This window comes from Bos indicus x Bos taurus, chromosome 27 (assembly GCF_003369695.1).
Source record: "Bos indicus x Bos taurus breed Angus x Brahman F1 hybrid chromosome 27, Bos_hybrid_MaternalHap_v2.0, whole genome shotgun sequence".
Lineage (NCBI taxonomy): Eukaryota > Metazoa > Chordata > Mammalia > Artiodactyla > Bovidae > Bos > Bos indicus x Bos taurus.
The window spans coordinates 31,251,110-31,323,198 of NC_040102.1; the positions used below are offsets into that span (position 1 = coordinate 31,251,110).

Here is a 72,089-nt window from a genome sequence, read left to right on the forward strand (position 1 = left end):
AAACATTCAGTTGATTCTAGGGGAAATTCAGCTGCTTCTTAGTTCAGATAAATATGACCTAAATGTTTTCACATTTAGGAAGAAAGAAGGAAAGAGCACTGGCTTGACATCCATTATGTCCTTGGTAAAACCAAATAAAGGACTTTTCAAAACTCCATCACCCTTCTATGCTCTTTTGGTTTAACTCAGATCAGTAAGTGTTAAGAGGTATGTTAGCTGCTAAGAGGAACAAAACAAGGAACATGGAGCATAGGGTGTAATTGCTGTTTCTATTAAGATCCAAGGTGACCCGAAGAGTGACTGGACAGAAAATACTGACATCTGAAGATGAATTCTAGATGGACTTCATGTGAATTGGGAAGAGGAGTGATTTCAAAAGCTTTAAGTATTAGATCCTGGAACAGAAAAAAAAAAAAAAAAAAAAAGGACATTAATGGAAAAACAGGCAAAATTAAAGTAAAACCTGAAAGTGAAAATGAAAGTTGCTCATTGTGTCTGACTCTTTGCTACCCCACGGACTATACAGTCCATGGAATTCTCAGGCCAGAATACTGGAGGGGGTAGCCTTTCCCTTCTCCAGGGGATCTTCCCATCCCAGGGATCGAACCCAGGTCTTGCACATTGCAGGCAGATTCTTCACCAGCTGAGCCACAAGGGAAAACCTGTTAGTCACTCAATCGTGTTGGACTCTTTGTGACCCTGTGGACTGTAGCCCACCAGGCTTCTCTGTCCATGGGATTCTCCAGGCAAGAACACTGGAGTGGGTTGCCATTTCCTTCTCTGGGAAGGGATCCTTAAATGAGTTGACTAGGCAGAAAGCCTTGACCTTTTATTTTGTTTGAAAATGAGAGAAGGAAATCCATGTCAGTCTAATGATGTGCATCAGAAGCCTGCCTCTTGCAGTCGGGATGGCTAGAGACTAGGTTGTTTGTCAGTGGACACTTTGTCCTTGGGACTGGATCCTAAGACCATAATCTTCCAGTTAGTGAGGCAGAGATACTGGAAAGATGGGATTCTGGGAACCAACCTGCTGGAGTCCTAGTGGCAGGGGATCCTTTGGGTTTGAACACTAACGAGACCAGGGTAGGTTGCCCAAAGATGTTTTCAGAATAAAGTGAAAGTGAAAGTCGCTCAGTCATGTGTGACTCTTTGTGACCCCATGAACTGTACAGTCCATGGAATTCTCCAGACCAGAATACTGAAGTGGCTAGCCTTTCGAGAGATGCCTAGAGTAACAGGCAAATTTGGCCTTGGAGTACAAAACGAAGCAGAGCAAACAGAGTTTTGCCAAAATGCACTGGTCATAGCAAACACTCTCTTCCAAAAACACAAGACTCTACACCTGGACATCACCAGATGGTCAATACCGAAATCAGATTGATTATATTCTTTGCAGCCAAAGATGGAGAAGCTCTATACAGTCAGCAAAAATAAGACCAGGAACTAACTGTGGCTCAGATCATGAGCTCATTGCCAAATTCAGACTTAAATATCAAGAACGTAGGGAAAACCACTCAACCATTCAAGTATGACCTAAATCAAATCCATTATGATTATACAGTGGAAGTGGCAAATAGATTCAAGGGACTAGATCTGATAGACAGAGTGCCTGAAAAACTATGGACAGTGGTTCATGACATTGTACAGGAGGCAGTGATCAAGACCATCCTCAAGAAAAAGTAATGCAAAAAGGCAAAATGGTTGTCTGAGGAGGCCTTACAAATAGCTGAGACAAGAAGAGAAGCTAAAGGCAAAGGAGAAAAGGAAAGATATACCCATTTGAATGCAGAGTAGCAAATAGCAAGGATAAGATAAGAAAGACTTCCTCAGTGATCAGTGCCAAGAAATAGAGGAAAACAATAGAATGGGGAAGACTAGAGACCTCTTCAAGAAAATTAGAGATACCAAGGGAATATATTTCATGCAAAAACAGGCAAAATAAAGGCCAGAAATTGTATGGACTAAACAGAAGCAGAAGATATTAAGAAGAGGTGACAAGAATACACAGAAGAACTATACAAAAAAGTTCTTCATGACCCAGATAACCACGATGGTGTGATCACTCACCTAGAGCCAGACATCCTGGAATGCAAAATCAAGAGAGCCTTATGAAACATCACTATGAACAAAGATAGTGGAGGTGATGGAATTCCAGTTGAGCTATTTCTAATCCGAAAAGATGATGCTGTGAAAATGCTGTATTCAATATTCCAGCAAGTTTGGAAAACTCAGCAGTGGCCACAGGACTGGAAAAGGTCAGTTTTCATTCCAATTCCAAAGAAAGGCAATGCCAAAGAATGTTCAAACTACTGCACAATTGCACTTATCTCACATTCTAGCAAAGTGAAACTCAAAATTCTCCAAGCCAGGCTTCAACAGTACATGAACTGTGAACTTCCATATGTTCAAGCTGGATTTAGAAAAGGCAGAGGAACCAGAGATCAAATTGCCAACATCCATTGGATCATCGAAAAAGCAAGAGAGTTCCAGAAAAACATCTACTTCTGCTTTATTGGCTACGCCAAAGACTTTGACTGTGTCGATCACAACAATCTGTGGAAAACTCTTCAAGAGATGGGAGTACCAGACCACAAGACCTCCCTCCTGAGAAATCTGTATGTAGGACAAGAAGCAACAATTAGAACTAGACATAGAACAGCAGAGTGGTTCCAAATCAGGAAAGGCGTACGTCAAGGCTGTATATTATCACCCTGCTTACTTAACTTATATGCAGAGTACATCATGAGAAATGCCAGCCTGGATGAAGCACAAGCTAGAATCAAGATTGCTGGGAGAAATATCAATAACCTCAGATATGCAGATAACACCACCCTTATGGCAGAAAAAGAAGAACTAAAAAGCCTGTTGATGAAAGTGAAGGAGGAGAGTGAAAAAGTTGGCTAGAAACTCAACATTCAGAAAACGAAGATCATGGCATCTGGTCCCATCACTTCATGGGAAATAGATGGGGAAACAATGGAAACAGTGTGGACCTTATTTTGGGGGGCTCCAAAATCACTGCAGATGGTGATTGCCGCCATGAAATTAAAAGACACTTGCTCCTTGGAAGGAACACTATGATCAACCTAGACAGCATATTAAAAAGCAGAGACATTACTTTGCCAAGAAAGGTCCATCTAGTCAAAACTATGGTTTTTCCAGTAGTCATGTATAGATGTGAGAGTTGGACTATAAAGAAAGCTGAGCACTGAAGAATTGATGCTTTTGACCTGTGGTGTTGGAGAAGACTCTTGAGAGTCCCTTGGACTGCAAGGAGATCCAACCAGTCCATCCTAAAGGAAATCAGTCCTGAATACTGCCTGAAAGGACTGATGCTGAAGCTGAAACTCTAATACTTTGCCTACCTGATGCAAAGAACTGACTCACTAGAAAAGATTGAAGGTGAGAGGAGAAGGGGATATGATGACAGAGGATGAGATGGTTGGATAGCATCACTGACTCAATGGATATGAGTTTGAGTAAGCTCTGTGAGTTGATGATGGACAGGGAAGCCTGGCATGCTGCAGTCCATGGGGTTTCAAAGGGTCGGACACGACTGAGTGACTGAACTTAACGGAGCTGAACTACCCCTTCCCGTCTCCAGGGGATCTTCCCAACCGAGGGATCGAACCCAGGTCTCCAGTATTGCAGGCAGATTCTTTACCAGCTGAGCCAGTTTTCAGAATAAGAACTAATTAAACAAGCTGTGCTCCCTGTGGTGGACGTGACCTCCTCAATGTCACCCGCCTGCCATCCAGATGCTGAAATAGGCCAGCCTCCAGAGCAAGGCTTGCATTGTCTGGAGATAGAAAGGACGATTACCCACACAAGGTGATCTGGGGAAAGGCACAAGGCCAGGCAGTTCAGAAGCACTGTTCTCTTAAAGCTGAAAAGGACTTGTAACTCTCATTACTCACTCCATTTAGTTAAGACAGATTCTAGAAAGCATCTTTTAAAATGCTACCTCAATGAAACAGTATGTCAGCAAAACACCATCTATGTCCCATTAATAGGGCAAGATTAAGAAAGACAAAGAATCTCAAACCACTTTGCCTTCAGGGGGACTAGGAAAGGGAAAAACCTGAAGCTAAAAGCATTCAATGGCTCATTCCTCGTCTACCTTTCCCGAGTCCTGCTTCACTCCCTCTGACCTTAGGACATACCCAGCTCTCATCCACTGCCGGTTTGGGATTAAGAACAGAGACTATTTGTGGTAAGGTCTAGTAGCAGAAAATTCCTGTGTGAAGTCTGAAGGTGGAACATTAGAACTGATAAGTATGTGATGCCAAATGAGACAGTGAGGATGGGCTCAGACCTCTGCATCCCTCTTTCCAAAAATGGATCTCGTTTTTCTTGCGAGGGACTTTTCTCTCCAACTACCACACAGACAAGAAACAGTAACAGAGGACAATGAGACATGGAGTCTAATTCAGGGAGGATGTCGTTGTTCTCTTCCTGAGTCGTCCTCACCGTCTGTCAGGGAAGGAAAGACCTTCAACTTCAAGACAGGGTCTGAAAGTGGTTAATTAGAATACATGTATGTCTAATTAAAAATGAGAATGGCTCCTAATTATCGATTTCATTAGCGTTAATTTTATTTCAAGTGGATAACCATAGATTATTGAATAGATTAAAGTGCATCCTAAGGTCAATTCATAAAGATATTTTTTTCTTGCACAAAAGCACAGAGAAGAATTACTATTAGGGGCCCAAGTTATTCAGGGCTCCCACTTAAAATTAAAATATCCTACCTGCAGTAGAATAATTGTAAAATTCCAATACCTTTCCCAAGGGCAGAATATTGATATTTTCCTCTCTTAGAAAGACATGCTTCCCCCTGGGAGTGCTTTACAAATGTTACCTAAATTAGCTAGCTTCATAATGAAGCTGACAGTCAGAATTGATCACCCTGAACAGTTACTATAAGTAGCAATGACAATTTTGATCTTCTATAGTTTTCCCATGGAGTGACAGCATTGCCCTCTACCACAAATTTGAAAATACCAATAAATAATCAACCAGCTATCAAGGGCCTTCCAAAAAGAAAAGGGATAAAACTGTTCTCAATTTTGATCTAGCTGGTAGTTATGACAATATATATTATATGTAAAAATTGACTGTGTGGTAAATTAAGTTTTATGTGGCTTAATATAACTGTGTTATATTTTACAAATGTGAAGGCCCAGTAAAGAATGTAAGAGTACAAGGCGTGCACAGAAACTAGAGCATTCTTTTAAGAGTTTAAATTTACATATGTCCATCTTGTTTACTGAATTTCAAAATACTGGTATATCGATTTCTTTTACTTTATATAGTAACTATTGGTGGAACATGTGAATTTCATAGGTTTCTGAAATATTAAGATGTTCTCTGCTTTATCTTTAGCCCTTCATTTGATAATTTTTCCTGAATCTTTAATATTCTGTTCTTTTATTACCTTGTATATTCACCAGTTACATCATATATCATACTATGTTGCAATAACTAAAATTGTTCTATATCTCTTCATCTAGACTACAAAAGAAGGGATGATGGATTTTTTACTCTGATATCTAGCACAAGACCTGGAATGTAAGGAATGCTTGGTTTTCATAACTTTTTAAAAAATTAGTTTTATGAAGGTAGAATTTACATATCATAAAAATCACCAATTTTAAGAGTTTAGTTCAGTTCAGTCACTCAGTTGTGTCCGACTCTTTGCGATCCCATGGACTGCCACACGCCAGGCTTCCCTGTCCTTCACCCAGAGGTTTACTCAAAATTTCCCAGAGTAAACTCCCAGAGTTTACTCAAACTCATGTCCATATAGTCGGTGATGTCATCCAACCATCTCATCCTCTTTCATCCCCTTCTTCTCCTGCCTTAAATCTTTCTCAGCATCAGGGTCTTTTCCAATGAGTTGGCTCTTCACATCAGGTTGCCAAAGTATTGGAGCTTTAGCTTCTGCATCAGCCTTCCAATGAATATTCAGAACTGATCTCCTTTAGGATGGACGAGTTTGATCTCCTTGCCGTCCAAGGGACTCTCAAAAGTCCTCTCCAACACCGCAGTTCAAAAGCATCAATTGTTTGGCATTCAGCTTTCTTTATAGTCCAACTCTCACATCCATACATGACTACTGGAAAAAATCATAGCTTTGACTAGATGAACCTTTGTTGGCAAGGTAAAGTCTCTGCTTTTTAGTATGCTGTCTAGGTTGGTCATAGCTTTTCTTCCAAGGAGCAAGCGTCTTTTAATTTCATGGCTGCAGTCACCATCTGCAGTGATTTTAAGAGTGCTGTATGTTAAGTTTGATAACTGTTTTTGACTTGTAAGCTTAAACTCCCATCAAGATAAAGAAGAGTTACATTACTTTAAGAAAGGGTGTCCTGTGTAGTCAACTGCTTCTACTACAACTCTCATCACCCTAGGAACCAGGAATCTGTTTTCTATAACAAAATTTTAGCTTTTCTAGCATGTCATGTAAATAGAATCATGAAGTATATAAATTCTCTCTCATGTCTTCTTTCATTTAGAATGATGCTTTTTGAGCTTCATTCATGTTTCTGAATGTGTTAGTAGTTCATTATTTTTTGTTACTTATTATGTATTTCATTGTATGGATATACCACAAAAATTACTTTGTCCACCCAACAGTGATAGACACTTGGAGATTTTTTTAAAGTTACTAATGAACAAACAAGCCTATGAGGATATACATGTGCTTTCATTTCTTCAATTAACTTCATTAGAATGTGATTGTTGTGTTGAATGGTATGAGTATGCTTAAATTTCTTAAATTCATAAGAAACTGTCAACTGTTGTCCAAAATGGCTCTGCCATTTTGCATCCCCTTCAGCAACATGTGAGAATTCAAGTTATGGTACTCCTTAAACCTCACTGGTAGTTAGCCATTCTAAATAGTGTGGCGAGTACATAACCTGGGTTTTACTTTCATTGCTTTACATTTTGAGTAAACTTTCATTTCCCTAATGAGGAGTGAGGATGAACTTTTTGGTGCTTTCTGTCACTTGTATACCTTCATTGGTAACAGGTCTATTGAAATCATTAGCCTACTTTAAAATTTGGGGTGTTCATCTCATTACTGAGTTGTAAATGTTTCTTTGTGCATTCGGAATACAAGTCCTTGGTCAGATAAATGTTCTGTAAATATTTTCTTCTAGTCTGTGGTTTGCTTCTTAATTCTTTTATCAATGTCTTCCAAAATGAATTTTTAAAAAATTTTGATGAAGTTTAACTTATAATATATTATGATTCATGCTTTTTCATAGCTATCATATTGCTATTTGTATCTATTTCTCCTATTGTTCTTTGCTTCCTTTTCATTCTATTCTACCTTCTGTTGGAAACTTGAGTATTTTGTGTGGTTTCATTACTATTGGCTTATTAGCTATACTATTTTGTTCTGTTTTTCCATTGTTGCTTCATGATTTACAAGTTGCATTTTCAACTTAATCATGGCTAAAGGGACTACAGAGACATTACTTTGCCAACAAAGGTCCGTCTAGTCAAGGCTATGGTTTTTCCAGTAGTCATGTATGGATGTGAGAGTTGGACTGTGAAGAAAGCTGAGCGCCAAAGAATTGATGTTTTTGAACTGTGGTGTTGGAGAAGAGTTGGAGAAGAGTCTTGAGAGTCCCTTGGACTGCAAGGAGATCCAACCAGTCCATTCTAAAGGAGATCAGCCCTGGGTGTTCTTTGGAAGGAATGATGCTAAAGCTGAAACTCCAGTACTTTGGCCACCTCATACGAAGAGTTGACTCATTGGAAAAGACTCTGATGCTGGGAGGGATTGGGGGCAGGACGAGAAGGGGACAACAGAGGATGAGATGGCTGGATGGCATCACCGACTCAATGATGTGAGTTTGAGTGAACTCTGGGAGTTGGTGATGGACAGGGAGGCCTGGCGTGCTGCGATTCATGGGATCGCAAAGAGTTGGACACAACTGAGCGACTGAACTGAACTGAACTGAAAGGGACTACATTTGAAATATAGTGCATGCAAAAAAGAAGTCTTTTTTGGAGATTCCCTTCTTTGACTAAAAGCAGAGACTTTTCATTTCAGCAAATGAAGTTGCCATAAATCCTCTCTCCAAGGATTCTTCATAGCCAGGTAGGAGATCGACCACTTGCACTGGGATGAGACATTGCATAAACAAACATTATCACAAACTGTCATATCTTCCCTTTGTCTTTCCTAAGCTACTTTCCAATGGAATCCTTTCTCCATCTTCCCTTTTCCCTATAAGGTTGGCGTAGAACCCCTACCTCTACCTGGTTATCAGCACATTTCATTCCAATGATCCCACATGTATGAGTAGATAGGTCTTATCTTTCTTCTCTGTCGTCAGTTGATTTGTAGGTTCCCAACCACTGGGCCTAAGTAGAGGAGCTTTTTCCTCTCAATACAGCCCATCCTCTAACAATGCTGTAGCACTTTACAAATAGTGGGAGAATCTTTAAATAGGATGTCCTTTCCCTCTTCTGTACTTTGTGCTGTTGTCCTGCATTTTACATTTTGTAAACTTACAACAGTACATTTCAATTACACCTGCCCAAAGCAGACAGTTTTCTTTTAAAAATATTTTCAAATGAGAAAAATGTATGTTTGTGCAGCTCATTTCTGTTACTGGCATTCTGCATTGCTTTGTGTATATGATTCCATCTGAAAAACTTCCTTAACATTTCATGTAGAGGAACTCTGTTAATAATGACATTTCTAAGCTATTATGTGACTGAAAGTATTTAATTTTCATTTTTTTTAGTATCTTCTGATGGGGTGATACTATATGTGATTTTTTAATTAATTTTTTTTCTTTTCTATTTATTTAAGTATAGTTGGTTAACAAAGGGAAGGATAAATTAGGCACTCGGGGTTAACATATACACACTATTATATATAAAATGGATACACCAAGGATATTGTACAGGAGACTATATTCAATATCTTATAATAACATAACAAGAAAGAATGTTAAAAAAATATATATATATATGTGTAAACTTTCATGTATATATTTATCACTTTACTGTATGCCTGAAACTAATACAACATTGTAAATCAACTCAAAATATTTCATTTTCATTTTCAAAAAAACATATTCACTAGATATAAAGCTCTAGGTTGACAGGTTTATTTTTCCTTAAAAAATATTTTAAAATTTCCTCCATTTCCCTTGGCCTAAATAATTTCTTATGGGCAGTATGTCATTATTCTTACTTCTTAAACATTATGTGCATCTGTGCTAAGTCTCTTGAGTCATGTCCAACTCTTTGTGGCCCTATGGACTGTAGCCCACCAGGCTCCTCTGTCCATGGATTCTCCAGGCAAAAATACCGGAGTGGGTTGCCATGCCCTCCTCCAGGGGATCTTCCCGACCCGGGGATCAAACCTGTAGCTCCTGTGGCACCTGCAATGCTGGCGGATTCTTTACTGCTGAGCCACTGGGGGAGCCCATCTTAAACTTTATACATCATATATATTCTCTCCTCTATTTTTAACATTTGTCTTTTTATTACTGGTTTTGACCATTTCATTATGATATGCTCTGATGTTGTTTTCTGTATGTTTATTCCTCAAGGAATTTATGGAGTTTTTTGGATCTGTGAATTTATGGTTTTTTTTTAAATCAAATGTGGAATATTTTTAACATTTGTTTCTGTACATGTCTTTACCCACCCCCCAGAAATCATATTACACGTATGTTTAAGGTTTTGGCACTGTCCCAGTCACTGATGCCTTTTCATTATTTAGCACTATTTTCTTTTCCCTCTGTGTTCCATTTTGTACAGTTTCTATTGCTATGTCTTCAGGTTTACCCATCTTTTCTTCTGTATTATTGAATCTGTCATAAAATACATCAAGTATATGATCTGCTATTAATCCTGCTCAGTGTATTTTTCACTTCGAATATTGTGTTTCCCATCTCCAGAAGTTTAATTTGGGCCTTTCTGTTTTGTGTCATTTCTGTCTCTCCCAATCATATTCACATGTTCTATTCTTGAACATGTTCAGCATATTTATGATAGCTTTTAATATCTGCATCTACTAAATTTATTACCTGTCATTTCTAAATCAGTTTATATTGATTGATTTTCCTACTGAATCATATTTTCCTACTTATTGGAACACCTAATAATTTTATGTCGGTTGTCAGTGTGATATTGTGATTCATAAGAATATATATTTGTATATATTTCTCACATATTTGGTCTTTGTCCACAGTTTCTGACTCATAGCTCCCAGAACACTTGGAATTTCCTGAGTGACAAGAGCAATTGGAGCAGCTTTTTTAAAAATAATATTTGGTCCTTTGTCCTCATTTCCTTAAAATACTTCAGAGTCGTAAATGTGAAAAGTGTTACTTGTCACTCATAAGAAGCGCCTTTCCACCATAACTGGGTTTATGTTGATGGGCTGACTTTTGGAAAGCACCTAAGGATGGGGACTGGTTGCCAGGGAAACCAACCTTGACTAGAGGGATGGAATATTTCTCTTCCCCCTGATCTCCAGGGAGAGGAGATGGGCTATAGGATGAATCAGTCACCGGTGACTAATGATTTAATTAACCATGCTAATGTAATGTAGCCTCCATAAAAATCCAGAAGGAAGAGGTCCAGAGCACTTCCAGTTTAGGGAAGCAGAGTGCTTCCACATGCTACCACGAAAGGACCCAAGCTCCACAATGACAGAAGCTCCTTTGGAACCTCTCCCAATGTGTCTTTTTCATCTGGCTGTTGATTTAGATCCTTTGTAATAAACCAGTAATCCAGAGAGTAAAGGGCTTCCTAGGTAGCTCAGTGGTAAAGAATCTGCTTGCCAAGGCAGGAGATGCCAGAGACTCAGGTTTGTTACCTGGGAAGATCCCCTGGAGTAGGGAATGGCAACCCATTCCAGTATTCCTGCCTGGAAAATTTCATGGACAGAGGCACCTGGTGAGCTATGGTAGTCCATGGGGTCGCAAAGAGTCAGACATGACTGAGCGACTGAGCACCCATGCACTAGTCAGTAAACAGGTTTCTGGAGTTCCATGAGCCACTCTAATAAGTTAACTGAACCCGAGGAGGAAGTCTTGAAAACCTCTGATTTATGACCAGTAAATCAGAAGCACAGGTAACAACCTGGGCTTGCAGTAGACTTCTGTGGGACCGAGTCCTTTACCTGTGGAATTTGATATCACTGGGAAGATTGTGTCAGAACTGAGTTGAGTTGTAGGACACACAACTGGTGTTTGGAGACGTGCTTGTCTTGTGGAATACTCTTCCCCTCCCACCCACCCCATACCAACACACTCCATTATTAAAATGGAGTGAAGATACAAAAAAAAAAAAAAAAATCATGGTTATTTCATGTGAAAATTATGTAAATTTAAGGGAAATAGCAAGAAGTTGAACAGTGGAATCAGTATTCAAGAATATCCTATTGCAATAAAAATAAGAAGTGGAAATTATACCGGTTAATATCAATGCCAGCATTAGGCTCAATTAAATTAATTGTTCAGTTGCAAATGGAAAGGGAAGTGAGGCATGGGAGTTCTGGTTTAATAGCAGTTTGTGCAAAAATGTCTCAGGGCTCTTGATAATTTTAAAAAGTTCTGTGCAGTGTGACTTATCAAGGAGATTATTTTTTTAAATGTGGTCTTCAAGAAAAGACTTTCATAGAAATGTGTATCCAGATTAAAGAAGTTATGACTATCACTGTGTAATTCTCTACTGCTTTGTTTAGAACCCACTTTTATAAATATGTTCTGTTACCTTTAAGTGGGGGCATTGATAAGCTAAATGTTCCTGGAAGAGGAAAATCATGGTGTAAAATAATCGGCTCATATAGTGATTTTTTCCAGCCACCTTGAGGTGATGCAGAAATCAAAGTTTTATTTCACATGGTCTGGTTTCCATCTCTTTTGCTGAAATAGTAGCTGGGTTCTGTTTCATGCTCTCCACATCTTGATTTTCCTTCACTTCAAGTCATTACGAATTTGAGATCATTTATGTGATCATAGATAATTTTGTCTAGAAATTACTGATCAGAAGAACTTGAAAAGAGAAAGTGAGACAATGGTGTATAAAGAAATCTTTTAGTTTTAACTGACAGAAACCCAGTTCAAACAAACATTTACAAAATGAAAATGAAGTAACCGTCATTGTATGTATCAGATGACTCTATATTCTTAAGATGGCACATCCATTCAAATTGATCTATAGACTCAACACAATCCTTATCAAAATTCCAGCAATTTTTTTGATAGAAATTGTAGCTTCATGTACATGTATATGTATATACGTGTATACACATACACTTACACACACACACACACAAACGTGAAATGAACTTAGATTCACCACAAACAAAAATCAATTAAAATGGATCATACATCTACATGTGAAAGGTAAACCATGAGATTTTTAGGCAAAAACAAAGGAGAAAATATCTGACACTTTGGATTAGGCAAGGATTTTTTGAATGTGACATTACAAGCATGATCCAAAGGAAACAATTGATAGGCTGGAGTTCATCAAAATAAAAATCCCTTGCCTTTCAAAAGAGGCTGTTATGATAATGAAAAAACAAACCTCAAAGTCTAAGAAAACATTTGCAAATTATATATCTAATAAAGGACTTCTGTTTAGAATCTGCAGTGTACTCTTACTGCAATCCAGTGAAAGACCAACAGCCCAATTAAAAATATGGACAAAATTTTTAAATAGACACTTCTCCAAAGAGATACATGAATGACTAATAAGCATAAGAAAAAGAAACTCAGCATCATTCCTCACTAGGGAAATGCTAATTAAAACCCTGGTGAAGTACCCCTACATGTGTTCCCAACAGAATGGCTATTAATAAAGTTTGACAACATCAAGCACTGTCTAGGTTGTGGCCAAACATTGTTGACAGAGATGTAAAACAATAGACTCACTTTGGAAACAGTTTGTTTCTTAAATATTGAAACATAAATTCACAACACAACCTAGCAATTCTCCTCCAAGTCCTACCCAAGAGAAATGAAGTGAAAACCTGGACTTCCCTAGTGGTCTGGTAGTAAAGAATCTGCCTGCCAATATAGGGGACATGGGCTGAGTCCCTGGTCTGGGAAGATCCTGCATGCAGCAGGGCAGCTTAGCCTCTACACCAAAATTATTGAAACTCTTGCACTCTAAAGCCTGTGTTTCACAGTGAGAGAAGCCATCACTTGCTGCAACTAGAGAAAACCTGTGTACAGCAACAAAGATTCAATGCAGCCAAAAAGGCATACATAAATAAATAAAATAAGGGAAAACTTGTCCATGCAAAGATTTCTGTGTAAACTTTTTTAGCAGTATTACTTGTAGTACTCCAAACTGGAAACAATCCAAATGTTTATTACCAGGTGAAAGAATAAACAAAATTTGATATATTCATATGTGCATGTGTGCTATCTTGCTTCAGTCTTGTCCAACTCTGTGCAACCCTATGGACTATAGTAGAATATTATTTAGCAATTAAAATAGCGAACTATTGATACATGCCTCTACATGAAAGAACCTGAAGAACATTATAGTGATTCAAAGAAGCCAAACTCAAAAGACTAGAGATAGTAAGATTCTATTTGTATAATCTTTGTAACAAAAAAAAAAGCCAAACTATAGAGACAGAAAACAGATCAGTGATTGTTTGACACTTAAATAGGAATGAAGATTGACCTTCAGTCATCACAAGAAACCTTTTTCGGAGTGATTGGAGAGGGAAATGGCAACCCACTCCAGTATTCTTGCCTGGAGAATCCCAGGGACAGAGGAGCCTAGTGGGCTGCCATCTGTGGGGTCGCACAGAGTCAGACACGACTGAAGTGACTTAGCAGCAGCAGCAGCAGCAGAAATAGTCTAAATTGAGTAATGTTGATGGTTGCATAGCTCTAAAAATTTACCAAAGATTATTGGATTATATATTTAAAATGGGTATGTTTTATGATATGTAGCTCACACCTCAATAAAATTGTGAAAATGACAATGAAAAGGAGAGGTCATTCAATCAAACACAAGTGGAACATGGATACAACTAGTTTTCTGGAAACCGACAGTAACCCTTGACTTAAATACCATGCATCAGTCTGTCTCAACCTGTGTGTCTCTGTGTGTGTGCTTGTGCATATATTTGATTTATAATCACTTAGCTTCATGTCAGGAAGCATAGATTGTTGGCTTCCATTTAAAAGCATCTTTAGTGGAGAAGGGTTGAAACTAACACTCTTTTTGGTTAAAAATACCAGGAAGGAACACTGATTTTTAAAAATTGAAGTACAGTTGATTTATAGTGTGATAATTTCTGCTCTACAGCAAAGTGATTCAGTTGTACATATGTATACGTTCTTTTTTATTTTCTTTTCCATTATGTTTTATCACAATATGTTGAATATAGTTCCCTGTGCTGTGTAGTAGGACCTTGCTGTCTGTCCATTCTGTATGTAACACTTTGCGTCTACTAACCCCAAACTCCCAGTCCATTCCTCTCACTCCCCCTTGGCAACCACAGGTCTGTTCTTTGTGAGGCTGTTTCTGTTTCATGGTCGTGGTGGTTTAGTCACTCAGTTCTGTCCGACTCTTTGTAACTCCGTGGACTGTAGCCCACCAGGTTCCTCTGTCCATGGAATTTCCCAGGCAAGAATATTCGAGTGGATTGCCATTTCCTTCTCCAGTTTCTGTTTCATAGGTATGTTCATTTGTGTCGTATTTTAGATTCCACATACAAGTGATGCCATGTGATATTTGTTTTTCTTATTCTGTCTTACCTCCGTATGATGATCTGTAGGTCAGTTCATGTTGATGCAAATGGCATTGTTTCATTCCTTTTTATGGCTGAGTAGAACACTGATTGTCTTCGTTTGGTTTCCAGTGCTCCTTTGCAGTCAATAATCAATGGCCTTTAGAAGGTCAGGCTCTCTCTGCTTTATTGTATATGTGCGTGTGTGCTCATAATTACACATGCATACATACACACGTGAAATTTCTTCATTTATTTAATCTTAGTTAATCCTTAGGATAATTCAATGATGTAGATATCAATATTTCCATTTCACAGATAGGGATATTGACATGTAGAGATGTTAAAATATGTCATGAAAGTCATATGGCTAAAATGTTGGTGCTAGAATTTGAACCAAGCATATCAAACCTTTCTTCCTTTCCCTAAATAACACCTCTTCTTTGATCATTTCCTATCCTAAGAATCTGAGTGCTGCACGACTCCTTTATATGTGTTAGATTGCCTTTAATTTTTCTAGATAAAACATTATTGTGTGAATCCCTCTTAAACAGATTCATCTCTGAAATCTGAATAAGTGGATATTCTCTCTCAAATACAGGGCTTTCATTATCACATTTTATGTGTTAGCTCCTTTTGGCTCCACACCACTGGTTCTCTGCTTTTCTGCGGGCGTTCTAATGTCTAATTTTCAATAGTTTCCCTCAAAATGAAAATCACTATTGGTATGGTAAGCATTTGGAGTTTTATTATTGATTTATGCCTTGGGTGAAGAGGTTAATTGAATGTGAATTTTAAGCCAACAACATGATTAGGAGAGTGAAGCAACTGGAATTCATGAATACTCCCAGAGCCATTAAAACTATTTAAAATGAACAATGACTGAAGAGGGGAGTGGAGGTGGGTGGGAAGATGGGGTAGCCCTCTGTTACTTGTGACAGGATTAATGAAATTCTGAAGAATAACACAATCTTTTCAAGGCTTTTTATTTTGCATTTATATTGACATTAGCATGGAATAGAATACATTCCTAATAAACCACTCTTCCATATTCTCTTTGTTTCTTTTATTTCAAATTGCATCATAGAGCCTGAGCTCACCAAATCAACAGACCATAGTAGAAGAAAGGGGGGTGATTTATGGGTTACTGACTCTTAAAGCGTTCTCAGGAAGACTTGTAAAGCTTGACAGGGAGATACAGACTCAGCATCTTCATTCTTCCTGCCTTTCAAGAAGATCTTTTAGAAATCACAGTTTAAAAACATGAATCAAAAGTGGATCTTATCTCAAAAAGTTGCAGTATTTGCTGTTGGGAAATAAAGAATTTGGATTTGTTTTAAACTACATTATAATTTCCCTAAATTCAAATAATGGTGGGTTTTATATTCCTTTTGTATCTGAATCTCTGTCTAAATTTCAGGTGTGTAGGGGACAGTCAGTCCATTCTGGTTAATGATGAATAGTGTTCTATGACCCTAGGAGATTTCAAAAATTGGATGGCAGAGTTATATAAACATAATTGTTGACGTAAACAACATAGGTAAACTTTTTAAATTGAGTTCTTATTAAGAAAACTGAAGAATTACAAAAGACAGGATACATATATATTAAATAATTACATGGTTATAGAAAAGCATCTATTTTAGAAACAAAGCAAATTGCTTATGACACTTTAGTGCTGTTGCAAAAATATATTCTGAACATTGTAATAATATTTGTTGCTGTTGTTGTATAGTCACCAAGTCATGTCTGACCCTTTTGTGACGTCATAGGCTATAGCCCACCAGATTCCTTACCCTTGGGATTTTCTAGGCAATAATACTAGAGTCAGTTTCCTTTCCTTCTCCAGGGGATCTTCCTGACCAAGGGATTGAGCCTGTGTCTCCTGCACTGGAGGTGGATTCTTTACCACTGAGCCACTAGGGAAGCTCCATAATAGTATTTATTACATTTTAGTTTGTCATTGGCATAGCCCTGTTTGGACTTCTCTGGTGGCTTAGATGGTAAAGAATCTGCCTACAATGCAGGAGACCTGGCTTTGATCCCTGGGTCTGGAAGATCCCCTGGGAAAGAGAGTGGCTACCCACCCCAGTATTCTTGCCTGGAGAATTTCATGTTCAGAGCAGCCTGGTGGGCTACAGTCCATGGGGTCGCAAAGAGTCACACACAACTGAGTGACTAACCCTGTTAACAAATAGCCCTGTTAACAAATATATCAGTAGCTGTAATGCAGGTTGCAGAAATGATGCAGCATGATAAATGGTGCAGGAGCCCTTCAGAATCAATCTTAGAGCGCTGAGGAAAGCTATTGTCACCGTTTTCATCCTGGCAAATACCTACTGTGCTGAGATAACAGAAAATATATAGACACATATACTGGCTTGGAATCAAAGGCTCAGCAAAATGGAAGTTCAAAATCAGCCTAGGAATCAGATCTTTCAGATGAAAAGGATTAAAAATCCTGACGAACACTCAACAAATGTCTTGATAAGGCTGAAGAAGGGAAGATGGAAACACTTCGTGGTTAGAGACTGTAATGCCATACACTGAAGCATTGCTGAGGGTCATGTATTGCATTTGTACAGGGAGATAGTAACAGCTGGGCTCTGGGCAATGAAGTGCCGACTTTTGTCTTAAAGGCTGCAGCTGATCAAGACATAGGCGGTAACGTCCAAGTCAAGGCTGCCTGCCTCAGAGTGATGTGGGACTCTATGGAAGCTGGGAATCATTCTTCTGTCTGGAGGGGTACACTGGTGGAGCTTAGTCCTTCTCAGGATCATGAGAATGATAACAGGGCCTGGAGCTCCCTTTCATTTTTCCTCTGTTCCACTGTGTCCACAGGGAAGGTTACACAGGGAAGGTCATTGCTTCTGCTGTGGTCCCAGCCTCGCCTCTGGCCATTTATGTTACTCGGCTCCAGGTGGCCAGTCTGGACTTTACCCAAGGCCCACTGTCTGCACAGGCTTCCCTGGTGGCTCAGTGGTAAAGAATCCACCTGCCAATGCAGGAGACTCGGGTTCAATCCCTGGGTCAGGAAGATCCACTGGAGAAGGAAATGGCAGCCCACTCCAGTATTCTAGCCTGAAAAGACCCCCGTGGAGAGAGGAGCCTGGTAGTCTACCATCCCTGGGGTTGCAGAAGAGTTGGACGTGACTTAGTGACTAAACAACAGCAACAGTCTGCAGCTCCTACATGTTGCAGGCAGCAGACATAACCTTAGAGGAGGGTTTCTTAGCCTCAACACCATTGACATTTGGGGCCAGATAATTCTTTGTTTTGAGGGGGGCTGTCCTTGTGTGTTGTAGGATGTCTGCCATCATCACTGGCCTCTACCCATTACACTCTGCTAGCACCTCGAATTATAACAATAAGAATGTCTTCACACATTTCTGAGTGTCCTCTGGAGGGACACGAATGGCTTGCCTTATCTGAGAACCTCGGCTTTAAAGGTTTCTGCCTTTAATACACAGACCTTGGGAATTCAGCTCTCAGTCTAGATTGCACACTTACTAAGACCGTAAAGGACAATTGAAGATGAGAAAAGATTCTAATGCAGAAAACATTTCAGCTGATGACAAGATGGAGCTGTTCTTAGAACCCAAAAGGCCACCCCTTTGAGTCTTTAAAGGGGTCCTCTCCAGCTGATCACAGGGCAGCCTGCTTGCCCAGGGCTCCCCACCACCCACAAGTATGTTTGAGTGTTTCTCTGTTTCTGACAGACTAGTCTTGGTGGGGTCAGGATCTGAGAAAACTCCCTAGGTTGTGTCATAAATCTTCCCCGGCCCCCCAGGCTCTGATTCATTTGAGGGAAGTTGACCATCTGAATATGCTCCCTTCTGGGGAAACTCTACACTCTACCCATGCATGTGGGCTTGTTCCGTGTCCTTAACAGAAACTTACTTCAGAACATAAAAGCACAAAACTACACATCAAGCAGCGAGTGGGCAGCTTTTTCCTATCTCTTCCTTCTGAATGATATAAATAAGTGGTAACTGTTTAAAAAATTTGTGACATTTTCCAAAAATTTTCCCAATAGAGCAGTTAAATTACATGGTGACCAAGGTCTGTATGGGACGAAGGATGGGACTTTGAGAAGAGAGATTTCATGTCAGTAGATGGAAGACGATTCTGATGTTTGGAGTCACTCAAGGTGCAGTTGGAGGCAATGTTTCAAATCCCTTTGGATACTTCAACCAGAAGCTGAAAAGTATTGTCAAGGAAAACCTGTGATTGTTCAAATGATCCTTTGGATATATGACTCTGTGAAAGATAATGCAAACATCACAGAGTCCAACAAGTCAAAATTTCAAGACCTTACCCTCAAAAATGCCCTACTTTTTTGATTCAGCTGAGTAGCAGATGCTACTTGAATGATATTCAGATTCATTAACAAGTATGAAGAGACTGATTAGTGCCTTATTCTGTTGTATGTGTGTGTGTGTGTGTGTGAGAGAGAGAGAGAGAGAGAGAGAGAGAGAATGAAGTACATTCATCAGGGGTAATTAACCAGTTTGGAATCATGATTAATTTTAAAAAATATTAGCATAACTATGAAAGTTGCTCAGTTGTGTCAGACTCTTGGCAACCCCATGGACAATACAGTCCATGGAATTCTCCAGGCCGGAATACTGGAGTGGGTAGCCAATTCCCTTCTCCAGGGGATCTTCCCAACCCAGGGATCTAACCCAGTTCGCCCACATTGCAGGCGGATTCTTTACCAGCTGAGCCACCAGGGAAGCTAGAATTACCACAGTGAGCTTATGGAAATTGACAGATCACAAAAATCCATGGCTATACAAAAAGAAGGATGTGCTTTAGTTTGGAGAACACTAAAGCACACTTAATATTTTTCACCGACTGCCCTCTCCTCCAGGAAGGCTCCTGCGCCCCACCAGTCAGGCCTCTGAGGATAGCATCCCTTCCGTCTGCCAGCAGGCTGCCAAGAGAGAGCTAAAGAAGAACTGAGTCACTAAGTCGTGCCTGACTCTTGCGACCCTATGGACTGTCGCCCGCTAGGCTCTTCTGTCCATGGGATTCTCCAGGCTAGAATAGTGGAGTGGGTTGCCATTCCCTCCTCCATGAGAGAGCAAAGGTGAGCCCTTAAGTCGCCTGCTTAGTGCGCACATCTCTTGCTTTAAATCCATAAGGAGGCTGTGAGGGTGAAAGATTTGAGTAAAGGAGAGGGGAAGTTGTGGTGGCGGGGTGCAGGCAGCTCAGAGCTTATAATGAAGGAGGGATAGGTATAGAAGACGAGGAAAGACAGCAGTAGGATTTCATTTATATTTGGTTTAGTTCTTAAGTTAATAGCCAAGAGGTAGAAGCGTTTACTACATTATTTTTCCAGCTTTTCCTGCTGCCTCACCTCGGGCTCCCCTTTGTTCAGCTCTAAGCCCAGGAATGAGCTTGGCTTACTGGAGCTCTATCTGCAAATCTTGGCAACAATGCACCATGGAAATCAGCCATAAAATGTTACTTTCTCTCCTTGCCCTGGGAGTCGTGTGAGTGGGTGGTTGGAAGTCACAAAGAGTGGCTGCCTGAATGGTCTCCTCCCTATAAAATGCTATTGATACTTGTTTTCTGGACTAGTGGGAAACAACGTGTTTTTTTGGTTTTGTTGATGTCTCAGCCTGTAGAATATTTATCTTTTGAAATGTTAGATTTAGAAAGAGTGAATCTCCCTCCCCAGATAGCTGCTCGCAAGATGACTGGCAAGAAGCACCGAAACTTCTCACAACAGATTAATAATCAGAAATTTGAAAGCCTTGAGAGGAAAAACGAAGATGCAGAATCATTTTTGTGTCCTTCTTTTTATCTACACTAGACCTTGGAACTCTTCATTTTGCCACTGATTGACAGCACCTAACAAAGAGGTAAGATTGCGCTTATACATAGTTCTGAGAACCCAGTTGAATGGTTCGGGCTCCAAACTCCACCTGTGTGCCTGAGTTATGGAATTCTTTGCAATGGATTTCTGCCTCAACAAACAACTGGATAATTGCTAAATGTCTCTAGATTTTTGGCTCATAAACAAACATGAATTTACTGTATTGGATTAACTAAAGTCAGAGGAAATAGTTAGCAGACAGTTGGCTTAAAAGGTGCTGTGGATAAAAAGACTGATTTGCAAGGTCTCTGGACTAAAGAAAATTTTTTCTCCCTGTGCTCATAAAAGTGAGGTTGGTCCTGAGGAAATATAAATTTGCCTAATAATTATCAAGAGCAAACTTGCATTAGCTTAGCCTGCAGTGACTGGAAGATTTTATATTTCAGGTAAGGGCTGCACCTCCTGTGAAGTCTGAACTTCTGGCGAAGGCCTGGAACCCTTCCCAGACATCACCAGAAACTCTGGTCATTCATTCAAAATACGTTACTGGATAGCCATACATTTTTGACTCTGATTTTTAAATTTTCAGCAGAGCTTGTGAGGTGTTTTGAAAATTCTCAGATATGATTGTTCTGAATGATTTTGCTCTTTTCTAAATAAAGAAAAGTTATCCTCAAAAAATGAAATCTAAATTTGGTAACTAAGGTGGGAATTCAAGCTACTTTTGGCCTGGGTTTACCGTGAGGTAATATGATCCATTGTTTCAGCCAGGATGCAGTAGACGAAACTAGATATTCTCTTGACCCAATTAGTTTCAAATTACTAGGGAGCAAGAATTGTATTACTGCATTTTTCATATATTTTTATTTCCCCCCAACTTTGTGACTGAGACCTAGAAGGTGTTCAGTAAATATGTCATAAATTAATTTCATCATGGCTCTAAAGGAAATTCTTAAGAGGCTTTCTAAAAATATTTTTAAAAATTTTAAGGATTGGTGTCAATAGTGGAATAAATTTAAGGCTGTACAAACGTCTATAAAACTTTTATGTACATTGTCTGTACATATAAAACAAACTTTCTAATTTCACTTATCTGCTAAGCTGGTCTTCATTTTTTGGTCACATCTTCTATAATGTATTTTAATAACAGAAACAAACACATTCTTTGGTATATTTAATCAGCTCCTTGGGAATCAGCAGCTCAAAACTGAATTCAAACTTGAGTCCTGTCACTCGCTAGTTGTAGAAACTTGGCCATGTTACTTACCCTTCCCAAATCTCAGTTTTCTCATTTGTAAAAAGGTGATATTAAATACTCTTTGGAATTAAGTTAAAGGAGGTAAATATATATATATTTATAAAAATCATCAAATACAGGTCTCAACATTTAGTAGTAACCATATGAATCTTAGTTCCTTACCTTCAGTTCAGTTCGGTTCAGTCGCTCAGTCGTGTCCGACTCTTTGTGACCCCATGAACCACAGCACGCCAGGCCTCCCTTCCATCACCAACTCCTGGAGTTCACCCAAACCCATGTCTATCGAGTTGGTGATGCCATCCAACCATCTCATCCTCTGTTGTCCCCTTCTCCTCCTGCCCTCAATCTTTCCCAGCATCAGGGTCTTTTCCAATGAGTCAGCTCTTTGCATCAGGTGGCCAAAGTACTGGAGTTTCAGCTTCAACATCAGTCCTTCCAATGAACACCCAGGGCTGATCTCCTTTAGGATGGACTGATTGGATCTCCTTGCAGTCCAAGGGACTCTCAAGAGTCTTCTCCAATACCACAGTTCAAAAGCATCAATTCTTCGGTGCTTAGCTTGGGCAGACAGACTGAAACTAAAATCAGAGACAAATAGCCAATCTGATCACACGGACCACAGCCTTGTCTAATTCAGTGAAACTAAGCCATGCCGTGTGGGGCCACCCAAGATGACCAGGTCATGGTGGAGAGGTCTGACAGAATGTGGTCCACTGGAGAAGGGAATGGCAAACCACTTCAGTATTCTTGCCTTGAGAACCCCATGAACAGTATGAAAAGGCAAAAAGATAGGACACTGAAGGATGAACTCCCCAGTTCGGTAGGTGTCCAATATGCTACTGGAGATCAGTGGAGAAATAACTCCAGAAGGAATGAAGGGATGGAGCCAAAGCTCCTTATCTTACTTCATATCAAAATGCATTTTATAGACATGCTATTTTATTTCTGTGAAAACTGGTTATTAGAACAAATTCATCTCATCTCTTTATTATAACAGAACTAACTGTTCCTCCTTCTAACTGAAAGCAAAGTTACTGTATGCAACTGAAAGTAATAAAGCTGTATTTGCCTTTCAAATAGCCATAATTTTGGCTTTTGTACGCATTTTAGTTTGGCCTCTATATGCCTAATATTTTCTGTGTAATTTCATGTCATTTGCTGCTACCATATTTTACTATGTAATTTATTCACCCCTAATTCTTCAGAATTGAGGAGGTTTTCTAAAATTAGAATGGAAACTCTCTGAGGTCTTCTGTTTGCTTGGTCAGTATCTTATTCATGAGCCGCTCCATGAAACATGACAGGATAATAATTCTGGCAGCAGCTGGCACCGCAGAGATAGAAGGCTGAGCTGAGCTCTGCAGTTTAAAATGTATATCCTGAGTTGTCAAGGTTGTTAGATTTAAAGTGTTTGACTTTGGAAAGAATTTGGACAGAATTTGATAGACAACTACTAACCCAGGCCTGGAACTCAATTCACCTCTGAAATGAGAAAGGTCCTGCTTCTTTTCTGGTCCCTCCCCCAGACCCTCTTCCTCAATCTCTTTGCTCCACATGGTCCAAGGAACAATCACTCCATGGACAGAAGGTGCATTGAGAATGTGTGCAGGGTGAGCTGACTCAGGAGAAATGCTCCCCCCCCTCAGTGGAGGGGTGCCTTCTATTGCATTTCAAGCTGGACTAGAAATCAATATGTCATTATAAACATATATGGTGCAGGGAGAGACAGGAAGTGGATACATACCCAGGATAAAGTAATTTGGAAGCATTAGTTACTTTGAAATGTGCCGCACACCGAGGAGACTTGAACATTTCACAGTGGATTTCTTTGCCTCAATCAATGTCCTTTTTTCCCTCACTTGAAGCAGTTTTATAGACAAGCATGGTTACTTGCTTGGGAAAAGTTCAAATTCCAGTAACATTTTCTGACTGCTTGTCTAGTACCCAACTTCTAATTGTGTACTTTTAACTGCAACCCGCATCATTTGCCTTGGGGAGAAACTTCTTGGTAAATTAAAAAAGGGGAAAAAAGGGAAATGTATGCTTCAGAGCATCCTGCAAGCAATGGTGTTTTGCACTCAATTGTTTTTCAGTAGCATAACTATCTGGAGAGTAAACCCTTTGATAATGTTCCTGTTTCTCCCTCAAAAAAAAAAAATGCAAAAGTTAATATGACAAGCATGCAATGATACATTAAATTGAGAAAGGGGCCAGAGCAGGATTTATAAAATTCTCCTATAGCTTTTCATACTCCTCAGCCTTTTATAGATCTCCCTCAAAATATTTTTTCTCTTTCTATTAAACCCCTTTCAACCATCCCAACCCAACTCAACTCCCAAGCTTCCTTTTGGCACATAGCTATCTTGCTCCCTGTTCCCATGTAGAAAAGTCTTTTTTTTTCCTCTCCAAGATTTCTCCAATCTTTCATCTTCAAACCTGCCCCAAATTTAATGAACTGTGTTTTGAAAACTGCATGGCTATTCTGAACCTCTTTAAAAGTACTTTGGTGTATTTTCCAAGAATGAGGATACATTTATACTGATGTGGCTTCACCCTCTCCTTTGATTAAGGACTGGGGTTTAGTCTTTGTATGTGAATGGAGTCCAGCCAACTGGTCAATGTGGAGGTGGAATATACAATCCTGGCCTCATTAACATATTTCAACTAATTGATTGACCTGGTCTTAATCCAAGTTGGCTCCATTCTACATTCTAGTCCAAGTCCCACTTTTAATATATTTTTAAGGACTTAGTGGGTGATTATATTTAGGTACTTTATGGAAAATATATACTAAGAAGAAATGCAGATATTTGTTGAAACTACTTTTAAATGATGTGCATTAAGAATGCTTGTTGAAACACTGCCAACCTAGGGTTGCCAGTCCTTTGGCCCGAATAGTGAAACAAACATTAAAAACATGAATCTATGTAGTAAAGTTTAGCTTGAGCTCATACTTTCCAACCCTTTATCCTTGTTAGTTGGTACAGTTGCTTGCTATCTCAATTCTGTCAAATATGAGAAAGAGACTTTGGTTATCCAGATAGATCTAATACTAAATGCAAAATTTAAGACATGTTATGTTATTTTGTTTGCCTATTTTTACCAACTTTATAAGTCCATATATTTTAAAGAATTTCACTGCTTAGCAAAATAATGTCAGAGACAAATACTGTGTAATATCACTTATATGTGAAATCTAAAAAATAAAACAAACTAGGGGATATAACAAAGAAACAAACAGACTGACGGATCCAGAAAACAAAGTAGTGTTTGCCAGTGGGGAGAAAGATGAGGAGAGGGGCAAGACAGGAGCAGGGCATTAGGAAGTAAAATCAATCCATGTGAAAGTCGCTCAGTTGTGTCAGACTTTTTGTGACCCCATGGACTATTTAGTCCATGGAATTCTCCAGGGCAGAATCCTGGAGTGGGTAGCCAGTTCCCTCCTCCAGGGGATCTTCCCAACCCAGGAATCAAACCCAGGTCTCCTGCATTGCAGGTGGATTCTTTGCCACCTGAGCCACCAGGGAAGTCCAAGAATACAGAAGTGGGTAACCTGTCCCTTCTCCAGCAGATTTTCCTGACCCAGGAATCAAACTGGGGTCTCCTGCATTGCAGGCAGATTCTACACCAGCTGAGCTACCAGGGAAGCCCCCAAGCAGTAAAATACTATGTCTAAAATAAGTTACAAGGAGATACTATACAGCACAGGGATTATAGCCAAAATTTTATAGTAACTATAAATGGAGTATAACCTTTAAAAATTGTGAGTCACTATGTCATACACCTGAAACTTATATGAATTATAAATCAACTCTACCTTAATAAAAATGAAAATGACTACTTAGCAAATTTCCAAAGATTGGTTTTTAACTTCAGTTTACTCTTGTATCTTTATACTCACTTATTCATTCATTCATTATTTATTGGATAATTGCAATGTGGATGAAAATAGGCTAAGAATTGTGTGAAGACCTAGTGTTTCCACTAGATTGAGATATATGCAAATAGCTGTAACAGAATATGAACCATCTCACCATAAAGGCATGGAGGACTGTGAATATTCATATATGAAAAAAGGAAGCTAGTTGAGCAAGGATGACTCCATGGAATGGACTGCCTTGCCCATAATGTAAAGAAAAAGAGTTGAGGCATACCCAAAAGGAAGGAAAAGGAGGGAAACTATGTGAATAAGTCAAAGAGCAGAAGTCTCTGGTATGAATGGGACCCACTGGTTTGGTTGCAGAATAGTACAGAGAGAAGTGATCGGAGATAAAACTAAAAATGAGCACATGATTAATGAGTCTTGAAAGTCAGGTGAGATTTTCTTTAGGTGGAAATAAAGAACAATTTAAAATTTTGAAATTATTGGCTTTATTTGCTTTTTTACCATGAAAATAATCTATATTGTGATCAAAACAAAACCTTGACGCTGTTAGCCTCAAAAAGGCTCTTTAATCAGTTGAGGTAAAAAGTAAAGAGGTTCTGAATGAAGTAGCACAGGAAGGAAGAACAAATTAAAACAGGGTGTAATTGAAATTGTGAAGACAGCGTAGACAGCTTTCAGAGGCATAGGGTTCAAAAATGAGACAAGCTTCATTTTGTGTGTAGCGCAGCACAGAGAAAAAACAGAAATATGTCGAAGAAAATTAGTTTAAATGCTCTCTCATTCACGTAATTCTCCAATAGAGGTCTGTTCTTGGATTATTCAAATGTATTAAATTGCTTTCAAGTCAAAGGCCATTGACTCTGAAGTCTGATTGCTTCCATATGAAAACTGACCATCCACTGGAGCAAGAGATGTCCACCTGGTCCCCAGGGCAAACTTTGATAAAGGTCAGAGGCACTCATGTTTTCAGCTTCACAGCAACGATCAGTGTTGGCTTGTGGGCTTTACAGAGCTGGGTATTTTATAAATCACATTTATCCATGAACTCTACACACAAGTCATGTACTTGATGACAGCCTCAGCCTTCAAGAAACTCACTGACAGGTGAGGAGAGACCCTCTCTCCTCCGTTTCCTCCATTTTACTTGACTTCCTTGCTACCGAATCAGTCCCTAATCCTTTACAATCTGATTTTCATCCTCAGCCTTTATCTAAAACACCCACTTTAAGTTATGTCAATATAGTCACTACATTGAGTAGCTTCTACTGGATTCTCATTCATGTCCCTCCAATCTGTGGTATTTGAAATTACTGATCACCTTCCTGGCCTCACATGTACTTTCTCCCTAACTCAGCACCATCTGCCAGCATTTTAAGTGCAGACAGACACAGAACAAGCACACACTTCTGTTTTTCGTTTACTCTTTCACTTATCTCTGTGGTATTTTACTAGCTTTTCTAATGAGTATTTTCCTCTCCCATTCTTTCTCTGGCCTTCCAGAAATCTAGTTTTCTGCTAGATTTTTTTCAGTCTTTTTGTCTCTTTTTAACTAGTCTTTTCTTTGTTGACTTCATCTACCCTTACATCCTTATGCCTAGCTTTATTGAGATACAATTGTCATATAACATTATGTAAGTTTTAGGTGTATAATATGGTGATTTGATACATGTATATATTGTAAAATTATTAATACCAGAATGTTAGTTAACAAATCTATCAATGCATATAATTACCCTGTTTTCGTTGCTGTTTTTGTGGTGAGAACAAAGAGCTAATCTTTGTGTTTAAGCTAATCTGTGTGTTTAAGAGCTAATCTCTTAGCAACTTCCAAGTATACAATACAGTATTGTTAACTGTAGTCACCAGATTCAATTATTAAACATCTTACACAAACAAAGGGACACTCAGAGTTCTTGGCAATAGTAAGTGATGGGTGAATGACTATGAGAGGGAAGATTGAGAGAATAGGCAAGACCAGACCCTGGGAGAACTGTTAGAGTGAAAATGTAGACTATATCCTGTAGGCAAAGGAGACCAGTTAGAACTGTTTCAGCAGAGTGGTGACAGCCTTACATTTGTTTCTTTTAGAAGGACCACACTGTAGCATAGTGGAGAATATTCAAAGCCAGGATGACGAATGGTTTCCAACTGACCGTTCATTGGCACTGTGTTGAGGAGGATTCTGAGGCTATACTCAGGCTAAGCTGGAAGACCGCCATAATTCTGTACCCAGGTATGGCTGTTATTCCAGGGAAAACTTCCACAAAAAAATGTCTTTTTATCATTGCATCACTTCCTATATATATATATATATATATATATATATATATATATATATAAAAGTATCTGACTTCTCCATTCAATGTCTATGAAATGCAAGGTGTATTGAGGACTTACTGGAAGTGGAAGTCTGGGGAAGATTCAGCTTCCAAGAGAAATAAGATTTTTCTCCGTTGTTAAAAGTGACTGTGGCTGTCAAGGGCACCGTGGTGGAGAAATGCGGGTGATGTGTTCTGTATTTGCCATCAAAGAGCTGGGGAGTGAAGCCCCACCAGTAGAACGATGGGAGAAGCAGTTAGGAGGCTGCTGCTGAAACCCAAAATGGAAATGATGAGGTTCTGCATTAAGTGTATGTCAGTGGTACTGGAGAGAAGAGGAGGGATTTGGATGGCATTAAGGATGTAGTTGAAATCACTGACAGAACCATGGGACCACAGTCATTTCATTGGCAGATGGGAGAAGAGCTCATTAGGGAGAAGGAGGGTTCTACCTAGAGACCCGAGGAAAAGAGACCGTGGTATCCCCAAAGGCCAAGTCCAGTTCAGGAAGAATTAAAAGCAAACAAACAACAACAACAACAAAAAGAAACCACATTGCGGAGAGGTGAGGTAGGAAGTGGCTGAAAGTTGTCCGTGGAATTTAGCTGCTAGGATGATTGACGCTGAAAAGAACGCTTTCAGTCTACAAGTGGGAGAGGAAGCCGCGTTAAGTGTTTTATTTCCTCACCTCCCACTCACCCTTTTCAAGAAGCTAAGCTGTAAAAGCGTGGAAAGTGAAGACACAGCACACTTCAGGTCATATCCCCTTTTTGTGGTGTTTTTGAGGGGGGAAAGGTTTGAGCATGTTTCTAAAGCAGAGACATAGGTGGCAGAGGTTGGAGAATAGAAGGAGAAAAGTGCCTGAACTCGGAGAGAAGTGATAGAATCTTGGAAAGGGAACTTAGGGTGAAAAATGTTGCCTGTCACATCAGTAAACAACAGATGTGGTGGCCTTTACCATCAGTCACTGTGGCCACCTTCCCTGTACTTTGCACCCTGGGAGGATTCAGGATGGAGACAAGCAGGATGCTGGCCCTCGACAGTTAAGGTACACATCAAAGGAATGCTTTTAATGAGCTCAGATGCTCGAATCTTCCCATGCATAGGAAAGTGCTAAATTCATTACCTTGACATGTCTGGTTTTTCTTTAACGAACAGTCGTTTTTTGATATTCCGACTACCTAGTTTTTGTCCCCAAACCTCCCATGTATCCTGACTCCTCCCTTGCCTTTTTGGAGCAATCCCACAGAGCTTTCTCAGAGGCTGCCTCCTGGGCTTAAGTCCTTAGCAAGTGCACTGAATAGAACACAATTCTCAACTTTTAGGTGGTGTTTTTCCCCAGTTGACAAAGAAAGGAAATGGAAAAGTGGGTATGGATGCAGATTCACCTGTAGATGTTGGGGAGGGAAGCTGAGGGAAGTCATATATTGTCGATTCATCTTGTTTGGTCAACTGGGTTCATTTCCTGAGGCAGAGATGGGGCACAGGACGTCAGGACAATCATGGTATTTGTACCGAATGTTATGGTGAATTAGGGGCAGGTGACTAGCAACAAGTGAAAGATCATCTGAGAATTCGTGAAACTGAACTGTTGTTTTTCTCTTAGTATAAAAAGCCCTGTATCTGGCTGTTTGGGACAATGCTAGAAAGAGAAGTCTGGTTCTTGGGCTTATTGCCTCTGTGGGGATGGAGCTGGGATGAAAGCCGGGGCATTGGGTAAGCTGATTATTTCTCAATGAATCCCTGAAGCAAGTCTTGGGAAAGTAGTCCGTGATGTTGGTTCTTCCAGCTTTACGTAATTCTTAGAGCTCATCTAACTATCCTACCAGATCCCTGTAGAGCCTCCTTAGGAGGTGTCCTCCACTGGCTGAGTGGCATCCAGTCTGTATGACCAGCTTGGACCTTCTACCTCATTCTGTGAGGCTATATTTTTTCCTAGGTGCCTCTGGACTAAAAGCTTCAATCCTTAGGTTGAGCCTGTGCTCATTGACCATGCACATCTTTCCCCAGGAAAAAATCCATGAGTTTGCTCCTAAACTGATTAATAACAGTGAGCAACTCTCCCCCCAGGACAGGAAGCCTATAGGCTATTTCTAATAACTGACTCGGCATGGTCTGTTTTAGATGTGATGAGACAGCCTGCTTGACTCTATAAGCAGTCCAGCCACAGCTGTGGTTTACAGATACCAAACGGCAGGGTGGTACCAGTGATTGTAAAGTTTGTGTTTGATAGCCTTGAAAAGTCACACCTAGAAATGATGACTTTTTTTTCTCTTATGGAATGGGGCTGGTTGATTCTTTAAGGAATAAGTCCCAAAGGGTTGGCATTTTAATTGTACTCACATACACGCGCACACATATGTGTGTGTATGCTGCTGCTGCTGCTAAGTCACTTCAGTCGTGTCCGACTCTGTGTGACCCCATAGACAGCAGCCACCAGGCTCCCCCGTCCCTGGGATTCTCCAGGCAAGAACACTGGAGTGGGTTGCCATTTCCTTCTCCAATGCATGGAAGTGAAAAGTGAAAGTGAAGTCACTCAGTCATGTCCGACTCTTTATGACCCCGTGGACTGCAGCCCACCAGGCTCCTCTGTCCATGGGATTTTCCAGGCAAGAGTACTGGAGTGGGGTGCCATCACCTTCTCTGATGTGTGTGTATAAACTCATACAATACATAATTAAAATTTTGGAAAACTTGTTAGCTCTTGTCTTCAGAGGTAAGGGAGCCAGATTTAGGCTGATGAGAGGGTGGTCTAAGCCACATCAATACTGTCAGCCTCACAGGGGTCACTGCCTATTGACGACCATGGATGGATTATGTTGCTAAATTTGATTTGATGAAGACTTGATTCAGTGTAGATCCACATGCTGTTATCAATGATTATGAAATTCCAAATATCCTGAAAATCAAAAGTGGTTTTGTAAATACGGGCAAATTCATTTGTTGGCCAAACTTGACTTTAGTAGATGTGATTTTATCAAGTTTTGATTTTCTCACCTAATGTGTTCTCCTGCAGAGATACTAGTTTTGTGGTTACAGGACGCTCTATTCCCATACCCTGATCACCGACTTCCGCATTATATGTGCGTGTGTGCTCAGTCTCTGAGTCATGTCTGACTATTTGAGACCTCGTGGACTGTAGTCCTCCAGGCTCACTGTCCAAGGGATTTCCCAAGCAAGAATACTGGAGTGGGTTGCCCTTTTCTTCTCCTGGGGATCTTCCCGATCCATCGATCGAACCCAAGTCTACTGTGTCTTCCTGAATTGGAAGGTGGACTCTTTTCCACCGTGCCGCTTGGGAAGCCCTCCATGTTATATGTACTGTGTAACTTATGAAATCTGAACAATTCTGGATAGTAACATACTTTCATCCCCAAGGATTTCAGATCAGGTATTGAGAGGCAATGCTTATGTCTATCCTGTCATAATGTGACTGCTATTGCCCACATATTTAGTGACATTTTGATGGTCTTTTCATCTTTATTTCCTGTAACTCAGTGATTTGCAAAAGTTGCACATCAGAATCACCTAGAGAACTTAAAAGACTACTGAAGTCCGTCTCCTACCCTGAGACATTCTGATTTAATTAAGGTGGGGTATGACCTTGATGTCGGCATTAAAAACTGTTCAGGTGATTCCAATGTGCAGTGAAGTTTGGCACCTAGTGCTGAGTTATTTCTGAGGACATGAATGTCAGTGGAGCAAGGCCTGGACATCCTATGATGCTTCGTGACACTTGAGTTAAATTGGACTGAGTAGACACAATTTGTATTAGAGCTCCAGCAGATGTTTTGCTGCGTGATGGGTTTTGTTTTTGTTTAGTGGTTCAGATAATAAAGAATTTGCCTGCAATGCAGGAGATCTGAATCTGATCCCTGGGTTGGGAAGATCCCCTGGAGAAGGGAATGGCTACCCACTCCAGTATTCTTGCCTGGAGAATCCCATGGACAGAGGAACCTGGTGGGCTACAGTCCATGGGTTGCAAAGAGTTGGAGACGACTGAGTGACTGACACTTTTACTTTCTTTGGTACTGGAGTCACAACATCATCATGTTATATCACTGCAGCACGAAGACCCATGGTTTTCCAACCTCAGTATACACTGGATACTAGTTGTTTGAAAAAACCAGCATGATAGAGTTACTTACACAGAGCCTCCAAATAATCTTCTGACAGCCAACTGATATTTAATTATGTAACAACAGATTTTTGTCCTCAAAATTAAATGATCGTTATGAAAGGACCATGTTTTAAAAAATGTTTCCCCATTAGTGTCCTGGCTATTTACCAATAAAGAATATATTCTTTTCTAATATATCCTAAGGCCAACTGCCCTCATTCTGGGTTGTGAGCCCTTACAAATAAGAAAAAAGAAATAAATGGAAGAATTTCCAGAAAACATGGGGGTTAGTTGGATTTCCAGTTGGTTCTTAGGTATTTCTCTGATTTATTCACTTGTACAAATTTAATGATTTTAGAGTTATTAAGTTATGTTACCTATGCCAACTTTATAAGGATAAGGGTAGATTTATTTGATTAAAAGAAGTGTCTAGAACAGATTGGGCTTCATGAATGAAAGGAACTACATTTGCAGAGTTAAAAATAGGAATATAAAAGCACACAGATTTTACATTGTGAGAACGGAGAACATTTTAAATGTTTTTCAACTGATGCGGAAGGCAAATTCTCCTCGTTGGTGATTGAGTTATAATGTCACAAATTCACTTTCATCTAGGGAAAATATGTTTTTATTGTTAAAGAAGGCAAATGAATTAATGATAAGCTTTGTCAGCAGGGAGCCTGTGGCAGTCATTTCCCCCCCCCGAGGGAAAAATGACTAAAAAGTGTACATTTAGTATTTGTCACAACTTCAAAGAAAACAACTAGCTTTCACCACTGACTATGCTAGTTCTGTTACCGAGAGCTTCAAAACCAGAATTTGTTTTTATAGGCAGGTGCTGTTTTTCTCAGTATTCTACATTGCTAGCCATCCAAATAGCAATTAAGACCCAGCCAGCTTCAGAACTTGTGAAGCCAAAAGTGAGAATCGCTCCTTTAGTAAGTCAGTGTTCTCCAAGAGGTGTTTTTTTAAAAAACTTGTTTTGCTTACCTGGAAACTGGAATTCTGACTGCCATTGTCAATTGGAGGCAACCAAGGAAAGAGAAAATCTTCTACTGACTAAGAAGGATCTTTTATTGCGGATATCATTATAAGTGGGCAAGGATTATTTAAGAATGACCCGTTCATCCTGTGGAGTGAACTATTAATTATAAAGTAAACTAAAGGCTAAACATAAATTTACAGCTGCGAATGGTATGCTTGTGTTTCCAGTGTTAGTATCCAATCCTGCCTCACTTAGAGAGAAATGGAATTTATGCTCTGGGATTATTTGGACACTCCTTTGTTTTATTTATGTATGTTTATAATTTTTAAAGATGAAGTGTAGTTGATTTACAATGCTGTGTTAATTTCTTCTGTACAGCAATGTGATTCCGTTGTACATACATCGACATTCTTTTTGAGACTCCTTTCCTTTATGGCTTATGCCAGAATACTGAATCTAGTTCCCTGGGCTATGCTGTGGGACCCTGTTGTTTTTGAGCCTCCTTTGTTTTAAATCATCCTCACCTCCTTGGGCTCTCTGCTGGTTCTCCTCTGTGCCCTAAACTTGCCTGTGCTGAAATAATCTTTTTCTTGTATGGAGGGTTCTGGACCATTTTCACAGAGGTCTTTCTCTGCAGTTACTCCTAATGCACACAACATCAACTACTTCTGTATCTATAGCTACTGCTGTTTCTAATGATCCAGGCAATGCTGCTAGCTGAAGCTTTTTCCTCTGTGTGCCCAGTCTGCTATCCTGGGGATGACTTCTTTCTCTCCATTGTGTGCTATGCTTCTAAGGGCTTGTCCATCATGCCCCCCTCCCCCGCCCCCACCCCCACCACCCCCCCCACCCCATCTGCCATGGTCTGGACTACAATGGCCTGCAAACATTTTTACTTCTCACATCACTGAGGGAGACATTTGAGGCGGGGGTAGGGGGAAGATTGGAAGCTGCTTGTCTCTGTTGAATATTTTTTGATAATGCTGTCTTACTGTCCACAGTATAGCACTCTCAAATATAATCCCACCCTCCATGTTTCTCCACGCTGGCACATGACAAACCCAGTAGAATCAAATCTTAGCAGTTCAGGACTTGAGATTTGTTGAAATAAAAATTTCACTCTGCCTCTGAGTGAGGAAGAATAGTACAGAGAACAGATGCTGAAGGTGGAAAAACCTCAGTATCCAGGTGTGATTATGCAGTGGTGGTGATGCACTCCCACTGCTCTTCGTTCAGGAAATCTTGATAACGTCTCTTTCCGGACCAGTTCCTGGGAGTTAAAGGTGACCACGATTCTCTCCCTGTGTCTCTCTCAGAGTTCCATACTCAAATTTGATCACAGCTCACACTGCAGTGGCATATGCTTTCTTGTGGCTCAGTGGTGAAGAATCCGCCTGCTGATGCAGGAGACGAAGGAGCCTCGGGTTCAGTCCCTGGGCTGGGAAGATCCCCTGGGGGAGCAAATAGAACCCGCTCCAGTATTCTTGCCTGGAAAATCTCATGAACAGAGGAGTCTTGTGGGCTATAGTCCATGGCGTCTCAAAGAGTTGGACACGACCGAGCGACTGAGCACACCCGAAAGCATGCATTCTTGTGTTCAGTTCAGTTCAGTCCAGTCGCTCGGTCGTCTCCAACTCTTTGCGGACTCCATGGACTGCAGCATACCAGGCTTCCCTGTCTATCACCAACTCCCGGAGCTTGCTCAAACTCATGACACTTCGAGTCAGTGATGCCATCCAACCATCTCATCCTCTGCCATCCCCTTCTCCTCCTGCCTTCAATCTTTCCCAGCATCAGGGTCTTTTTCCAAGGAATCAGTTCTTTGCATCAGGTGGCCAAAGTATTGGAGTTTTAGCTTCAGCACCAGTCCTTCCAATGAATATTCAGGACTGATTTCCTTTAGGAATGACTGGTTTGATCTCCTTGCAGTCCAAGGGACTCTCAAGAATCTTCTCCAACACCACAGTTCAAGAGCATCAATTCTTCCGTGCTCAGCTTTCTTTATCATCCAACTGTCACATCCATACATGACTACTGGAAAAACCATAACTTTAAGTAGATGGACCTTTGTTGGTAAAGTAATGTCTCTGCTTTTTAATATGCTATCTAGATTGGTCATGACTTTTCTTTCAAGGAGTAAGCATATTTTAATTTCATGGCAGTAGCCACCATCTGCAGTGATTTTGGAGCCCCCCAAAATAAAGTCTTTCATTGTTTCCATTGTTTCCCCATCTATTTGCAATGAAGTGATGGGACTGGATACCATGATCTTAGTTTTCTGAATGTTGAGTTTTAAGCCAGCTTTTTCACTCTCCTCTTTCACTGTCATCAAGAGACTCTTTAGTTCTTCGCTTTCTGTCATAAGGGTGGTGTCAACTACGAATCTGAGGTTATTGATATTTCTCCTGGCAATCTTGATTGCAGCTTGTGCTTCATCCAGCCTGGCATTTGGCATGATGTACTCTGCATATAAGCTAAATAAGCAGGGTGACAATATACAGCCTTGACGTAATCATATAGCCTTCCTGTGTAGTCATATCAAATTCTCTTCTCTGGAGAGTTTCATAATCAAGGGTGTCTATCACTTGGCCATGGTGCAGCTTCCTGGAACCTAAAATCCCCATATATTTAATGGGGTTACCATTTCCAAAATATTGGGCCCCAGGTCCCAGGAAAACAATGACACCAAATCATTCATCCAAGGGAAATTGGTTTCCTCTGTTACTTTGGGAGCCATTTTTAATAAGAAAGAAATCTGACCAGGCAGGCAGTTTGGCAGTACGCTTTGTCTTAAAAGTAATCAACGGAAATAGAGAAAACATGGAAACATTGTATAAACCCCAAGGCGGTGCATGGTGGTCACATAATAGATGCTGAATTAAACTGGTGAATGGAAACCTGAGTGGAGCTGTGTTCACTGCAGAGAGCTCTCACATAGAAAGCAGAGCAGGTTAATTGATAATAAGTATTTCCTTCTAGATGTTCTTAATCTTATTGAGCTGATCATATTGAGCTGTTTACTCACACCCTCCTGAACATTTAAACCTCTCTGGCTAGATTATATAGTTGTAAGACCAGACCCATGAATGGTCAGTGTTATTACTGTTTGTTTGTAGCAGTATTTCACTCCATGTCTCACCAGACTGTGGAAACATCCAAGAGAGATCTTGGCAATAGAGCTAGAAATTGGTAATAAAAGATAGGAATGCTGGTGTCCAGGCTCATTATAACCCGAGATCTCACTGCAGGCTCTCCTCAGAGCTGGGGGAAATGTATGTGTGAAATAGACTTTGCAGTGGTGTCTATTTGATTCTAATTCTTGTCAGCTATGTAATAATGCCCTCCATTCTGAACGTTGTACAATAAAAGGCAGGAAAAATGAAAATTGAGGTTTTTATTTTACCTTGAGTTTTGTGTAATCTTAACAGTGATAACTCTAAAACAAAGCATGTCCTTGGGATTTAATGACTAGATAGGCTTAATAGAGGATGAATAGACCAGATAATGATAAATACACCAGAATTGTAATGGATTAAATATTATCCTATAAAATTAGGAAATATCAAGCATTGATGTTCAGAACTGTATGTCTGACAGGAAGCTGATTCAACACATTAACTAATACATTACTGAAAACCCTATAGCAGGATGGGGATTACCAGGATTGTGGTGGAGTCAGAATACCTTATTAATTAATCCCTATTAATAGAGCAGCACAGGTCTTAACCAGGAATGCCTTTTCCACCTCATCTCTTTCTACTATTCTACTCCACCAGAAGTTAAACAAAAGTTCTTAAAAAAGTTCAAACTTCTTTCATCAATCAGGAGGTCAGAAGCACAGAATCCCTGTTCCCTGCTCCTCTGTTAGTTTTCTAGGGTTGTTGTAACAAAATACTGCAGCCTACCTGCTTCAACAGCCTAGCATTTTTTCTCCCCCGTCCTGGAGGTCAGAAGTCTGAGGTCAAGGTAACATCAGTCGGGCTGCTGTCTTCTGGGGGCTGTGATGGGAATCTGCTCCATTCCTCCTTCCAGCTTCCAGTGATTTTCTGGGAATCTTTGGAGTTCCTTGCCTTGAAGACACATTACCCTGACCTCTGCCTTCTGTTGACTTGGTCTTCTCTCTGTGTCTGTCTCTGTCCACACTGATCATTTTTATAAGGACACCAGTCATATTGGGTTCAGACCCCACTAATGACCTAATTTAACATTACTTGTAAAAGCCCTATTTTTTAAAATGTAAGATCACATTCTGAGATACTAGGCTTAGAATTTCAACACATTTTATTGGTTGGAACAAAGTTTAACCCATAACACCATGATTCCACCAATCTGGGTCTCCTATCTGATCTGACTGATGTTAGGTCATAGGCAGAGTATCAGTGTAAATCGCTAGATCCTCTGGATTTCTGGGGAAACAGGGATTTGGTGACAGTATATGCTTTCTCCTTTGCTCTCATCAGGTAAGACCATCCCCAGAAGATGTGGTGCCCAGGACAAAGCAGTAGCTGATGTCTTTCCTAGATGGTGCTTATACATGTATGTGGACATATACAACAAAACACACACACACATCTAAGGAATCTGCGTAAAAACAAATATTGAAAGCAAACTTTAAAAAGAAATAGAAAGAAGCAGTGACTTACTACACATTCTGTAGAGTAGTCAGTTGCCACTCATCAACTGGGGGATCCGTTCCAAGACCCCACTGAATTTCTGAAACTGTGGACAGTACTGAACCCTATATATACTATGTTTCCTCTATACAGGTATGTATACTGTACATCCCTGTGATAAAGTTTAATGTATAAATCAATCACAGTAAGAGATTAACAACAGTAAGAATAAGAGAGCAGTTATAACGATATACTATAATAAACATTGTGTGAATGTGATCTCTTCTTAAAATATCTTATGGTACAAAGTTAATGTATTTTCCATCCTCATTAAGCACTTACAAACACTGTGTCCACAACTTTTGCAGTTTGAGATGCAGCAGCAATACTATCCCTCTATAGTTTTGGGAATAGCAAAACTATTCCCTCTTCACAATTTCATGGATAGAAGATTTGTTCCTACCATAGAGCTTGGTAACAGCATTGTTTTTCTTTATCAAGTCAAGAACTTACAACTTCTTTTTGGCATATCTGCATTGCCAGCATCACTATTCTTGCACTTTGGGGCCATTTGTGATGTACAATAAGGGTTCCTTGAATCCAGCACTGTGATACTGCAATAGTCGATCCAGATCTGATAACCAGGTACTAAGTGAGTATTGAGCAGGACAAAGGGATAAGTCACGTCCTGGGTGGGACAAAGTGAGATGGCGTGAGATTTCTTCACTCTACTCAGAATGGCATGCCATTTAAAACTCATGGATTTTTTTTTTTTTTTTTAATTTCTGGAACTTTCCACTTGATGTCTTTGGACTACAGTTGGTGGTGGGGAAAAGGAAATCAGGGAAAAGGGGGAACTACTGTATAAAAAAGAAAAATTCCTTGTCAGGAGGGCCTAGTTATTATATAAGTTATATGTATACAGGCAGGTCTCATTTTATTGTGCTTCGCAGATTTTTTTTTTTTTTTTTTTTTACAAATTGAAGGCTTGTGGGTATTTTGCAACAGCATTTGCTTATTTAGTGTCACTGTGTCACATTATATTTCCAAGCTTTTTGTTATTATGTTGGTCATGATGACCTGTGATCAGTGATCTTTGATGTTACTATGATGACTCACAGAAAGCTCAGATGATTGGTTAGCATAGTTTAACAATAAAATATTTTAAAATTAAGGTATGCACATTGTTTTCTTTTGAACTGTGGTGTTGGAGAAGACTCTTGAGAGTCCCTTGGACTGCAAGGAGATCCAACCAGTCCATCCTAAAGGAGATCAGTCCTGGGTGTTCATTGGTAGGACTGATGTTAAAGTTGAAACTCCAATATTTTGGCCACCTGATGCGAAGAGCTGACTCATTGGAAAAGACTGTGATGCTGGGAAAGATTGAGGGCAGGAGAAAGGGACAACAGAGGATGAGATGGTTGGATGGCATCACCGACTCAATGGACATGGGTTTGGGTGGACTCCGGGAGTTGGTGATGGAAGGGAGGCCTGGCGTGCTGCGATTCATGGGGTCACAAAGAGTCAGACATGAATGAGCAACTGAACTAACTGACATTGTTTTCTGGACATAATGCTATTGTACACTTAATAGACGACAGTACAGTGTATTTTATGTACACTGAGAAACCGAAACAGTTGTGTGAATCGATTTATTGCCATATTTACTTTATTTCTGTGGCTTGGAGCCAAACCCATGATACTTCCAAGGTCTGCTTATAGCTGAAAGCCTGTGTCTTTTTGTACCCAAGCTGGTAGATTCATCTTCTTCTCCTCCATGGACTGTCTAGCCCTCATGACTTAGCCCAGGGTGCATCTTGAGAAAACCTCCAGTTTATTGGACCCACAAGGTAATTACTTGTGGTTATGATACGCTTCTTCAAGTTGACAATTTGGGGCAAAGTGCATCAATGCCTACAGCTCTGATGCAGTGATTAGAAAGGTGGGAAGAACAGCAGAGCAAACACTCAGTTATTTTTGCTGATTTGGTTTTCTTTCAAGTTCCAATAGAACAAATCTTTAAGGATACCAAAAATCTACTAATAAGCCGCCTATGTACCAATGGCAAGGAGTGTAATATGCATGGAAATTAAGTTTTTCCTGAGGTGGAAATTACATTTTCAAAGAAGAGCTGGTAATCCTTTATAAGTAATGATCCATGAGCTATGTTTTCAAAAGGTATGTTCTTTGAGATAGTTTTGCCCACGTTGTACACACAGAGGGAAGAAGCTTTTGAAGGTGTATCTTTGCCGTCTTCGCTCTGTCTTGTAACAAGCCCTGCAGTCCTTGCCAGTAGGTGGGCTTCCTCTGCGTGGTACCTGCTTCGGCTTAGCAACATCCTCATCTCTTACAAGGATGCTGTTGAAAATGGCTGAACCTGAGGAGACACCTGGTGGAGACAGGAAGCATTCTTCTCTCATACTTTACACTTATTTCTTCTTTTCCAGTAATATTTCAGGTGATATGAGCTCAAGGTAATGTCACAGAATCTTTGAATTTTCTTCTTAGCAGTCTAGAGATGTGAAGCAAGTGTATAAGCAGTAAAAAAGATGCTACATGAATTTAACCTCCTTATAGTATAGCTTAGATTTTTATTTATTCACTCACCTGCTTATTCATAGGTGCATTAGGGAAGCAGAGGTCTTGGTCCTGTGGGAAGCTCTTATATTGAGCTATGGAGGCAGAACATACAGTCATCAATGGCAAGGATTAAAGATGTAATTGCAGGGGACTGAGACCACATGTAAATACGAAGTGCAGGTAAGCAGAGAAGAGGTGACTAGGAAAGGCCTCATAAATGGATGCAGGAGTAGAATTGGGGTGTTAAACAGGTAAATTTGACAACAAGGTCCAACTGTGTAGCACAGAAAACTATACTCAGTATCCTGTGATAAACCACAATGGTAAAGAATATGGAAAATAATATATATATTATATATATTGCATATTTTATATATATAATATATATATGGGTGTGTGTGTGTGAAACACTTTGTTGTATAGCAGAGATGAACACATTGTAAATTGGCCACATTTCAGTAACATCTTTTAAGAAGTAGAAGATTTGGTTGAGCAGAGAGGGAGAAGTTGCCATTAGGCTGAGGGTGTATTTCTCTAAAGATAAGATGCATGAGTGGCAAGTGGGAAGGACTCTGACTTGTCTGTAGCAGAGAACATGTTAGGAAATAATGAGAGAGAAATCAGACTAGCTTGGCAAGGCATAGCTTACTCAAAGATAGTTTCTTAGCCTCATAAATGAAAAACCTTCTAGCCTCACATGGTATATGCAGTAGGCGATCTGACATAATGGAATGTCAGTGGTTTGGAGTCAAGACCTTTTGAGGCTGAGACATAGAATTGGCATACCACTGCTTCCCTTTTGTTCGGTTGGCAAGTAATAAAGACAAAGTCAGACTCAAGGGGTGTAAATAATCTCCACTCCTTAAAAAAAAAAAATCTTTTGGCTACTCTACTTGCTCTGCTTGGCATGTGGGATCTTAGTTCCCCAACCAGGGATCAACCCTGCGTTCCCTGCATTGGAAGCACAGAGTCTTAACCACCAGACCACTAGGGATGTCCCATTCTCTCCTCTGTTTGTTAGAGCAACATAAAGTCATGTATCAAAGTGGATTGCTACATGAGATGGTGTGAGAAATGTAGCTAATAATGCAGTGTACCACAAGTAATTCCGTTAAATTCCCAGCCGTACTGTCCTCATCTCTAAAGTAGAGTGGCAGTGCCTGTCCCTTCACCGCAAGCTAAATACAATAATTCATATATGTATAAATTTTTATTCAGCAGTAAAGCATGATGTGACGTAAAGGACAATTATTTTGCACCTGCTTCTATTCTTTCCCTTTAGCGAGAACAGGAAATCCTTGCAGCAGCCACCTTCCCCAGCCTCCAGTGGCATCCTCTTCTTCTGGCCTGAGCTCTGTGTAGAACGTCTTCCCAGTAAGTGCTTCCCGAAGAAATGTGGGATGAAAGATTCTGCAGTGACTTTGGATGCATCCAGAAGAATGATTGGAAAAATGAAAGTCTTGCAAGTTGCTGATGCTTTCTTCCTAGATGTTCAGGTGATGCAGCAGATACGTTATCCATCAGAAAAGCTCTCTTGAACGCTTCTCTCCCTGGAGTGACAGTGTTCTTCCACTGCCCACCTCCACACATTCTCGTCCCTTCTCCTTAATGCCAAAGCGGCAACAGGTATGACTGTGGGCTTGGGTTCCCGGTGTGGACAAGAGGAAACGGACAAACTAGGACTGACGTTGAATGTTCCTCTTTTTAGCGTTAAGCTCTAGTTAAAAGCGAGTTAACCTCCCAGACACATTCAGAATGTTGTTCAGAGTTATTCATGCACATGTTCAGAGTTATTAATTCATTCAAAACATATTGACTCTCGAGGGCAAAAAGTATAGAACTCAGCATTATTTAGGATATAAGATAATATGTTACTTTCACATTTGAGCAGCTTCAACTCCAGGGCATGAAAGATCTTTCTTAGGAAAGCAGGTTAGGAGATGTCAGTGGTGTTTAGTCATCTGGATTAATTCAAGAGGGGAGGATGAGTTTTCCTGACTGTCTGCAGCAAGGCGTAAGTTCATAAATGACTGAGTTTAATCAAGGTTGGCTTTGAAAGGAACTTGGGCTGTTCTAGATAACAATTGGCTATTTCAGTGGGGACAGTAGTGAAGGGAACCGAGTTTCACATATCTGTGCTGTGAATTCCAGTTCCTAACTTCACAGCTAATTCTCCGATTCTGGGGGCAGAGATTTACACTGGGAGAGCCATGAATGTTAATATAATCTGAGATTTCAAAGATGAAAGATGTGACTAAGCTTATTCAGAATTGAAGTCTGTTCAAAACCCAGGCCGCATGGAAAAGTTAAGGCACTGAGAATAAAGAAGAAACAGCAACCAGAAAGAGTCACATTTTGCCCCTTTCCATGATTCTTTTCCACTCCTAGTGACCGAATCTGAAGGCATTTCCACATGAAGTTAAGCTTCAGAATGTGTTTGGTGTAAAATTGAGCTAAATTCCTTTAAAGGCAGAGGCACTATGCAGGGTGCTCAGGTGTCTTGATTGGATTAAGATACAAACTTCTGGAAACGAATCTATTTGGAATCCTTCATATGTATGTGATTTTTCTCTCTCCCAAATTCCCTTTTTTTCTTCACAAGGCAATGCCTTGCAGCTCCTTTTTCCAAGATAGAAAAAAAAATCAGTGATTACCGACAATGGTCCAGCACCCAAAACAACTCAGAAATAGCAAGTCAGTCTGTGTGTGTGACAGAAGAGGACAGTGTATGTGGTGATAGAAGGAGCTACCGTTTCGGGCTTCCTCAGGGCGGTTACGGGGTGTATGTGGTGATAGAAGGAGCTACCGTTTCGGGCTTCCTCGGGGCGGTTATGGGGTGTATGTGGTGATAGAAGGAGCTACCGTTTCGGGCTTCCTCGGGGCGGTTACGGGGTGTATGTGGTGATAGAAGGAGCTACCGTTTTGGGCTTCCTCGGGGCGGTTATGGGGTGTATGTGGTGATAGAAGGAGCTACCGTTTCGGGCTTCCTCGGGGCGGTCACGGGGATCAGTGCAGACAGCACTATTGGAAAAGCTGAGGCACCAGTTTCACCAAGAATTATGAAGACCCTGGAACTTGTCTTCAGTTGACTTGCCTCCACTTACTCTTTGTGGCCAGATACGATATCTCCCTCATCTTTGGTCACTGCGTGGATCTCCTTGACTCTTACTACAGCATGGGGCAGGATCAGCCATCTGAGAGAAGAGGCAGTCACAGCAGGTGCCTGACGTGGAGTTCTTCCAGTATGGGTGGCAAGAAGCTTTCGTTTTATAGCAAACAGCAAAAAATAAAAGTCTAGACTTAGAAGTCAAACGGCTGTGTTTTATTATTTTAACTATCTTGAGATATGCTTGATAGACAAAAAGTTGTATGTATTTGATGTATACAACTCATTGAGTTTGGGGATAAATATGCATGCATGAAATTATCATTACAGTCTATGCCATAAACATATTCATCACCTTCAAAAGTATCCTTCCACCTTTAATAAATTCTTATTTGTGCATGTGTGAGAAGAACACTTAATATAAGATTTACCTTCTTAGCAAACTTTTAAGTATTCAATATGGTACTATTAACTGTAGTATCTGTGCTGTATAGTAGGTCTCTAGGATTAGTTCACCTTGCATAATTGAAACTCTGTAGCTGTGATTTATCTCTCCAGGGGATAGTGGAGGACAGAGGATCCTGGCGTGCTGCAGTCCATGGGGTTGCAAAGACAAAGTCATGCACTAAGACATGACTTAGTGACTGAACAACATCAACAAGCTGTGATTTATAATCCAGGCTTCCTAGCGTGGCCTTAGGCCAGTGAGATTGTCAGTTCTTGAGGTAAAATTCTCCTGGTTATGTAACAAGTGTCTTATGAATTGACATCAAAGAATAACAATGTGTCATTTTAACCACATCAGGCGTGTGGTTACATACAGGTATACATTGGAGAATGTTCTAGGTCTGGTGGAGATTAGAGGATCACTGAGGATAAGATACCTAAGGAAAATTAGGAGGAATTCTCTGGCAAATCCAGGGAAAGCTGCAGGAAGAGTAACCTACGACGGCTATGGGGAGAGGAAAGGAGAGGTGACTTTGCAAAAAAAAAAAAAAAGGAGAAATTATGGTTTCCCAGGGTCTTTAAGGTGGGCTGCCGTCTCTGGGGTCCCACAGAGTCGGACACGACTGAAGTGACTTAGCAGCAGCAGTGTCTTTAATATGAGGGAAATGAGAAAAACATGGGAGACAAAGGTAACGGAAGACGGGGAAATGGTGGCACATAAGGCAGACCTGCGGACATGGAGTTGGGGGAGGGAGAGCGTGCAGTGAACTGGGAGAGTGGCGCTGGTGTACACACACTACCATGTGTGAGACAGCCAGCTAGTGGGGAGCTTCTGGTATAGCGCAGGGAGCCCAGCCTGGCACTCTGTGATGGCCTAGATGAGCAGGATGCATGTGATACATGTATACATATCCATGATTCATGTTGTTGTACCGCGGAAACCAACATAACGTTGTAATTATACTCCAATTAAAAAATAAAAAAATAATAAATAAATAAATAAAAATTCCTTCCTAATAAAAAAACAATAATTCCATACCACTGTGGATGTATTTTCCATCATTACTGAAGTATTTTCCAAACAGATACACCCTGGGGTCATAAATTGGCTAAAACCCTAGATAGACCCAGTGAAGTATATCCTGGAGACTTTTGTTCTACTTCATCTTCCCTGACTCTTCTGAAGTCAGTTGCATTTTCACGTGGCTTTCTTTTTGTGCTCCCACCATGGCTGCCAGCAACTTTGGACTGCCACGCCTCCTCACTTACATGAGCCTTTCACCTAAGTATTCTCGGTGAAGGCCTCCAGGTTCATCTTAAGGACATAGGCCTAGATCACATGCCCAGTCCTGAACCAATCACTGGACCACGTGGGTGAAGGCTTTGAATAGCTTCAGGTAGGTGTGTTTTTCTCATATGCATCAACTGATGGGAGAACTGGTTTCCATGTGATCATGTGGATCAACAAAGGGGAAGCTTTAGGGAAGCTGGGAAGGGTTATGGATGCCAGGGAAGCAACAAGAAATTGCCTGTCGAAATATGATTAATTTACAAACTAGTTGAGTTACAAGCATGCAAGCTTTGGTGACCATCAGAACATCTACTCTATACTTTTCCCCTTGTTTTCCCTGAATACGGGATCAGATGGCAATTTATCCCACGCTGGGTTGAGGAGAAGGTAAAGAGGCAGCCTGGTCAGCCAGTCTGACCCCTCATTTCTGCTCTGTACACCCTGGCTGATTCTCAATAATCTGGATATTGAACTTAGAAATACTATCCTTGTCTTCATCTCTGTGTTCACAGTGCTTGGCACCAAATAGACCGTCATTCAACAAATGTTTGCAAAATGGAGATGACTGTCTGGCTGTACTAGACACACCGACTCTGATGTTTGCATTTAATTTTCCTGTCTCCTAGATCATTCTCACCTGGATAACTAAAGCCCTGCCCAGACACTCTGTGCCTAGACTCCCCTATCTACCGAATCTCACATAAGCCCTGGTTCCTGCTTCCGGGTCTCCCCACTTCTCTTTCCGGCTGCGGCCACCACATCAGTGCTGCCTGTATCAGGGTTCCTCCATGAGCATCCTAGGACTGCTGACTCTAGGAGTGGACACAGTGCAGAGGGTGGATCAATTGCGTTTCTGGAGAGGGATTGCGGAAAGCAGAAATGTTTGATTTAAAGAATCTTGACCTGTAGTTGGAAATCGCTGACCAGAAAAATTAACGAGATACAATGAAAAGTAAAAATAAGAAGTGTGTGGTGTAAGTCTGGACACTTCTCCCATCTAACTTCTAAATTCTATCCTCAGTGTTAGGGATGGCTTCTAGGAAAGCATTAAACATTTGCTCGATGAAATAGATGGGGTTATTAAATTGGTGGTTTAATTCAACAAAAGCAAGGTTGACCAGGTGCAAGCGGTTAGTTAAGACACAGAGCGTGAATGTTCCACTCAGAAAACAGGTCCAGACACTGGTCTCCAGAGACCATATACAATGGGGGTAAACTCCAGGAAGGAATCTGAAGGAGCAGAGATGTGCAGATTGGATTTTGAGGTGGAACTTGGGACAAAAGATAGAAGAAACTGTGATAGAGTATGACCATAGAAATATCAAGATATCTTACATATTCCTTAGATATCAGTTTTTCCAGAACAGAGTGTCAAAACCAAAGAAACAAACTACTTCTTTCATCAGTGAGGTTTAGAAATGAGAGCCCTGGGTACCCTGTGAGGACGGTCTCCACTCATTTCAGAGAGGTTTGGGGTTGGATGCTCATTGCAGATGACTAGGGTGGGTCAGACTAGGATGGCTCGAATCACACTTTTATTTCAGCCCAGTCACCCATTCAGACAGTAACCATGACCCCCAGGGACTCAGCAGGGTGCTTTTCTGGACTGCACGGTGTTCCTGGTGCTGCCTTCACCCACTGCCCCCTCCCACTGCCCCTTCCCTGGATTGTTTTGTGTGCCACAAATCAGAGAACTGAGTTCTACATCCTGAGTCGGTCAGGATGCTACAGCTGTTTCCCATTCTCCTTCCAAATTCTCCCTCTTTTTCAGCCTGTAGGCAAAGGCCAAAGGGCAACATCAAAAGCAGCAACATCTCTGCTGTCTGATCGCTTCTTAGTCTCTGGCTTTTCTTGGACTTTTTACAACAGTTTGCATCCCGCCTCATTGCTTCTTTAGAATTTTGTTCAGGGAGCTGCTCTGCATTTGGAAGGAGCATGGTACTTGGAACACACAGGGATTGAAACCACATCCGAAGGCACTGGCAGGCAGAGTCCTCATTTTTCAGTCCATTCCAAAAGCCTCTGCATTTCCTACTGACTCAGATGTTTATTTACCAACCCCCCATCCCACGTTTCCATATTTCCTCACAACTCTGCTCTACTGTCCCACCATTCATGGTTCTGGATCTTCTTTTGGGGGGTCTCTTTTCTGAGGCATGTACCTCCTCCATTACCATCACGGTCACCCACATTATTGTCTAGATAAGAATGACCAAATCCAGGGAGATTAAGTGATTTTCTAGGGTTACACGACTAGTAAGTGGTAGAGTCTGATGAAGCCTCTTAATGCTAATTGTTCATACAAAACAAAAGGACAGTTATTGTTACAATAATCACTTAAATCCAGCACATATTGGTTACTTCAAGCAATACTCAAAATAACTTTCAAATCCACAGCTTGGCGCTGTGCAGGAGACTGGTAGATATTTGTCACAATGATACAAAACAAGAGAGGGTTGATGATCTATTATCCTGAGCATTTGCCTTTCAGGGAAATTGTCACGAAGTCAGAAAATTACATAAACATTATGAGAATGTGACTCAAAGTATTTCCCCTTAAACTTAATAATGAAGCAATCAATTAGGCATCTCTGGATCCTCATTTGTTTTCTTGCTTCAAGGACAAAGTGAATAATACATCTTCAGGGAAATGTTCTCCATTAGGCCTGATTGACAAAAGTTTCCCAGTTAATGAGCTGGTCCCAGTATAAACATGTTCCGACATAAAGAAATGAATGTTAGTGAAAGGAGAGTCTCCTTGCCTGACCATTTTAACTATATGACAAATGTTAACAAAATGTTTTCGGATCCCGAGTTTAGTATTTGGAAGTTCAGACCCTCCTAATTTTTATTCCAGGAATGATAGTCACCTGCGAACTTGTAAGATATCTTATTGGAGAGATCAGAAAGTGACCTCTTCAAACTGAATCAGTTTTATTCACGTTCAATACTGGAAAAATGGTTAAGATGAAGTAATGGCCCTGGGTAATCATGACATTTCACTCTACGCTGATTCCATCACATTTTTCAGATAAGGACTTATCTTTGGGAGCTTATCAGAATCACTTGAATCTTTTTCCCCCCTTCACTTGGGACTTTAAGTGTTCTCAGTGGATTGCACAATGCTGTTAATTAGCTGATTTTTAGTGATTCTTAAAGTTGTGACTTGAAAGATTACCATCTTTCAAGTAATGCTAGCATAATACTGCCATGAGTTTAACAGAAGAAAAATTAAGTCAAAACACTTTACTATGGCTTTTTCTAGAATACTGTTTTTTTTCCCCTCTTTGGCAAAGCTTTTGAAGTCCTTCGCTTCAAGCTGATCTTGGTAATTAAAAGAATGATTTTTTAAAAACCTCTCAAAAAGGGATTCTGCATAATAAAATTCATTAAAATGCAATATTCACAAAATAAGATGTTTTATCATAACTATATGGAGAGGAAAATGGGAAGGAAATTAGGTGCTTCCTCCATATCCATTGCCCATGTGTTTACTGCAGTTTAATTGTGTAACTGAGAACTTGACACATTAACAAGCAGTTACCAGTTAGAGCTATTAACAAGTAGGACTATTAGCTCAATTTCTCTTTAGAGCCTTGAGAAAGGGAGGAAAGAATGAAAATAGGAAGGAAGAAAATTCCTACTTGCTAAGTTGTCCACTGGAATAGCAGCCATTTCATTTTCATGAAAGAAAACTAGTCCATTGACATGATATGGTACAAACCCATTTATCTCAGAAATAAGGATCATATCTAAGCATAGAAAAGGCTGTTGTAATCAAGCAAATGGGGTAGTCATTCGCATAACTCACTGGGAATTATGGAAATACAGCAACTGGATAACTAATGGACTATCCCCCAGACTGGGCTGTTGTCATGGATACACAACCAAAGTGAGCCTAGCAGGAAGCCTGGTGGGAAACAGCCCAGGCTAAGCCAGGCTGCTGAAGCCCAAGTGCCACCTGTCTGTAACCAGCCCTGGGCGTTGGTCAGACAGATGAGAAATTCTCACTGTGACCTATTTCAGAAAAACCCTGGAAAAAAGTAATTGTGAGAGGAAGGAGGAATTAAGAAGAATTGTTATGTGCATTCCAAGATATCTGATTTATTTAAAAAAATGTTACAGGATAGATGGCAAGTTATGTAATGTAATGTGGTAATGTAAACCAAACACTTTCACAGTCCAATGATCATTTCTCCTAGTTAATATTAGCAATATTTTTTAACAAACAGATTGCTGCTTCAGTCTGAAAATGCCATTTGGATTCAAAAGAGAACCATTTAATCATGTCCTAGCTTGTAACATATCTTAAGTACTTTGCCTTAATAAATGAGATTTTTGTGTTGTCGTTTAATATTTTTTTGCTATTGACAGCTTGCCTTTCCAAATCAGCTAATATCATCTAAAGGATAAGAGATTCCATATGATCCTGCTTTTACCCACAGTCCATCTAATTCTCCTACTTTAGAGGCTTAGTAGATATTTTCTGACTTATTTGGGTTTAACTGCATGGGGCATTTTGGACATCTCTGTACAGCAGATTTCCCCTTTCGAGCACACACTTCTGATCTTCCTCTTGTCTCAGCCACCTTCAGGTTGAGGATCTGCCGGCTTCCCACCACTCACTGCTGTATGACTCAGGCCTGGTCCAGACCCTAACCTTGTGACTTGGTACCTGCTGCCTGTTCACGAATTTGCTGACAGTAATACTAACTCTGAGTCACCTGTTTTTCTTCCACTATCTGGATTCCTCCAATAAACATTCCTTCCTTTGGAATGGTTGTCTGGTTTTAAAGGTTTCTCAAATCAGGTTCACCTGCTGGGGGAATTTACCTGTTTCTGCCTCTCGTATGGTGCCAGGGTCTGGTTGAAGAACTGGCCTCACCCACACAGGCCTCCATCTGTTGGAAGTCATAGGGCCTGGCTTCACCTAGTACCACAGAGAAGATAAATGGCATATCCACTCATTCATGAAAAGGGGGTAGGATGAACATCTTTATAAGGGGGGATCATTTCTAAACTGCCTGCATTCCTGGGTACCCATTGATGCCTCTGCAGTGAGGAGACATCAGGAGTTTACTACACAAGGCAGCTGAAGCTACATTCAGGTGATTGGGTGGATCTGGGATTAACTCCATCCCCTTGCAAAACTTCGTCCAAGCCAGCCCAAATGTTCTCAGTTCACATGAAATGCTGCTTTTTGCAATACAGTGATATTTAACAGCAGGCTTTAAAATGCTCCATTTCATTTTAATTATTAACTGGTTGCCTCGAGGCATGTGATAAAAACCCATCCTGTAAAATTATCATTGATAAAATATTTCCAGATAAAGTTCTTCATTAGAATCTCTGGGTGCACTCATGCATGCATGTTGTGTGTTGGGGGAGCTTCCAAAGACATGAACAAATTACTGAGTTAGGTTATCATGGTATCTGGTAAGGCCTCAGTTTAAAAACAGTGAGAAGTAGTCACTGTATTTACTCTTTATTTTTGGTAAATGTTTATATCTTTCACTGCAAAAGCACTGAGGGACCGGGTCCTGGGATGTACAGACACCAGTGAGCAAGTCCTTATTACCCATGAGATGAATGGAAACTCCCTGGTGGCACTTGCCTGTCCCTCCGTCTCTAGCCTCCAAGACTTCTTCAGCCCTGCTCCACAGCCTTGCTCTTCATGCCCTTGCCTGCACTCCATGTCTTACACTTCCGAGCTTCTTGAGGTTCTTAGAAAGCCGCCTTTTAGCACGCGTTTGCCTTCATGTGGGTGGTTTTGCTTTTTCTCAGATTTCCCTTGTCATAACTTGCAGATATTTACCCTCAGTACTTAGCACACAGTTCTCCTCCTCTCCGAAATCTTCTTTTTACAACTCAGATCAGGTTAAGTGGAGAGCAAGAAGCATACGCTCTGAACCTGGCGTGTACACTAGCTGCGTGGACCCAGGCAGGCCACCTAACCTCCTCAGGCCTCTATCCTCAGTATCATGATCATTTATGTCATTCAGAGGACAGTCACAGTGGGGAGATACTAAGATGACCAAGAGCTCAGAAAGATTGCAGAGTCTTCAGTTTATTGATTATAATTTCACCCAACATGAGCTTTCCTTGTGGCTCAGATGGTAAAGAATCTGCCTACAACGAAGGAGACCCAGGTTTGCTATCTGGGTCTGGAAGATCCCCTGGAGAAGGGAATGGCAACCCACTCCACTATTCTTGCCTGGAGAATTCCATGGACAGAGGAACCTGGCGGGCTATATAGTCAATGGGATTGCAAAGAGTCGGACATGACTGAGCAACTAACACTTTCATCCAAGATCCTTGTTTTTTTTTGTTTTTTGTTTTTTGTTTTTTTTTGCATTTAGAACCACATACCTTTGTGGGCCCTGGGATGCAATTCACTTCTTAAACCACAAGGAATTACTCCCACAGAATCCTCCCTCTTGAAAGTGAACATTCACAAGGCTTGAGGGAGCACAGACCCCAGAGACTGGAGAAGAAGCTTATGTCTTATGTCCCTGGCCAGGGAGAATAGGAATTTGGCAAGAGCAAAATAGAAAGATGACAGATTTGGAGCTGTGAGCAGGAGTGCTGAGTGCCCATGGGGAATACGCAGTAGCATATTGCCTGTGTACACTTTCTGAAGCAGTCGCTGCCAGCCCGGGCAGACAAATCCTATTTATTGAAGAGCATTGTGTCAGTTTCCCTAAAGCCCCATCAGAAAGGGCAGCGTTGCTCTGAGTAAAGCTATCGACTCGGGGAGAATGGTGGTCTGCAACCTTCAATCCACGTTCTTTTAGAACATGGAAAGACAAAACACAAAAGAGTCTTGCAGAATAACCTCTAGTAAAACGTGACTGAATTCTGCATTGAGTGGCTGAACGTGGGGTTTCTTATTGCAAGTTGGATGGATGCTGGGTACATGGGAACAAGGCTAGAGGAAAAGATGTGAGAGGTAACATTTTGTGATTAGGCAAACCTCTGTATTCAGCTTGGCAGGAGGTAATATTAAAACGGCTTGTGAATTTTACAAAGCATGCTGTAATATTTTTCATTAACGTTCCCTTTAGCTTTAATGGTAGGTAATAACTGCTGACAGATGACAGCCATTGTGGGTGCCTGCTAGTACAGCTTTTCCGTGGAAGACAGAATAAATGTGAGAACCCATTTCACTTGAAGGGGATACCTGGGGAGAATCAAATTGGTGGGCAAAACATGAACTCTAGAAGCTTGTCGTTCACTGCCCCCTTATATTTTGCTGTGAACATCGTAGGTTTTAGTAAATTGATGAAATAGGTTTCTGGAACTAGCATTCTTTCAGTCCTTTAGACTGCAAGATCAAACTAGTGAATCCTAAAGGAAACGAGCCCTGAACATTCACTGGAAGGATTGATGCTGAAGCTGAAGCTCCAATACTCTGGCCATTGGAAAAGACCCTGATGCTGGGAAAGGTTGAGGGCAAGAAAAGGGGACAACAGAGGATAAGATGGTTGGATGGCATCACTGACTCAATGGACATGAGTTTGAGCAAACTCTGGGACATAGTAAAGGACAGGGAAGCCTGGTGTGCTGCAGTTCATGGAAATGAAAAGAGTTGAACACGACTTAGTAACTGAACACTCTTTCAATAATTGTGACATCCCTGTGATCACTAGGGACAAACAGAAGACAGAGACCCCAACTTGCAGCATCTCTTAAAGCAATTTGACATAATGGAACATGCTGGCATCTTTAGAACAGGAAAACTGACGGCTCAACCAGTTCCAGTGAATGTATCACAAAAATTAGTATCACCCACATCCTTTTCCATTAGTCTTATTATGGAAGACATTAGTCTTATTGTTCTTCCAGGTCATTTCTTTCCTCTGCCATCATGATAAACAAGGGCCACTAGAAAGTAAGAGCCAAGAGAGCAAGAACCTTGCCTGCCTTGCTTTCTACCTGGCGACCAGCAGAGTGGATGGCCCGTTAGTGACGCTTTGTAAATATCAGTTGGCTGAAAGAATACCCGACAGTCAACGATGTGGCCCTCTACGTAGACAGATGTGGGGGAGCAAGTCTGGAGAGATCTTCCTCTCAATTTGAAGGTATTTGACTTAGTTCTTCCATCCAGTGATGAAGTTTTTATTTTTAAAGGTTTTTTTTTGATGTTGACCATTTTTAAAGTCTTTATCAAATTTGTGGCAATATTGTTTCTGTTTTTTGTTTTGGTGTTTTGCCCACAAGGCATGTGGGATCTTCACTCCCTAACCAGGGGTCGAACCCTCACCCCCAGCATTGAAAGGTGACATTTTAACCACTGGACCCCCAGGGAGGTTCCCATTGATGAGGGTTTTTTGTTTTTTTTTTTTCTGTCTTCTAGCCTGTTAGATCCATATTTTCATGGGAGATAATTCTCAGAATTATATGTGTCCTTCCCAAATGCATTTCCATATGTTCAATAAGCTGACCCAAACATATAGAAAAACCTACATGAAGATTTTGAAAGTGCTTATGTTTGGGGAAAAGGTTTTGAGATACCCACTAAAGAAACATGTGCCCTCGACACATTTCCATACATTTCCAGCCATTTGGCTCTTCCACATCCTATTTTAGAACAATGTCTTTTAACTTCCTGGAATATAATAAAAACAAAGAAAACAGCAACGATACTTTGATTTAAAATGAAAAATTTGTATCAGGCAAAGAAGATCTATTGGATGAATGCGTATCTGGAAATAAAGTAAAATTTGAGAAATCCAGTAGCCTTCAGTTCAGTTCAGTTCAGTCACTCAGTCGTGTCCGACTCTGCGATCCCATGAATCACAGCACACCAGGCCTCCCTGTCCATCACCAACTCCCGGAGTTCACTCAGACTCACATCCATTGAGTCAGTGATGCCATCCAGCCATCTCATTCTCTGTCGTCCCCTTCTCCTCCTGCCCCCAATCCCTCCCAGCATCAGAGTCTTTTCCAATGAGTCAACTCTTCACAGGAGGTGGCCAAAGTACTGGAGTTTCAGCTTTAGCATCATTCCTTCCAAAGAAATCCCAGGGCTGATCTCCTTCAGAATGGACTGGTTGGATCTCCTTGCAGTCCAAGGGCCTCTCAAGAGTCTTCTCCAACACCACAGTTCAAAAGCATCAGTTCTTCGGCGCTCAGCCTTCTTCACAGTCCAACTCTCACATCCATACATGACCACTGGAAAAACCATAACCTTGACTAGATGGACCTTTGTTGGCAAAGTAATGTCTCTGCTTTTGAATATGCTATCTAGGTTGGTCATAACTTTTCTTCCAAGGAGTAAGCGTCTTTTAATTTCATGGCTGCAATCAACATCTGCAGTGATTTTGGAGCCCAAAAAATAAAGTCTGACACTGTTTCCACTGTTTCCCCATCTATTTCCCATGAAGTGATGGGACCAGGTGCCATGATCTTCATTTTCTGAGTGTTGAGCTTTAAGCCAACTTTTTCACTCTCCTCTTTCACTTTCATCAAGAGGCTTTTTAGTTCCTCTTCACTTTCTGCCATAAGGGTGGTGTCATCTGCATATCTGACGTTATTGATATTTCTCCCGGCAATCTTTATTCCAGCTTGTGCTTCTTCCAGCCCAGCGTTTCTCATGATGTACTCTGCATATAAATTAAATAATCAGGGTGACAATATACAGCCTTGACATACTCCTTTTCCTATTTGGAACCAGTCTGTTGTTCCATGTCCAGTTCAGATATTATTTGGTTTGAATAGGAGTGTATAGGTTGCCAAACTTTAAAACCATTGCAGCACTCTGAGCTTCAGATTATGGATCAGACAGTGGTTAATTTCCAGCCATAAGTGTGATCAGAACAAGAGTAACTGATCCATCCTCCCAGTTTCTTTTCTTTGGTGTGGGGGCAAGAAGTAAACCCTCTGAAACTCAAGATGAACAGATGGGCTGGGCAAGGAGTGGGCAGGACAGAATTCATCCTCCAGGTTCCTGGGCCAGTTTATCTTTGCAGAGGCCTGGACTGAATATATGGTGCTGCCAGCCTGGGTCTCCCAGTGAGAGATATAATTTTTGTATTCTGAAACCATGATATTTTTCGTCGTGAAAATTTGACAACAGACAGAATGTACCAGGGCCCTGAGACAAATGAAGGAAAATCATGTCTATGTACCTGATAGGTGACATTAGCCACAGACAGCAAAATGACTCCATCTGTAGCTCTCCTCGGTCTCCTGGAAATTCAGTCCTAATGGTTTGTGCTTTTTGGAGCAGCTCTTCAAATTAGAAGGAACAGGAAATAAGCAACTGAGCGTCCTTTGTTTCCCTCTCCTGTTTTCTGCCTTTGTTACAACTATGCTGACTTCTGTTTTCCAGTTGTGATAATGATGGAAAAAGCAGGAAATGATCCCTCAGACTGCAGACAAGCTGGGAATAAACTGAGGCCCCAAACTTTGTGATTCTTCCCTCTACTGGACAGCCTCTTAGAAAATGATTCTGATGAGAAGCATCAAGAAAGAAGGAGGTGGCTAGTGGTAAAAATCACAGCCTTCTATGTCATGTAACGGATGCTTGATCGAAGCAGGGATTCTTACACTCTATTGTGCGAAAGAATCATCCAGGGTGTTGTAAAAATGCAGATTCTGATTCAGCAGCTCTTGGGTAGGGGCCCAAGAGTCTATGGTTCACAGGCATCCTTTAATTAATTAGGGTCTAGAGACTCCTTCCGTCACTTACTTCTGACTGAGTTAGTGACTTAAACTCTGGGAACATCAAGTTTATTTATTTCTCAATTGGGGTTAATACTATTAGTAACATGCATAACTATCTCATAAGGATATTATAAGACATAAAGTAAGATCCATATATTTAGTTTACATGTGTGTGTATATACACACACACATCATACCTTGTGATCATACAAATCATACATTGTGATGCTTCATATAAGTAGATTATTGATTCATCACCAGTCCACATGTATTCTTTTTAAAAAGTATTTTTTAATTTGGCTGCATGCGGTCTTAATTGCAGCTTATGAGCTTCTCTAGTTTCGGTGCACAGGCTTAGCTGCCCCATGGAATGTGGTAACTTAGTTCCCCCACCAGCATTCTAACCCATGTCCCCTGCATTGGGAGGCAGATTCTTAACCACTGGACCATCAGGGAAGTCCCAGCATATATTCTTTATTACTGCCATTATTATGACAGAATGAATGGGAACCCTTTCCACCGCTAAGCTTTTATGATTTCTTTTTCTCTGTAAAACAGCCTCTACTATTCACATTCATAGGATTTCACCTGATTGAAAAATCCAGGAGGAAAGGGGAGGGTGAATAAGAGCCAGTGGGCACAAATAGACTTGCCCTGGCCACAAAGGCCATTGCTCTTCACGTGGGGAATCTCGAAATGCGAGGCTCTTGGGAAATCTTCACCCCAGTACTGTTCAGATTGCCATTTGATTGTTACTGCAAAGGAATGACTAGATAAGAAAGTCAGAAGATTTTAAAACTAGTTTGGAAGCAAAAGAAAGTGCAACAAAGCAGCACTCTCTTGGGAGAAGGGTATAATGAACTGAGATTTGTGCTTCCATGTGGCACACGCACACACACACACACACACACACACCGAGTCAGGAACATAAACTTTAAAAAGGAGTATGTTTTTGAACAGCTAGCTTCAAGCCAAAACTGATAGTGAGTCACTGTTTTTAGAAATGGTCTCATTGCAGACTTGGCTCATCCTATGAGTAGAGGAAGTCATTTGTCCCTGTGCTCAAAAGGAAGCCAGAGGTAGTATACAATTTAAGAGAAAATATTTTTCCTTTAAGTGTGCTTCTTTCTGTAGAGCTTTATATAGGAAACTGTGACTAACTGTGTGGTCTGTTGCAATTAACCAGGGCAGGGCGTGGGCCAGTCTGTCTGTCTGTCACCAGTTGGATGGCACCAGAATATAACTTTGAGATACACAGCCTTTTGAAGGCAACAAAAGGTGAGAAGGTGCTTTACTTGCAGGTGAGAGGAACAGATTCTCGCTAATTTCCTAAAAAAGGGGGATCTGTAGGAAAGACAAGATGGGATATGTGAGATTGAAAGGGGGCCCCAGAATCAAGCTTCAAAGAGATAAGAACAAGGCGGCCTCAGGTGGTCTACTAGCAGTAGCTTGAGTAAGCGCCAAGATTTCCATCCTTCCCCTGAGAAATCAGTCCCTAATGAAAGTGTGATGAGCCACATCTTGAGTGAAGGAGCCTTGAGAAGAGGGAGTTTTGGATAAGAAGTCTTAAAGAACCACCCTCATGCCCACAGCTGGAGGGCAAGCTCCAGATTTAATACTCCAGGAGTTGTTAGGTGGTGCTGATGACCAACAAAACAAAGCAAACAAAATGCCATTAAAGGGGGAAAGTCCAGTAGACAAATTGTAATTTCTTCCCTTCAACCCCCTATGTTGACTTTGTCTAGACCCCATGGTGGTATCTGATTTCTCTCTATGTAGACCAGAAGCTGGATCATTTAAGTCTTTAGGGTGGTGGCTTGGATACTTGGCCATGGCATAGAGATAGGCAGTCTTCTCTGCATGGTTGTAGGACACAAATCTTGGTGACATCTGCTAGAGGTGGCCTCTATACATGTGCTGGGTCAGAATTGGTTTGGCACTCTGGAACTGAAAACAACAAAAAGCTAAAAAAAAAAAAAAAACCTACATGGACTCAGTAAAAACAGGAGTCAAGATAAGAAGCTTAATTATTGATAGATAAAAAATAATGCTAAAGTAGGAGGTGGGACTTCCCTGGTGGTCCAGTGGCTAAGACTCCATGCTTCTAACGCGGGGGACATGGATTCGATCCCTGCTTGGGGAACTAAGATACTTCATGCCACATGGCATGGTCAAAATAAAAAAATGTAGAATGGGGGGATAGGAAACAGGAGGGCAGCTCCCTGATCAACTTTGTGTCCAGTTCAAATGGTATGTTTGATCTTGAACTTTAAGACAAGTCTCAGAGGAATATACACACAGAACATGCTAATCTTTCCAATGACCAAAGATTAGTATGGACTCAAGCTCAAGAGCCATATTAGGATTTTACTGCAGGCTGATAAATTAAAGAAAGTAATTCAGGATCAATAGCAACTTGTGGAGATCAAGGACATCAAGGATATCCAGGAGAATAGGAGAGGTGGGGAAGGGTACCATCTTTTCTAATCACAGAACAAATCATCATGGCAAATCCATGTCTAATTTTGACTGTCATTTTTATTAAGGAAAATGTGACTTTTAGATCAGAAATCTCTGCACAGTGGTCACATGAAAATTCTGCTCTGGTAATGGGTTTTGTTTCTATATGGACTTGATAATATTCAAGGGCCAGCACTTCAATTGCATTACAGGGATGACCAGCCCCTGTAGAAGAGCTGAAACAAAGCTACACAAATCATCAGACATCCACAAGGAGAATCAGGTTCCGAAATCACAGTCACCCGTCCATGTTTCTGACTTGGTCTCTGATTTCTTGAGACTGGGCACCTGGTGTAGGGGTTTAGTAAAGGTTGCAGTGTTGTAGGCATGACTTTGTCAGTCTTTACTGCCCCTTCTTTTAATCAAATGTCTTTAGCATCTCACTGAAAACCTTTTATTTAAGCAAGCTGGATATAGGGTTGAAAGGAATTTATTATTTTCCGTTTCAAGGAGACAAAATACTTTTCCTTCAATTATCAGTTCTTTAAGAAAACTTCAATACTATTGGAAGCTGGGTAAGTACCGATAATAAAACAAACTTAAGCATAAACTTGTGGAGAAGGAAATGGCAACCCACTCCAGTGTTCTTGCCTGGAGAATCCCATGGATGGAGGAACCTGGTAGGCTGCAGTCCATGAGGTTGCAAAGAGTCGGACACGACTGAGCAACTTCACTTTCACCTTTCACTTTCCTGCATTGGAGAAGGAAATGGCAACCCACTCCAGTGTTCTTGCCTGGAGAATCCCAGGGATGGGGGAGCCTGGTGGGCTTCCGTCTATGGGGTCGCACAGAGTCGGACATGACTAAAGCATCTTGGCAACAGCAGCAGCAGGCATAAACTTGAATGTGAGCAGACGACAGGAGAGGCCAACAGAGTTCCACAAACAGTGGTAAGTTTTATACACTGTCATTCAGGAGAATATATTTGGAGATGTAGAGAACAAGTTTGAACCCCTGAGGGTTACCTTAGCCTGTAAATCTGTGTCATGTTTTAGGATAAAAGCTTTAAGAATGGGGATTCTTCTGAATCCATGTGACTATAGAACTAAATGGAAGCCACCTGTGTCAACCTGACAACGCTTACTCAGAAAGATTAGGCTCTAAAGCAATACAAAATTTCACTGTTTGCTTCAAGAAATTTCTACAAATCAATTTATGGGAGCAAACAGTTTGCTCATATGGGTAAATAACTCTTCTATCAGGATAAATAAATTGTTCTCTTGGACAAACAGCTCACTTATCCAGCAAAGAATTTCCTTATCAAGATTGGCTTTAAGACTATCACCTCAAGTTGTCTGTTCACCAATCTTAAAGCATAGTGTAAAGACAAAAAAAAAATTGCCTTGAATGTAACACCCTTCAAATGTCTTCCGCTGAACTCCCTCTTCTAAGACACTGCCTAGGCGCTGCCAGGGCTGTGTCCTCCCTGACTGCAGTGGGCCAGATCAACTCAGGTTTGCTTCATCAGCGTGTTTCCTGGTGTTCTTTGGGGAGTCCAGAGTTGACTCATCCCCTATTCCTCCATGCGCTGCTTACTGACACCGTCTTGGGAGACTTCTCTTCTCTGCAGAGAATCTCCAAGACAGCTAGATGAGGTAAAAGACCAATTATAGTGAACTGAGGATGGACTGGGGTGGCCTCATCCTGTTAGTCTTGTCAGCTCTCTTAGTGAAGAAAATCTGTCTCAAAGCAGAAAGAGAGAGAGAGATGGTTTCCTCAATTTATTTTCAAGGCAACTCAGACAAGTAATCCATTTAAATAATATGGGAACTTTACACAGAATAGAAATTTCTGTTTTCCTTTTTTTTTTTTTAATATTTGGCAGGAAAAGCCAAAGAGGCCCAGCACATTAGATACCTAAATATTGAGCCTTGCCTACTGTAAATTCAGAGAGCCCAACCTGCCTGTTGGGCCAGCATGTCAGTGGAAGCTGTCAGTGCTACCCTGGCCCAGAGAGGACTGTGATCTCTGAGCCTGACACAAGCTTGAGGAACAGGCATTCCTGTTTCTGACACAGAAGTGAAAGCCAAGCACTGGAATAACTAAATTAGCTCATTCTGACACTATTGTTTTCAAGAGCTATGACCGTCATTGACATTTCCATGGCATTTAAAGGCACTCCACAAATACCTTATAAATACTACCTAATGCAAAGCCTGACCTTCCCCTTAAAATACAGCTACTTATGAGATTTATTTTCTTCTGCTCCACATTTTCGTTTTCTTTTGTGCTGTCCATGGATGGTTATTTATTTATACCACCTCTACTTCCACCAAAATGATTTGAGGCCGCTTACAATAGAAGTGAAAATAAAATGAGGCCCAACTGTGCATCCCATTAAGAGTAAAATACAGGTTGCCTACACTTTTCATAAAATTGTTAGTGTTATTTACTGCTTCTTATCCCTCCAGTTCAGTGTGCTCAGCACTTAATTGCAAAGCTTCCTTCTAAGAACATTCTGCAAGGTTGGAGGAAATCCTGAATCCAAATTTCCAAATCCAAGGAAGCAAAGCTTTTTTCCCTTCACTTGTCGATTTTCAGAGAACTTCGGTTCCATTGACAGTATCAGACTGTTCATGATCTTGATTCAAAATGTGTATATCACACACACACACACACACAATCAACAGATCCATGCAATTTGCTTCTCCCCTATTTCCACTTGGAAAAGATCATTTACATTACGGTGTGGCAGACTTTTCTGGAAAGGACCAGAGAGTAAATATTTTTGGTTTTGCAGGCCATGTGGTCTCTGTTGCAACTACTCAATTCTGCTGTTGTAATGTAAAATCAGCCATAGAAAATATGTAGTGAATGGACATGACTGTTCCAATAAAACTTTACTTGCAAAAACAGGTTGGGGGCTGGCTTTGATTGATTGATCATAGTATACTGACTCTTTTTCTAATGCTTTCCATTACTCCAGTCTAGGTTTAGAGTAAAAAGTCAAGAAATGAGCAATAAGTATTTAAAGTGAACAGAAGACAGTTATTGGCTCTATTGCTCTTATTACCTTTCTTGCCCTGTTTTGTTTTTTCTGTTTGTTTGGTTGGTTTGTTTTTTGCTAGACTGTATTACCGCTATTTCTGTGTAGTGGAATGAATAGTAGCCCCAAAGAGCTGTCCCTGCTAATCCATGGAACCTGTGAATGTTATCTTGTTTGGAAAAAGGGCATTTCCAGATGTGCTTAAGTTAAGGGTATTGATACAGGGATATAATCCTGGAAGATCTGGATAGACTCTAAATTCCATCACAAGTGGCCTTAAAAGAAAGAAGCAGGACTCCTCTGGTGGTCCAGTGGCTAAGATTCCACATTCCCAGTGGAGGGGGCATGAATTCGATCTCTGGGCGGCATCCCACATGTCCTCACTGTATGGCCTAAAAGAATTTTTTTAAAAATTAAAGAGAGAAGCAGAGGGAGATTAGACATATACACATAGGAGATGGTGATGCAAAGATGGAGGCAGAAATTGGAGTGATGTGGCTATAAGCCAAGGAATGCCAGTAACTAGAAGAGGCAAGGAACAGATTTCCACTGATCCTCCAGAGAAAGGGCAGCACTGTGAAAGTGACTCAGTCCAGTGAAGCATGTTAAGATCTGGCCTCCCAGACCATGAGAGAATAAATTTCCATTGTTCTGAGCTATCCAATTTGTGGTGATGTATTATAGCATCTGTAGAAATGTAATGTACCTATATCTCCTTTCTCTGGACTGGAAAATTATTCTGTTTCTTTTCACTCAGCCCTTATCTTTAAAATGCTTATTTGACCTACCAGTGTATAATTATAACCAACATTTCTATTTTCTACTGAAAACAGGGAAATAAAAACACTCTAATTTCCAACATGCTGTTTCCAATTCCTTGTCACTGTTATCCACTATTTCTATTCTCTAAATTTATTCTTAATACTACAATAGTATTATTTTATTTTTTGCAATTAATGATTATTTACCTACATCAGTATATTTACCAATTTTACCAACTTATTTGCTTATTATTAGTTCTAGTTAAGCTTTGGGATTTAATTTTCTTTTTACCACATGCATTCTTTACAAGATCATTTAATGAAAGTCTATAGAGGAAAATTCTCTTACCCTTTGTTTTATAGAAAGAAAAAAGCAGTTTGAAATTTGTCTTTATTGTGCTGCATGCTGAGACACTTCAGTCATGTCCAACTCTTTGTGACCTCATGGACTCTGTAGCCTGTCAGGCTCCTCTGTCCATGGGATTCTCCAGGCAAGAATGCTGGAGTGGGTTGCCATTTCCTTCTCCAATGGATCTTCCCAACCCAGGGATTGAACCCACATCTCTTATGTCTCCTGCATTGGCAGGCAGGTTCTTTACCACTGGCACCACCTGGGAAAGCCCCAAATGACAGCATATTAAAAAGCAGAGACATTACTTTGCTGACAAAGGTCATAGAATCAAAACTATGGTTTTTTCCAATCATGTACGGATGTGAGAATTGGACCACAAGGAAAGCTGAGTGCTGAAGGATTGATGCTTTTGAACTGTGGTGTTGGAGAAGACTCTTGAGAGTCCCTTGGACTGCAAGGAGATCCAACCAGTCCATCCTAAAGGAAATCAGTCCTGAATATTCATTGGAAGGATTGATGCGGAAGCTGAAGCTCCAATCCTTTGGCCACCTGATGCCAAGAATGGACTCATTGGAAAAGACCTTGATGCTGGGAAAGATTGAGGGCAAGAGGACAAGGGGGTGGCAGAGGATGAGGTGCTTGGATGGCATCACTGACTCAAAGGACATATGTCTGCGCAAACTCTGAGAGAGAGTGAAGGACAGGGAAGCCTGGTGTGCTGCAGTCCATGGGGTCGCCAAGAATTGAACATGACTTAATGACTCAACAACAAATGATAGTTGAGCTGGATATAGACAATTGCAATACTACATTTCTATATAGACAGTTATTTCTTCTAGTACATTGAGGATATCATTTCATTATCTTCTTAGTTTTACTGTGCTGGGAAGAGATCTTCTGCTAGTCAAATGTGTTCTTTTGTAGGTAATCAGCTTTTCCCATTTGGTTGCTTTTATGTCCTTTTTTTATTGGAGAATGCAATGGCAACCCATTCCCATAATCTTGCCTGGAAAATCCCATGGACGGAGGAGCCTGGTAGGCTACAGTCCATGGGATCTCGAAGAGTCGGACATGACTGAGCGACTTCACTTTCACTTTGCACTTCCATGCACTGGAAAAGGAAATGGCAACCCACTCCAGTATTCTTGCCTGGAGAATCCCAGGGACAGAGGAGCCTGGTGGGGTGCCGTCTATGGAGTGGCACGGAGTTGGACACGACTGATGTGACTTGGCAGCAGCAGCATGCTCATTAGATTGGAGAAGGCAATGGCAACCCACTCCAGTATTCTTGCCTGGAGAATCCCATGGACAGAGGAGCCTTTGGGCTGCTGTCCATAGAGTCACACAGAGTCAGACACGACTGAAGCGACTTAGCATGCATGCATGTATGCATGTCCTTTTTTATTTTCTTTGCTCTTCTACATAGTTTTTGACTCAGAAATTCTTGAGTTTTATCAACCTGAAATTTTATGTGTATCTTCCATTCTTGAAAATTTTCAGTTTTTATTTCTTTAAATATTGTATTTCCTTCATTTTCTCTCTTTTTTAAATATCTAAAATCTTAAAGATGTATATGCCAAAATCCTTATTTTATCCTTCATGTCTCTTAATCTCAGTTTTATATTTTTAATTAATTTTTCCTCTGGGCTGAGTTATCAGCAATTTCCTCATTCTTCCCCCCTTCTGGTTAGCTAATACTCTGTCAAATCTTTTTTAAATTCATCTATTGAATCATTTCTTTTCTTTTCTTTTTTTTTTTAATTTTATTTTATTTTTAAACTTTACATAATTGTATTAGTTTTGCCAAATATCAAAATGAATCCATCACAGGTATACATGTGCTCCCCATCCTGAACCCTCCTCCCTCCTCCCTCCCCATACCATCCCTCTGGGTCGTCCCAGTGCACTAGCCCCAAGCATCCAGTATTGTGCATTGAACCTGGACTGGCATTTTCTTCTTTTGAAAGTCTCCCCTTTTTTCCCATAATGTCCTGTTTTCATTGTGATTTTAAATTTTTTCTCCTTGCCCTTTAATATTTTTAAATAAATGTATAGTCTCTTCTAAGTTGTTCTAGTATACCTTGTGATTTTTATGTGTCGAGTCACAGGCAAGGTAGGACATTTCTTCAAGAAAATAGAATGTCTTATTATGAGCTCATATTCAGTGGGAGTTGATTTTTTTGTGGGAGATCTGTGCGCTGGGACTTTTCAGGTTTCCAAGTGGAGTGCTGTGGCTTGAGTTTCTACCGCAGAGCAGAAATTTGCAGTTCTGAATTCAGTTTATATCTTAATTTGTCAGATTAGGATACCTGTAACATGAGGGGTATTAATTAAGGTTTTACATCTGTTCATGCTGCAGTGTTGGTGTTTTGATTTTCAAGAGAAATTTTTCTTACCTCTGAGAGGTCCTGGAAAATGATATGATTTCTTATTGTCCATGGCAGTGAGTGGAGTTTTTCTACCTCCTTGTCTTTGAGAAGATGAGTCTTCAAGAGACTTCAGTTGGTGCATTGTTCTCAGTTCCGGTTTTCTGTCTCATGCAGTCTCCAGGGAAAGCACTGTGTTTCTGAGATGGATGTTAAATCAGAGCTAAAGTGCTCAGGTCTAAAGCTAGGTCTATTACCCTCTAGATCACCACTGAGTCAGCCAGTAGAATACTGCCTTGGTTATGAATTCTCTATTTTTGAGAAAGTGATTTTTGCCATCTTTAAAACCTGACTGTATATGCCTCTGAATTTTTACAGATTCAGGATAACTATGTGTTTGGACCTATAACGGAGGTCCATGTTAATGTAAGTCTTCCACATTGCTGAAGATGTTTCTAAGAGAAAAGAAACATTAAAAAAGCCATGAACTAAAGAAGGTCTCTCAGCTAATGTTCAAACACAAGCTGTGAATCACAGGAAAGATACGGATAAGGTCTGGATGTCTACTGGAGTAGGTTGCCATTTCCTTCTCCAGGGGACCTTCCCCACCCAGGGATTGAAACCGTATCTCCTGCTTGGCAGGTGGATTCTTTACCACTTCACAACCTGGGAAGCCCATTTTACTTACCTTATTCTATAGCGATGTGGTTTTAGGACTCTTTTATTCCCATTAGACTGTAAGTCCCTTCAAAGCAGAGGTAATCTCTTTTTTTTTCTTTTTCATTTATGCCGCCAACGGGTAACACAGGGCCCAGTATAGAATATATATGTGCTCAATGCATGTTTATGTGTGTGGGTAAAATTGAGTTCAACAGATCCCAAATTCTGATAACTGTCCCCCTTAACATTTTTCTCGCGTTAACTAATTTTCGAATGTCAAATGATTGGTTCCTTTTCCACCTATTGGGTCAGAGGGCATACCTCATCTTTCCCTGAAGTGCAGCAAAATGGAGTTTGACTAGGTACTGATGTATGAAGTTCAGCCATTTAACCTTTACTTTGCGTGGGAAGCAGCACGCTAATTAGTAAGGATGCCCCCTACCCCCTGCCCCAGCCCGTGGTTCCAGCTGAATGTCTCTCCCTGTAGAGAGGCTGGAGGTGCTGTCCAGAATCTACTCTAATGGAGCCAGAACCACAGCCTCTCTGCCTTCCCCTCTCAGCCACAGCTTGAATCCATTGTGCTCTTTTCTGCTACTGAATTTGAAGGAAGGGCACTTTACAGACCAAACATGAGGAAATAGTTCCCAAAATATTGTTGCGGGGGGTGGGGGGTGCCTTTCCCCCTCTACTCCTCTTGAATTCTTGTGGCTAGATGAATCATAAAATGGACACAAAACAGGTTAACAGCAGAAAAAGAAACAAATCTTAATTTTTGCACATGGCAATCTCATAGAAGTAAGATCTAAGAAGTAGCCAAAGCAGGCAGCCTTTATACTTTTTAGACCAAAGGAAACAAACAAACAGACAAAAACCAATAGATTTTCAAGGAACTGACAGAACAGAGAAACTTAGGCTTTGTGTGCTCAGTTAGTGAAGAATCTAAACAGAATTTGGACTTGGGACAGTAAATGAAAGAATAACAAGCTTTATTTAAATAGGCTTCTTGGCCTGAATTCCATATCTTTGGTGGTAAGAGTGTCCTTCTACCTCTAAATACAGAAGGCATGAGAGATTTCTTTCCTGTCTTCAGGAAGATAGGAGGGAGGATCAGAGTGTCCCTCTTGTGTGGGCCATTTCTTAAATAACTTTAATTCAAAATAACCTATATGCCCTTGTGGCATATTTTGTGCAGCCCTCCCTGAGCCCCCAACAGCATCATATTGTGTGGGAGCAGCGGGGCTGAGATGGACCTCTGAACCACTTGACCTGGGTCTGCTTCCCAGCTCTGCCATGAAACTAGCCTTGAAGGACCTTTTCATCTCTGCAGACCCACTGCTGCCCCCTTCTGGTGAGGGGAATGGACAATCTCTAAAACTGAGACCAACCCGTACGTTGTTTGCTAGATGTGTGTAGTTTTCAAAAATGTGTTTGATGTAAAGACCCAGAAGGTCTCAAACTGCAAAATCAAATTATAGTGACTGAGTTTTTAATGCTAAAAAGGAGCTAATGGGAATAAAAGTCATTGACTTGGACTTTCAGGTCTATTAGGTTGCATGATGTAGAACCCAGATTTTTCCAAACGATGCATCCATCTCCTGCTGAGCTTGATGAGAATATCCCGGTAGTATTCCACAGCTGTGCACTAGAATCTCAGTTCCCCTGGCCTCCGAATCATGAGAGTCTGACACTGTTAACTAACCTGCTGCAGACTCTATTGAAAAATAGACTCTCTATTTGATGTTTGTAATTTTACTCATTTGCAAGAGCAGAAGCCAGTCACCATTCAAAGTTTTCAGCTTGCAGTCTCCTAAAGAGAAGCTTTACTTAGTTTCAAATTTTGAGATTGGCAAAGAGATTAATTATAATTTTTCTTACCTTACACAATCTATAGAAGGCTTAATACAACAACAGATCCCTTCTTAGATCATTATTCATAAAACCCTATGGTTTCATGGTGAGTGGGGAATCTCTTTTTATTAATATAGGGGAAAAAACAAACTTTCAATAGCATTCCACAGGCATGATTAAATACTCTTAAGAATGTGAACCGAGGTTATTTCTATCATCTTTGAAGGGGCGCAAAGGAAAGAAATAAGAAGACTTGAAGCTTGGAAGAAAACTGAAGATCAAATGCAAAATCAATCAGGGTGGAGGGACCAGAGGAAGTGGCTGGGGTGGATTTGATAAAGTCATTTTTTAGGTTGTGCTTAACAACTTCTCGGAATGTTCAAGATAGACCTGAAGAGACAAGAGACAAACTGTTTCATGATTATATATTTATGTTTGTGAATGTGTCCTACATATGTATCTTCTCTCTTCCTTTATCTTTTCCATGCTGTTTTGACATTTAACATCTTCCTGTGCAAACTATTTGCTTCTCTTTCTTGATTCATTGTCTTTCAATTACCCTTTCATTTTTCGGTTTTTGTCCTCATAGTCTACCAGCCACATTATATAGAATAGAAACTATATTTTAAAGCATTTATTTAATAAACTTTTACTTTACCATTTTATAATATGGGTTAATATCTTACAATATATATGTCAAATGGTAGAAATTTAGTAGCTAGCTTATATGTTTTTTTATTCTTTGTCAGTGACCCTACGTAAAATAGTTTCCTATTTCTATAAGAGAATTCATCTAGAATTCCATCCTTGCTAAGAAAATATCTTTCATGATCACTGGGCCTATATTTAATAGATCATAGAGTAGGAAGAAACATAAATAAATTTTGTTGTTGGCATGTCCTGCTGTATGGATGATATTTGTTTTCATAATCTCCTGCAACACTTGAAACTCTTTCACCAAAAAATGTATTGTGGAGAACTGAGGACAGATGGGGAGATTCTCCAGAATTTCTTGAAGACTGAGTTCATGGTACTATGCAGTGTTAGAGCTGGAAGTAAGTTTAAAGCTCATCTAGTCTACAGAGCCTTTCAATCAGGGGGCAGCCCTTCCTCCAGTCTTGCATTTGAAGTTACACCCAGAGAGACCAGTGTGGTGTTTGTCAAATACCACAGAGTACTGCTGCTGCTGCTAAGTCGCTTCAGTCGTGTCCGACTCTGTGTGACCCCATAGACGGCAGCCCACCAGGCTCCCCCGTCCCTGGGAGTCTCCAGGCAAGAACACTGGAGTGGGTTGCCATTTCCTTCTCCAATGCATGAAAGTGAAAAGTGAAAGTGAAGTCGCTCAGTCGTGTCCAACTCTTAGCGACCCCATGGACTGCAGCCCACCAGGCTCCTCCATCCATGGGATTTTCCAGGCAAGAGTACTGGAGTGGGGTGCCATTGCCTTCTCAGAGTACTAGTTGGTACCATTGTTGGAGCCTAAGCTTAAAACTGTTGAATTCCTTGATCAGAGATTGTTTCTATAACAGAGATCTTGGAATTCTCAGATATATGATTATAAATTGATTGACAAAATATTTTATTTTATTAACCATTTTTTAACAAAATCAATAATTGTCATGTACACACAAGAAGATAAGCATAGTAAGAAATGAATAATGAGGGAGAGGAATAAGAGGTACAAACTATTAGATATAAAATCAGCTACAAGGATGGAGAAGGAAATGGCAGCCCACTGCAGTGTTCTTGCCTGGCCACGGACGGAGAAGCCTGGGAGGCTGCAGTCCATGGGGTCGCACAGAGTTGGACACGACTGAAGCGACTTGGCAGCAGCGGCAGCAAGCTACAAGGATGTATCATATAACATGGGTAATAGAGCAAATATTTTATATTAACTATAAATGGAGGATGATTTTTAAAAATTGTGAATCACATTATTCTACATTGGTAACATTGTAGAGCAACTGCACTTCAATTTTAAAAAAAGAAATGAATAATATAACAAATGTAACATCCAGATAAAAAATGAAACTTGCCAACAACACTTCCCACTCTGTGATACAGCTATCTTAAATTTTTTATAACACATCATATATATTTATATAGAGAAAATGTGTATTATACATAAAATATTTATTTTAAATTACTATAAATATATAGAAAATATATCAAATATGTTACATATATAAGTACATAAACTATATATGAACACATCCTTAATGCAGTTAATGTAATAGTTATAGTTAATAGAAGAGTCTTACAAATTTTTAAACTTTATACAAATAGTATTTAATGCATGTATTCTTCTGGGACTTGCTTTTTTCATTCCTTTTTATATTCTTAAGATTTAACTATTGAAATGCATACATACTTATGTATATATTTCTAGCTCCTTATGTGTGTGCTAAATAATGTCACCTTGTATAGATATTTAACTGTTTATTTGTTCATCCTCTTGTTTGTGGACATCTGACTTGTCTCCAGTTTTTTGCTACTGTGCTCTGATGAACAACTGCAAGTTATTATCTCACATGTAGAGCTAGCAGTTCAGTTTTTGTTTTATGGAGTATGTGTGTGTTCATATTGTTTTCCTACAAGTGTATGAGTTTTTATTTTTTATTATTTTACAACTTTGCCAAGAATTTGTGTTGTCAAATTTAAAAACTCATGCTAGTCTTATAAATGATGCTTTTCTTGTTGTGATGCTTTAGTTTTTATTTCTCTGATTACTAGCAAACTGGCCATCCTAATATTCTTTAGCTGTTAAGTAGTAGAGCTAAGATTCCAGCACATGTCTGACTGGTTCTAAATGTTTATGTTTTTTCCTTCTTTACTGTATTATCTATTATTCATCTTGATGATGTACAGTACATTATTAAGCCTAAAATACTTTAGAAGTTATTAACCATTGAATAATAAATATTCAGTACACATACCTGCTTTGTGTACATGCATGCACGATGTTCGGGACAGGAGACAAAAATATGGGTTGATTTTATGTAAATTAGATTTATATCCAGGGGAAGAATTATCTCACAGCAATTGGGGGATCTGAAATGTGGCCTATATTACTCCATTACTAGTAGGGTAATAAATAATGGGTATTTATACTGTACTTATAGTCCTTAAGTTGGTCTGTTTTCCTAGATGATAGATCTTCTAGAGAAACAAGTGTCTAGTTCCAAGATCTCAGTTCTTTTCTCTTTACTATTATATCTTCAATAAAATGATTAAATGTATAAAATTGGTACAGAATTATACTTATGTAAGATTTCAGCTCAGTTCAGTTCAGTCGCTCAGTCGTGTCCAACTCTTTTGCAGCTCCATGGACTGCAGCACGCCAGGCCTCCCTGCCCATCACCAACTCCCAGGGTTTACTCAAGGTCATGCCCATTGAGTCGGTGATGCCATCCAATCATCTCATCCTCTGTCATCGCCTTCTCCTCCTGCCTTCAATCTTTCCCGGCATCACGGTCTTTTCAGATAAGTCAGATCTTCATATCAGGTGGCCAAAGTATTGGAGTTTCAGCTTCAACATCAGTCTTTCCAATGAATATTCAGGACTGATATCCTTTAGGATGGACTGATTGGATCTCCTTGAAGTCCAAGGGACTCTCAAGAGTCTTCTCCAATACCACAGTTCCAAGGCATTAATTCTTCAGTGTTCAGCTTTCTTTGTACTGTATCTTATATTCATTTATTTGAAAATGACAGCCATTCACAAGTTGTTCATACATATGAATATGCTTTGTATCTTGGTAAGATACTCCATATCCTAATACAGAATATAGGGGGAAATGTAAAACTGGTTAGGGGCACTCTTATGTGTCCTGAGTTCCTATATTGGGCAGGGTTCTCCAAGCAACAGAGCCTATAGGATCAATATAGATACAGATGTATAAAGGTACAGATATAAAGATAGGAGATAGATGATAGATAGGTATAGTGATAGATAGTTCTGCACATAGACAAGGAATTGGCTCATGTGATTATAGAGACTGAAATGTCCCAAGATCTGCCTTCAAATGCTTGAGGATCAGTATAGCTAAGGGTGTTAGTTTGATTCTGAAGGCAGAAAAACACTGATGTCCCCATTCAAAGCCCATCAGGCAAAGAGAACAAATTTTCTCTTTGCTCAGACTTCTATACTTTTCAGACTTGCCATGGATGGGATGAGGCCCTCTACATGGGGAAGGGAAGTCTGCTTTACTCAGCCTTTTGATCCAATTTTCAGTCTCATTCAGAATCACCCTCACAGACCCACCCTAAACAGTGTTTAATCAGATATCTCGGCACTTTGTAGTCCAATCCAGCTGACACATAAAATCAACCACTATGGTCCTTTTTATAAGGAAAAGTGTCATGGTTTGGGTAGCATAGGTGTTTAATACGTGGAAGAGAAGTGAAGGTAGTAGATACATGTGGAGAGTCTTAGGTTCAGCTTCCTGGGTTAAGCCTGACTGTCATTGCTATCCATATGATCTTGAGTGACTCATCTAAATGTTCTGCTACTTTATCCATGAAGCTGATGTAATAATAGGGATGGCTTCGTGAGGTTGCATGAATTAAGTTAGTTTATTCGTATCAAAGTCTTAAAAGAGAGCCTGCACATTCTATTTGTTGTTGGTCAGTTGCTCAGTTGTGTCCGAGCCTTTGCGACCCTACGGACTGCAGCACACCAGGCTTCCCTGTCCTTCGCTCTTGGAGCTTACTCAAACTCATGTCCATTGAGTTGGTGATGCCATCCAACCATCTCATCC

General features: G+C 40.4%; 1 long non-coding RNA gene across 1 annotated transcript; it reads left to right on the plus strand.

Moving 5' to 3' along the window:
• Nucleotides 1–20,126: 20,126 nt before the first annotated feature.
• Nucleotides 20,127–44,415, plus strand: LOC113885017. Its single transcript, XR_003509099.1, has 3 exons — nt 20,127–20,610; nt 41,607–41,950; nt 43,442–44,415. It is a non-coding gene; the product is annotated as an uncharacterized LOC113885017 (long non-coding RNA).
• The last annotated feature ends 27,674 nt before the right edge of the window (nt 44,416–72,089 follow it).